This window comes from Lepisma saccharinum, chromosome 3 (genome assembly GCF_977018435.1).
Source record: "Lepisma saccharinum chromosome 3, izLepSacc3.1, whole genome shotgun sequence".
Lineage (NCBI taxonomy): Eukaryota > Metazoa > Arthropoda > Insecta > Zygentoma > Lepismatidae > Lepisma > Lepisma saccharinum.
In genome coordinates this window covers 66,187,868-66,259,956 of record NC_139231.1, presented here as the reverse complement: position 1 = coordinate 66,259,956, position 72,089 = coordinate 66,187,868, and the positions used below count along the sequence as shown (strand labels likewise).

Sequence of the window (72,089 nt, the reverse complement as noted above, 5' to 3'; positions counted from 1 at the left end):
TACACTACTATACTACACATAACATGATTGATTGATTTAGTTTATTTTGCTTCGATTGTCTGCCACCATTGGCTATTCGCGAAGATCAGGATGAATGGTCAGATGAAATGAGATGGATAAAAGGACAATCACAAACATATAGGGACGACACAACACTAGCCCACAGAGGATTATACTGGCTGTGAGTCGAGACGCCAGACCCTCGCTAGCCTGCAAATTGCAGTCCAGACTGTACGTAGAAGGGAGATTGACATTTGGGTGTCTTCAGAAAAGGTCTCCCCATAACACCTCACTAATAGGTGTACTACACACCAGAAATTTAAGATCAAAAGCTTTCATAACAACAGACAAATTAAAAATTGTGTTTTCTAGAATACTGATACAAACTGATTATAAGTCAAAATTGAAGAATATTTACTTAGTATTCACATTGTCAAGAGAACATAAAAAATGTTAAATTTGCAACCAAATTCAAACTATACTATATTCCGGGAATCTGTGGAGCAAGGCCGCGCATGGAGGTAGAAAGCGGGTGGACGGAGCGAAACAGTACACGCTCCTGCAAAGGCTGGGAACTGCAGTCGCTTTTCCTACCTTCACGCATTCACGTTTCCTCGCACTTGTTCATTGGTCGAGCCCTCTCGCCTCATTACTTGCGCAGAGACTTGCTTTCATTCGCTCCTCCAGAGATTCCCTGGACAGAGTATATAAATATCCTTGCATTTATAGTTTACATGGATTGCTATGATTAAAGTAATTTCAATATGCTAGTAGTACGTTTGTCGGATACCCCCTAAATGTATGTTCCAATAGTGTAAACCCGCATTGAATAATAGGAAATTAATGGTGATAAAAGATGTGAGTTATCTGAAGCAAACATGAGATAAGTCAGTTTTCTTTAATGAGTTTCATGCACAGTTCAAAAGATCTATCTATGCTAAATGTATAGTCCTGGAAAGAATATTTAGATCTATTGAAAACAATCAGCAATGATACAGTCAGTGGCGGCGATTGAGTTCCAAAACATGGGTTGGGGGGAGGCAAGGACAGTTTATTTTTCCTTGGTAGCTAAGGTTTAGGATAGTGCGGGGGCAAAAGTGGGGAGAACTGCCCCCCACCACGCCCCCCTAATCGCCAACACTGGATACAGTAATATTGAAGCATGATAAACAAGCTCTGAATCTGCTACTTCGGATGCACACGAGAAATAACCACCAACTTAAAAAAGAATGTCAACAATGAGGTTTTTCAAAATAATAACACTTTTTAAAAACTAGGCGTCCCCGATGGCGCAGTGGTAGCGTCGTCGCCTTGTAATCAAGGGGTCCCGGGTTCGATACCCGGTGGAGGCACATAGTGGTTCGGATCCCACTTTAAACTGTAGGTCCAGTCCCGATTAGCCTTACTGTGCATAAAGTGGACTAAAAACACCAAATCAACCAACTTTTTAAAAACTGAAGACAAATATTTCTGACACTAGGAAACAACTGGCGGCCTGCACACAAAAACGAACTGCAGCAAAGAATACAACGCGATACAAAGTTCACACAGCTTGCTGCACTGCGCTTCGTAGTTAAGTTTGCCTCTTGTGTTACACATGCAATCAACCTTAATCATAGGAAATATCTCACTAGAAAATAGAAACTTGACGTTCTTTCACACATATTTCCATACGAGCAAAACGTTAGGAGGGCCTTAAGTAGGAAATACTGGACCATTACACTTGCCGGCAGGGACGAAAGCTTTGTTTGCATATTCCGTTAGTTAATCCAAAGAACTCATGGCTTTTTAGCGAAAATGGTGCAATGTGAGCTACCTTAGGACCACTAATTAATGATGAAAAGGAATGTTGTGGAATATTATACGCCCTTTCTGTTATGCTTAGCCAATTCGTTGATAACTTTGAATTGGGGACGGTTGCGTAGTCTACTTAATATGCAATATAGTAGTTTAAATTAAAATATTTCAGTTAGAAGTAATTACTCGTGCTATGGATAAATTTAAGTTTTGAAATGTTTGTACAAAATAATTAAATATTGCATCGATATACTGTAGATTGTAAATTTTGGACTGTACGAAGTTTAGTTCAGTGAAAAATCTAGAATAATGAAAATAGGAAAGGCTCGGGAGTAAAACGTGAATATTCACACTTCGTTCAAAATTGAGTTAATATTGGATCCAGTTGCTGCACAGTCTAAGTTGATGTACAATTGTTTCCTCCTTCCCTTATTTCATTATTTTATTACCGGGGAATGAAGTTTCTTCAGTAGCCGGTGACGGTCAGAAACACACGGCAACATTTGGATAAAGTTGAAGTCCTGATTCGAACGCCAGTTCGGTATCTTTGAAGTAGCTAGAGAGGAAGCCGAGAGGAAGTGTATATGGTCTCTAACCAGCACCTGAGAAGCGCTGTGGTCAACTTTATCTGCAGTGTTTAGATATCAACACGAACTGCGACGACGTTGCACTCCCAACGTCTCCACATTGTTTTAAAAAAAAGCACAACACAATAACACAACCTAGCAAAGATAACCGCAACCTCACGTTATGAAGTCTCTGAAGAAACAGAATTGGCAACATCTCATTTACTCCACGTGGACTTGACAAGTAATGTCAGTTCCTAAAACAGACGCTATTGGCGGGAATTGTTTGAGGGGAGTATATATTGGGCTCCACGTGAATTTGACATATGGTTGTCAGAGAGAAACTGATCTTTCGGAATTTTCTTTGAAGTAATGTGGCTTTGGAATCAGGACTTCAACTATACCCCATAAATCATAACTTTTATTTGCGTTTTTCTCGGTTTCATACTTTTTTATCAGGTTTTACTGCCGAGCCGCTCAAAAGATAGACTGTAAGGGGGTGACGTTTTCAGAAAGCACTCAACTGTTTACATTCCCTGGACTTGCAGACTAACGAGGCTCTGGCGCCTTGACCTACAGCCAGGATAGTCTTATGTTGTAGGAATAATATGCTTGTGATAGTCAATTAATCAAATTCATCCTATAACCGTCGTGATTATGCAAAATGGCAGAAAAGCGACGTAAAATAACAAAATTAATCAACGAGAGAAAATAAAGAATAATACGAAATGCTGTTTTATAGCATACTTAATTGGTAATTTCCAAATGCAAAAGTTCGAATTATTCTCAATAATGAACTGTTTCAAAAAATTGAAGAAGTGGCCATTTTTAAGATCTGTTTGTAGGGATAATTTTAGAAATCAAAATATCTCTTCATAATTTTCCATGGTGAATATAAAAGGTCAAGATAATTTATAGTAGAATTGCACTGATTTGTCAAAAGAAGTGGTGTAAAAATTAATCTCTTTTATTAATAGGATACATACACGTATGAATTTTAGGTCGAAAAAATATTTGCAGTAATATTTTATCCTATACCAGATATTAAACTTCTTCACTAAAAATAATGTAATTATTATTGTACACGCAACTAATATCAATATCGTTTGTGTATAATATAAATATGTGTGTAGAAGAAAGACAATTAATGTAGATATTTTGATGACTAACTTAACAACTAGCCTTAACTTTCCTCTGTATATACGATAGATATGAATTTGAACTAAGAGTCTAATGCAACAATAGCTCAGAACTTTCAGCATGAACTTGAATACATGTTTCATCACGTTGAGCGACATCTTGCGTAAGGATTATACACAAATATCTCGAGTAACACGTATAAATGTACTGGAAAAATAATTTAAATTTTGTGAATTATGTCGAAAATTACGGACATAATTTATGTAGTCCAAAGATATTGAATAGGATTATAACTAAGCTTCCTTGTTTGTTATTATATATGTGCTATGACTAATTTATAGGACCGTTTACTCTACACACACACACACACACACACACACACACACACACACACACACACACACACACACATATATATATATATATATATATATATATATATATATATATATATATATATATAAAGAAATGTCAAGACTTATAGGCTATAACATATTATGTGGTAATATAAATAAATGTAGCGTGATGGACTCATTGAAGATTCCGTGTTCGAGTTCAGGGCTGGACATGAATGCTCCTTTGTGTATATTGAAACCTACAAAACATAGAATTTGAAATGGGACAGCAACCTGTGCACACATACAGAACCAAAACTGTATCAAATCAAGGTTGATGCAATTTTGGTGCAACAACTGACATAGTTAAACGTGTAATTTTCGGTTCCTTTGAAATGATCGTGTCTAATGTTCTCGACTGATGATTTTTTAGTAAAACACATGGAACAGGAGCTAATAAAGTACACTTTGATGCATTTCTGTGTGTATTTTGATGCACCAAAAGTGCAGTTTATGCACTTGAACATGTTTACTGGAGTTAACGTATTTCTGCCAATTGACACATTATGTATGTATTAACTAAAACAGAATTAAGGAAATCATTGATTCCTGCTTGTGAAAGAATAAGTACTTGTTTCGAAAGATGTCGACAATTTATGGGACTGCGACATCTTTCGAAAGAAGTACTTATTCTTTCACAAGCAGGAATCAATGATTTACTTAATTTTGTGGGACCGTGACTCCCGGATGGCGTGGCGGTAACGTCGTCGCCTTGTAATCAAGGGCTCGATACTCGGCGGAGGCACATTGCACATTGGTTCGGATCTCACTTTAAACTGTGGGTCTAGTCCCGATTAGCCTATCTGTGCATAAAGTGGACTTAAAACAACAAGTCAATTAAACAATCAATTTATAAGGCTAATATGAAAGGCAGCCAAGTCCATATTAAACTTATTTAAAACCAAAACCGTCGATTGGGCTCTTTTTCGATATAGTATAAATCTAACCTTGGTGAAGCCTCTGAGTGGAGCGTGACTGTGTTTCAGATGCATGATCTTAAGGGACTTCTATAAACCTTTGCCCCGGATCCTATTCCTTTGTTGTTCTCCGATTGTTCAAAAGTCACAAAACAGCTAATTTGCATTATTAAAAAATAAACATACCGTTGTAACAATGTTCGTACCCTTCTTCCCAGTGTTGTAATTGTCGACGAAACATGAAACATTTCCTACATGGAGCGTGGTGGGGGGGGAGATTTCTTACGGGCCGCCACATACAATATAGCCATAAATGCAATTTTAAAAATCCATATTTGTACTAAATGAACATTTTTGTGCCTTTGCTTGGAGGGAGGGAGGTGGCAATCGCCCCCCCCCCCCATGGCGCCATGTGTAGTATATCTCAACTTAAAGGCAAGCCTTTTTACGGTACTATTAATTATATGCTATTCCATCCAAATCCTACCGAAATTAGTCGTAAAGAACTGGTTGAAATATACCAGGTTTAATTTGTTCATTCTACACATTAACTAATGAGATGTTAGAAATTCCGTGAAATTTAAAAGTTTTTATGTGGTATTTCCCACCTCACAAAAGTACACGTTTTTCAGTAAATTTTAAAGCCATCGCCTTCTACTACACTTTGAGATTTTACGTGTGTATAATATCGTATGATCCATGTTGTGGAAGTGCACGCAAGCAGCGCCTCGCCGGCCGAAACTTGAACTACACAGATTTCATGATTTCAGTGGAAGTGTGTTGGCGTAAGACATGCAGAAGGCGATTGAGAAATGATATCATATTGATTGAATACGTATCTGTCTTGATTTTTCTTACATAGTGTCACTTTTCTTCCACTTTTGGGTTAATTGCGACGATGAAGATGAGTGATGAATTGATTCAATTGACGAAGGGGCACTCACAAAGGACACACATGCCCAGGCTGGGATTCGAACGAGGCTTGGGATCAGCTGAAGAAAAAAAAATATAGTTACAACCACCTTTCGGGGTTGAACTCCTACCACATCTCGTCCACCAACCAGCGCCCTCTAGTGACGTCGCTCACTGTTGCAAAATTTACTTCATAAATTTTTAAACCTCAACAAACTAAAAACATTATAGCCGTGATCGAAGGGTTACATAGTGCATTATATTTTGTTTTTTCTTGTCTTTACAGGTGAAAGTACGAGTTAACTGCTTGGACGGAATGAGAGATTTAATATTCAAGTCTGCAAAAAGCTGCGAATGCTATCACTGCAAGAAGGACTAGGCCTCCCGACCACTCTGCCTGACAAAAACACTGTCACTTCCCCTTTATTATGGAGTACGCGAACTATGGAGACGGACTTCTGTTGCTGGAATACTGTGTATTTCACAACTTCCAAGATATGGTACAAGTGCTGGTACCTTGTACTGATACAGTGTAGATACTATCACGGAGAAGCTACTTTCAGTACCACTACATTATGTGTTGAGAATTATTTAATTTGTGTTATCCTATGCTGTTATTTACGTTCGGCGTTCTTCGATCAACCCAAAGGTAGAAGTTAGACAGGCAAAATAATTTCTAGTCTATAATAGACACTATTTGAGTTATTTTTTCCTTTGTTTAGCAATTGCAATCCATTATGTTGTGTTGCAACATGGCTTGAGGTTACCTTCATGTGTATGTCAAAGCGATTGTTGTAATAAAATAGTATGCTAAGATCCGCAAACTTTGCTTTTTTGTCTCCTTTACTCACAAATGTATACATGTTAGAGTGCTGCAATGAGGGTATTTCGCTCGAGCGGCAAATAATTCGCACAGTGTAGTTGGCCCCTCAAATATGGATCGTGAAGTAAAAAGCGAAGTGAAATTAAAATGCAGTTTTGTATATCTTACCGAGATATGTGAAAATGAAATAGATGATTATGGGCTGAAACTACCAAGGCTGACATTTTATGTTTCTACGATTATTGCCACATTAAAATGATGTTCGATTGAATGTTATAACTGCATTTTATTGTTTGGTTGATTGATTCACTTGCTTTATTTTACTTCGCTTTTTGTGCCACTTTTGGCTAATTTGCGAAGATGGGGATGAGTGATGATATGATAAAATTGATGAACGGACACTCACAAACATCCATGCTCAGGCCGGGATTCGAACAAGTCACTACTCTCGGCATATTAGGTAAAGGAAGAATGACAGCAGTGATTGTCCATGCACAGATCAATTGCAGGCTTGCCTCACATCCTATCAAAACATGTCTCTGAATCTTCTGCTATGCATGACTCACATCCTTCAACGAATGTATTTTTTTGAGGAATATATATATATATTCTACCAGCTTTGACCCTCCAAAATAAATAGCCTACTTTCAGTTGAGTGCCCAAGGAGGGGTTGATGGGGGTCATAATCCAATACCTTTGGCCTAGTATTCTATAAACAATTACGTCAAAGGCAGGATGATGTGGCAAAAAGAGGGCTTTATTCTAAAAAAGTATATGTAACCCCCATCCCCTCCCTTTCGAAATTCCTGGGCATGAAAACTGCCTATCTTAAGCTGCATGCACTGCTAGGCTACATTTCAAAAATGTGGGGGGAAGATCAGTTTTGGAGCTGACAATACCAACTGGTCATTGGAACCTAATAAATCAAACCTTTTACAATGAGATTTAGCACATTTTCAATTGTCATACCTTGTAATTTCAATTTCTGGTAAGTCAAGTATTAAAACCTTATGTTACTATATTTTTGAGGCTTTACTTAACCCAATTAAAAAAGAGAAAGAAAAGGCTTCAGTATTCTAAGTATGGGATGTACGTAGTTTAACTTTACTTTGCAACGTCAGAAATTAGGTGACACGTTACCTCATATTGACCAAAACGAGTTGAATCTAAAAGTTGAGATTTTTACTGTGAGTTAGGTTCATGCAGGGCTTCCTTTATGCCAAATTTCAGAATTTTTCAAGAGTACCCATCTGAGATATTTAACCCCGAAAACTGTCAAAATTCAATGAACGGCCATGTTTGAGCCCATGCTGTAAAAAAGGGTTGCATTTCTAACCACTGATATTTTATTTACAGACACCCTGCAGGTAGGTCTACACATGGAAAGAAAAATCAAGCCTTAGACTAAAGCTCTTCATTGAAAAAAATCGGGCTTAAAAATTCAATTTTTTAACTATCGTTACCACAATTTCCACCTTAATTTTCGTACTTACGACGCAATTTTAAGCAAAACATACTTAAATATCTTAGAAAGTATACTTCATTAGCTACAAATTGAATTTTGTTTCAAGTCTCTAGCTCTAATGGTTTTTGAGATATTAAGGTTTCTGAAAAGTGCTAAATGAGCAAAAATAGCAATGCGCCATGTTGGAAATATGGCTGCCCCAGGAGAACTAAAGACAATGTTTTTTTTGAACATTTTCTTTGATATATAGAAACATGTACAGTCAACGGCAAAGATATTGGTAGGCAAATTGTCCACTGCTATTTTCATTACTTTTTTTTCTACATCCTGTGTTGTTTTAAGGAAGGAAACTATGTTGGTTCAAAGCAGGCATTGTTCTTTGCTTATTGAAGTCATTATTTCAATTCGTTCTTATCATATCGTGTTATTCAGACAGAATGAAAATGGTGGTGGACAATTCGCCTACTGTTTCTTTCGCCGTTGGGTGTACAAACGTGTGTACTAAAAATGATTTTTTTTTTCTAAAATGGTCATGCAACCACCATTGGATCGTTTGGCATGGAATGACCCAAACAAAACATTTGCCAAAGTTGGTGTTAAGTCCACTTTATTCTCAGACCGGGATCGAACCATGGACCTTTTGATTGCATGTACTATACGCAGCATACTATAACGTATATGTCCTCTGTAATATCCTACATTGCACTAGATGTAAAATTTACTTTAGCAGAATGTATCTGAATCTACATTTATTAACTGTGAAAAGTGATGATGACAATATGTCTGGGCCAATGTTCATTTGTAAACCATAACCAGAAAGAAAACTAGACACCTTAATATTTTACGTAAGATTTCCACAAATTGTATAGAGCAATGTAATTTTAAGCCATGCCATAGCACACACACACGCATAACACCAATGCACTAAGTATTAAAACTATGAAAACATTCAAGAACAAATTGCTTATGGTATATTCACTAGATATTTCCGATCGAATATGCAGAAAACTCTATCATCAACTCTTAAATTTCATAGTTAAATGCTCTGATGGTATTCCGGTAAAATCTTCTTCCTTTGAACTGGTGTCAAATCCACGATGTTCTTGTTAATATTGTCATGGTTGATATAATAATGTATTTTAAGCCAATATTTATTATGGAGAAAGTCAACTGGGTACATTTCCGTAAACGAAAGAAACCAGAAAGAGCAAAACTGCACTACTATAGCGATTAACCAAAATATACTACAATATATTACATTTTGTTTTATAACCAAAGAACGGATTTATATGTAGTAAAAATGTGCTAAACACGTGTGTAAATACATATTTAGTTATTTTCATCAAATTTTGGAGTTAAATATGGACTTTAAATTGTAAAATTTATTATAAGACACTACACGAGCTACATAAAATACAGTATGCTTACATTGACATTAATTGTAAAACAGCACAAAATGTGTTTTCATTTTCTGTTTCCAAAAACAATGAATGACAACGTTTTGTTGTAGCTAAGTGTTCGAACGCGAATTTCCATCTGTTGTATCTTAAGATGGATTTATGTTGACTAAAACTGTGTTCAATATCGCAAGAAGTAATGGGAGTGTATTTCATTTTTGTCAGTTATTCGCAAGAAATTCACCAAACTCTTTCGGTCACACGGGGACATATAGTTATTGAGGGTTGTAGTATTATGTTGAGAAATGTTCTGAAATATGGAAATAAAATGCAAGAATAACTAAAATGTGTCAAATATGAAAGAAAAGCTAATGGAAAATAAAAACTGAATTTTTCGAGTCTACATGTCAAGATGAGCAAAGATAATATAAAATATAACTAATTTCAGTTTCGTACATAAATATGTACATATAAATCCGTTCCCTGGACTATTGAAATTGTACCGTCCTTGGACTGCAGAGATTTGAACCTCAAAGTTCTGTATATATATGCACACAGTCACGGTAAAACATCGCATTGTGGAGTATTGCTACATGCGAACACTATTTCTTAAAATGGATGGCATATCGTTACTTAATACCAACCCACAAACATAATTATTTCCAGTACTTCATCCATCCCGGTAAACGACTGAAGAAGGTAGGATGATGAGGAATGACGAGAAATGAATAAGAGGTTTATGAAAAATGACGCCAACAATGAAAATAAATAACGAACAGAAGCTTTCAGATAATATTATTATGATAATTCTTTAAGCAGACAAGAAATTCCATCATGGAAACATCTTTCATAATGTGTACGCTCTACATGTTTAAGAGACCTCATGTAATATGCAAGAAATGCCACAGAATCGGCTTACCCTACTACCTCTTGGAAGAATTTTAAAGACACTTACATTTTCTCCCTTGTTTTTTACTAATAATGGTCACGACTGGATGTTATTAAGTATGTACGGATTCGGCAAATGTTTAACATGCGGGAGTGCAGTATTTATGTTTAATCCAGCTACTTAAATTTGACTTAATTTTAATGTTTTAATTTTCAATTTTCGTAGAATATTGAATGCCGTTTTGCTCACACTAAACAATGCATAAACTTTCCTTGTCATAAATAATAATGTAAGATGACTTGGGAATATTGTGCAAAATTATCAACGTAGGCGTGATGAAAACTGATCCAGGATTCTGTTCAAGTTGTAGGTATAGGTTTTGGAAGTAATTAATTACTAGTCTAGTAACATAGTTACAAGCAACAGTTACGTTCTTAAGGAACTCTAACTGCAATCAGGTAGTTTTAAACGTAAGTAACTGTAGCAGAATTACTTTTTTTTGCATTAGACGAAACGTCACTTTTAAAGTTACTTTACGACTTTTGGAAGAGCTAAATTTGTCAACTCTGTTTCGAACCATGTGTCTTCTCTGACTGCTAAGGTCAAAGGATTTTAGTGAAATTGCTATGCTTCGTTGTATCCTAAATTTAGAACATTCAGACTTTATTGCAATTCGTCATTTCTGATTGATTGCGAGGATTTCAATTGGGTGCATTGCTACATTTTGTTTGCTGCCTTCATGCATTTATTTTATTATAAATAACGATCATTGATTGTGTGCAATTTGTTTGCAAGAAAATTTTCAGCAGAAAGTAATGTAAAAGTAACTCACAGTAACGTTTGAAATACCAGTAACTATAGCTGAGAAACTTTATAAAATAAGTACCTGTAACTGTAACTCAAGTTACTTTTAAAAGTAAATTTCAGAATACTGATTCAGAGACAAATTATAAACAAATCTCAAGTGCTTTTTCTTTGTGTTATATTAAGTCTGCACTGGACTAATATGGTAAGCACCGTTGGTCAGTGTTATTTAAATCCTTAATTTCTTCATGCCGCTGAATTATGAAGGACAGAGCAGAGATTGATAACAAACTCGGGAAAGTTATTATACGAGGGGAAGTAAATAATTACTGATAATCTTTTACTTTCCCTAGTATTAACGAGAAGCACTAATGTTCACTGAAATTAGAGAACATCGCTAAAGCGCTAATAATTTTCCCCAACTTATTCTAAAAATTGTGAATGCAGCTTCATTGCTTCATTTCCTTCATTGTATCGTAACATACCCTTCGGTATGTGGGATCGAAACTATTGGGTGTAGCTCATTCATCATTCATAATGACTGTTAGCATACTCGCTGTTCATGACTAGCTTGATGGTAAGGTGCGAGAGGTGATAATTACACACATATGAATGACAAAACACAACACTTGAGTTTTAAACCCCCAAAGACTGGATCAGCGTGGCTAATAGAAAAGCTATACTTGTCTCTGAATAGCAGCTGAATTCTGCGAAGTATGGTCACGGTCGTGACTATACAAAAAGTCCGACTTGCGACTCGGACCAACACGTCCTTGCCAAAACTGTACTACCTCTCTCTCTGCAAAGCTCGTAACTGACTGACCCTATCAATCTTCGCTCTAAAACTGCCCCAATAACTGCACGAATGACCCCAGACTATCAGAAACCACACCCTTTATTCTTCAAAGATTGCTGCCCTGAATTGCGGGTCGATGCACCGGTTTACTTCCTTGAATTTGTTTATTACGCCGAGTAACCATCAGGATTGATGTAACTTCGTTACTCAGCAATCCTTAGATTCCTAGCGTCTGTTTCCTGTCTGGGATCCTGACAGCCAAGAATCGAGAGAAATTGTCTTTCTGTTTTAATAAAATATATGACTGTTATACGGTATGTTAAGGTTCAGAGTTTCCATCAAAATATCCGTTGTATAAATTGCGTTTACTTACAACAAATTAAGTAATATACAATAATAAGCTTACTTTTGAAGCTCAACGCATTCTCCACCAAGAGCACGACTAACATTATGAAAGTTCAAGAAGCTCAAAAATGTAAGATAAAGTTATATTTTCATCTTAATGTCGCAAACCACCCACAGACAAATACGTCGAGTCAAATTAGCGGTTCTTAAGTGCGAAACTACACAGCTGCCTCATCTAGTGGGAAAGAATGAAATTACATGAACTTACGAATGTGACTTGCATCATATGTTATTATTATTGCAATTCTCACGTTGGAAATATAGATGGGGAAATTGCCTGCAGGATGTTCGCCGAGTCCAGATGATGTCACTTTAAGGTTCTGAAGGATAATAGAATTTCGATTTTTACAGTTTTATAGTTGGTCAATACATCCCGTATGTGCAGAAAATTATTTATTTTGTGTACTGCCTTATGTGGGGGAACAAATTTGCATATCATCAGCATGATGATGATGATAATTATGAGTTGTGCAAGTATACCTAATGAATGAAGTCATTATTATAGGACTAAATATTATCATTTCACCTAAATATATATGTACTTATATACTCCCTCTGTCCCATAATTATTGTCCGGTACACTTTTGTTTGTGGTAACAAAATACTTGTCCGATATTCAAACTGTGACACTTGTGTATACAGAAGAAGAAAATGAAACACGGGAATTAGTCATACAACGTTATTACTCAAGGATCAGTACAAATTGGCCGATCAAGTATCCAAAAGAACATAAATAAAAAGTTACCATTTTGGCATACCGGACTATAATTATGGGACAGAGGGAGTATATTATTTCTGTTACTCACCACGGCGAGGTGCAGAAGTGGGTAACCTATGGTAGTTATATGGAAGTGTCTATGCACATACGACTTACAAAAGAGTTCAATGCTATCCCTTTCCCCGCGTCATTGTGCGTTACAATAGACAGACACCCACACACACGCACACACCCACAGAGAGAGAAAAATGAGAGAGAGAGATAGAGAGTGGCCACATCAATGGCCATAACAATTATTCACTTGTAGCTTAATATTAATAACATTTAAATATATCCTCCTCTTTATACTCCACGTTGGACATATTTCGGGAAGAATTAAAATAATCATAGATAATTTCTAATATTGGTCCCACCTTGTACTCTGGAAGAGGAAGGAAGATGATGAAGAGAAGTGTCTCTAGATTTTTCGTCACTCTAAACTTATCCTGATAGAAACTTCGGACATATCAACTTGTCCACCATCCTCTTGGATTAAAAGTTTCTTCCAGAAGTCATCATCCGAAGCGCCAGTAGAAACCCAGTAATCAGAAAACCGATCGGATGGATTTGGTGAGAAGGATGATTTTTTAACTTGTCTATAACTAGGCCAAGGAAAGAAAATTCTCCTCAAGTCTTTCTTAAGAGACGTGCACATATAATAGTGCATCAAAGTTGTGATGTTTCATGTTCCTTTGTTTCCTTCTTTTCTCACTTTATTCTTCTCCATCACCGTATCCGTCCTTCCATCAAACTTTCAAAGAGTTTCATTTTCTTTTAGAACAGGTCTGGGCAGGGGTGCCCATCCTCCCCAAGGCCAATGGCGCATCCCCCAATATAATATCATATCATGCGTTTCCCCAAATCATATCATTCGCGCCCTCAAACCATATCGTAATCCCAAACAAAGTATTTAATTACGACAGCGTCGAAAGTAACTTTTTCCTTAGTTTTAAAGAACACTTTACTTGATCTGCCCCTCCTCCCTAAACAGGGGTGCCCATCACTCAAGACCGCCCCTAAAATCGTTCATCATAAAATCCCCAAAATAGTTTGGATGAATACGTAATAATTGATATTTATTTGAATGACATACCATGTTAAACCATATTTTTTAATTGTTCGATTTTCGAAAACACTTAAAGCTAGCACATTGATTGGTTAAATGTAGAAAATTAAATTATGTAAATATGCATATAAATAGTGTTTGTGGGTTGATTTATAAAACTCACAATTTGAGTATTTAACACAAATGGTTACACAACTTGAGATAAAGATAGAAAATTCAACCTTGGAAAACCAAAAAACATGCCCCAGCCGTATGACCGATTCAAATATTGTTTCACGAGACATTACTGAACCCTAGCTAGAAATTCTGAAGCTCATGGCGATAATGTAATACAGGGCCTTCCCGATGGCGCGGTGGTAGCGTCGTAGCCTTGTAATCAAGGGGTCCCGGGTTCGATACCCGGTGAAGGCACATAGTTGTTCGGATTCCACTCTAAATTGTAGGTCCAGTCCCTATTGGCCTTACTGTGCGTAAAGCGGACTTAAAACACCAACCCAATGACAAAAAACGATAATATAATATGGTCTCTCTTTCAAAGAACTCACCCCCTCCCGTTTTCTTGGTGTAGATATAATTATTTTAGAAACCCGTGACAATAATTACGTGGATTTTATCATCAGTGCCAATTTAACTCGTTAAAGTTAAATTTTCCTGTGACAAGAAGTTATAAATGCGGATTCGATATATTTTTGTTCCAAATGATACAACTGCTTTAAATTGAACAGTATACCAACACTAAGCATTATATTTTAAGAAGTGATGCAATTAATAAATATCGAGAATATTCCTTATGTCTTGTAATGCAGCTACAGTATAAAACTTCACATTCAGCTCAGTAAAGCGCCAAACACGCATTCTCGCAAAATATGATTGCGAGCGAAGCGGGCAAGAATATTTTTACAACCATTTCTTTGCAGGCTTTCAAGAATATTAATGTAATGGGTTGTCGATACTTTCTTAGGATCCCGACATATTTAGTCTTTTCCAGCTTCTCTTTTGGCACGTTCGGGGTTGAAAACGTGTGGATACCATATAGCTAAATACAGTCTCCAAAATTTAATGTTCGAACTCTATCTTTACTACAGAAATCCCTTGACAATCTAAGATTTAACACTTGGATACCCCCTCAATTTAATGCTCAATCCCATTCTAACCAAAATACCTGCCATAATCTAAGACCTAGAGTTGGGTACTGTCCACTGATGTGCGTCTACGCGTAAACAACGATAGTCTTCATTCTACACCTAGACTATTTTATACACGTAGATTAGGTAATCTATGTAAACAACATGGCGAAAGGTGATAACAAAGGGCGCCGTAGAATTAAAAGAAAATTATACTGCGTATCAGTTGCTGATGTGTGAAGAGAACTTTTCATACTCTTTCTTCCAAATTCGAACAATTTCTCACCTAGGAAGAAACATAATATAGGAAAGATTCTAGTGTTTTATGAGAAAAAGACCACTCTTGCCTCACGACTGCCATCTGTTGTTGTTTTTTGCATACTATTTATCTTCTTCCATAGTTGATGATAGAAGAGAAGATAAATTTTGTTGTAAATAGGATTCTTTTCATTTCATTAGGAAAAAATATAGTTTAAAATGTCACTTTCCTTTCATGAAAGCCTTGAAAATTAATTTTCATGCACTTTAGATTGTCTACGTAGTCTTTGTAAACTACAACCCAATGTAATCTACGCGTAGATTACGTGTAGACAACGCATGTAGACGTAAACTTATAGTCTACGGCACATCACTGGTACCGTCCCCCCCCCCCCCCAACGTTTAATTCAGAATCCCACCCAGAAGCCACGTGTCAATTAAGACCTAATATGTAAGAGTTGGATATTTCTTCGATAACATCCTTAAACACTTTCCTTTCTTCATCTAATGGATTAAATATGATGCATTTAAGGTGTAAACTATTTTTTTTTGGAAAAATATATAAATGTTGAATTTTATATTATTTGAAGGAAAAAAAATTCCCCCCAAAATCTCTATGGCTCAGCCTGCACCATAATCCCCCCCTTGTGGGCATCCCTGGGTCTGGGCAACTCTCTTCATTGTAAAAGAGCGCTCTTTCTTGCTCGCTTGGAATTCAGAGAGAGCAAAGTTACTGCAGCGTTGTAAGAGTGCTGAAAGGAGGGAAATCTTGGGATGGAGTGTGCACGCGGGAAGTTCGCAGTATACACGGAGGATGTGCCCTAGATTTGTCAAATCTGCTTGAGAATTTCACTTTGATCAACTTTTACCAACTCAAATATTTATTCAAACGTATATACCTGACACACCGTGTCTCAAGTTCCTGTAATCCTTTCAAAAATAATTATTTTTCTGGTCTGCAGAAACCTGCTATGTTGCTGCTATCACCTCTATAACCTTGCAAACTTTCTGTTCATTTATCGTCTTTTAAGGTTAGGAAATAGGTAATAACAGGACGGATCAATATCTGGTCAGTAGGATGCATGGCCCATGCATAGAGTTCGCAAATCCTTCAAAACAGCCCATGTCTCCCCCAACAAGGTGTGAGTAACAATTATCTTACAAAAACAGAATACCTTTCAACATTATTCTCCTTCAATGACTTAAAATAAATAACAAATAGTGTTATGATTCTAAGTTGGCACATTACATTTAGAAATAACACTCTTTACAACGAGAATGACATACATATATTTTGAGAAGGGGACTGGGCCGAGAACATTTTCAGCCGGTTTGTATACTAATAATAATACCTTAATAATTTCTTGAGGTTCATAGTGGGGGTGCTATGCCTCCTAACTCTTGTCTACCTTGCACTGATAATGAAATTAAAATATATAAAACAGTTATAACCCAGAAGATTTGTATATATATTTATATTTCTCTCAAGGCTCACACATTGGAATATAGTAGTAGTTTAATAGTAGTAGCTTTATAAAATGCAGTCTCCTTTGAGGACATGTTGTAAGACAGCAGGTGTTTTTGGTTATTTTCACAATCCATTAACATCTGTATCATCCTTTGTGGATTTTTCCTCAAACATGCATTCTCCCCAATATTTCTTCCTCAGATCTGAAAAGAGAGATTGATTTCTGTTTATTTGAACAGCAATACTCCTATAATTTGACTGCTTAACCTTATCCACGTTTTTTTTTCTTTCTCTCTAATGCTGCATGCAGTGGCGGTTCGTGGTTTGGCTCTATGGGTGTGCACTTTAGTCTCGAGTCCAGAAGTGTTATACCACCCCTGTCAAATATTTGCACCTGTTTTTGCGTACATAATGATGCTTAATATATTGGAAACCCAAGTTTGGATCACATTTCACTGAAAAAGAGGCTATGACAGAGTTATATTTAAAAAAAAAATTAACACGGATATTTTTAAAATTTCAAATATTTCTGAAATTATCCAGCCAATAACGAGAAGAGCGATGCGATGTTATTGTGCAATATGTAATTCAACATTCGATAATCTGACAAAATCACTCAAAACATAGAAATACCGATCTACAATATCAATACTATTGTCGATTTGCAAAATATTTCATAAAAACTTCCTCCTCCGCTCTCCTGATATTAATGAACAAGGAGAATAACAACATCGGCGTACACCAAAGAAGCCGATCCAACTACCACATGGAGGAAATCAGTTGTAATCTATCTAGCTGTTGTTTATTTCTAATGACACACTGATCGAACCAAGCAAATGAAGCGAAATCAAGAGAATAATAAATGTTAAAGAAAATTACAGTACTCACTCAGTCCACACTGCCCTGCTTCGTACTTCAGAATTTTTCCTTCCCTTCCGCCGTATCTATATATTGCAGCAGTTGCTACAGGCTTTGTAGCTAATTTCCCTCCAAAAATTCAACAACGTTAAATATTAAGTCTCTGCTTTCGCCATGTACAGTTTCCCTAACCATCATGAAATCAAAAAGTTTGCACTGAAACAGCTTTTGACAGCGCTAAACAATTTTGCAACTCGGTAACAGAAACACACAATGCAAAACAGATGACTGATTGACGTACGCTCCCTCCGCGCGGGTTGATAATTCGGCTACCGCGCCACAGAGACCGTTTATTTTGGCCAAGATGACTAAGCAAAGGCAATACCAGGCATGTTTAACACACCCGTCTCTCTTTCAGTTGACTCCCTACCCTTCAACCCGTTTCTTCCCCTTCATGCTCGGGACAGAATCGGAGGGACAATATACCATCGGAATTTCCCTTTTCTAAAAAAAATCCCTCAATTCGCAATGATGTATGGGTTGCCTCGACTCTTGTCACAAAATCTCTAATGGAATGGGTTTGCAACACTACATTCCTAGCTCACCGATCGCTGTGTTCGCCACGTTCCTAAATGATACAACCTCCCCTCACACGGTGCTCAAGCCAAAAACCCAATCAGCGTCCTCTGCGCGACTGCTGCAACAGCGTCATAGGGAACGAAACTACCATTGTGTTCCAGCCAAGCCCCTAGCGCGGCTCGGTCTATGCGGGTTGATATAACTGATATCAGGCTTCTCCACCACCTCTCTTGGTGAAGCGGCGTGGGAACACTTGATGTTTCGAAGGAGACAGAGTTCAATGAATGAGTATAATAATAATGTTTTGCATTACAGATTTATTTGGGTGTGCACGTGCGAATGTGCGAATAGGCAGAAGCCGCTACTGGCTGCATGTGAAACATTCTCGAGGTATGCGAGCCCAAAATGGGAGCAAGGAAAACTGTGCCTTGAAAAGCTGATAGAAAAGTAAGAATGCAATATGATAATATTAAAAATACAAATTAAATATACACTGTGCTCCCGAATTCACGCTCGTGTTATTCCGCCTGTCTTCGTTTAGTACCAATTTCCATCGTGTAGTTTTGGCATAGAGGTACAGTAAGTACACACGATATGATCTAGATACCTGGTTTCGAAAGGGCATCATTGTCAGTGACCAAGTGACATGTGCTAGCAAGGATACTATGTGCTATATGATTTGTTATTTAGCGTCGTTTTTCTGCCACTTCTGGTTAATCGCGACGATGAGGATGAATGATGATGAAGACAAAGGACACTCACAAAGAACACCCATGCCTAAGCTGTAGTTTTAACAATGCAAATACAGTACGAACAATTTGATTTGGTGTCAAGTAGTGTATTTGGTGTTTGCACCGTTTGCACAATGTTTTGGAGCGGCGTATGGTCACGTGGTTCGTGCTACCTAATCAAATGAACAGCAGACAGGCATTTGTTGAATCTTCTGAACTTGAGCACCTCTTATCGTCTACTTGGTTGAACGTCATTTCCTTGCACCAGCCTGACACCGGCTAACACCTGCACTACACAATAAGTGCAGCGAACTAGACGGGGCTTATACTTCAAGAGTAATAATACTCATGGTCTTGGGGTCAAATTCCACCACGAAATCAACAGCTAACTTACCTGGTTTCTCCTTCCGAGCGCACCAGAAGGCCATATCGTTGGCGTAGGTTTGACCATTGCTGGCGCACACTGGAGACAGGAAGCGGCCATATCTTTCCAAGTTGTCACAAGGGCTGTCTTCCGGAGTGCACGGTCCGCCGTGAGCGTAGAATATAACTAGAAATAAGATAGTATTTCTTATGTATTGTGTGTGTACATGAATAGCCGGTACGTCTTAACTCACTTGATTAGATGTGTAATGCCTCCACTGCCCTTAAGTTAAACGATAGCATTGAAGGTCTTAATCAGATTTTGTATGTGCAGTATATAGTGCCTAGTTAATTTGTAAGTGCAAGATTACATACACATATTTAGAGATAGATTGAGGTCTTTGTGTATGTGTGTGTGTGTGTGGGGGGGGGTGTATACATGTACTACATAACAATTTTCAGATATTGAGATAGAACTGTGAAATAGTTTGGTATCAAATTTGTAAATGTAAAATAGCTATGAAGAAGAAATAGGTTTTAGTTGTTACAACAGATGCATAGATGTGTGGACAAATTGTAAAAAGTGCAAAACTTCTCGCGATTAAATTTCTGTGCAAAAAGGGCAGAATGTCACTAGAGGTATATTTTCAATTCTATTAAATTTATTTATTTCATATCTGATAAGGGACAGTCAACATTGTGCGGCTTAATTATAACTTCATCATGATTAAATACATTCAAATAGAATTGGGACTATACCTCTTAGATAACTAATGATATTTTCCCTCTTTCTGCACAAAACATAACTCATGATAATTTTTTCCAATTTGTCCAAAACTTGTAACAATTATATCCTATTTCTAGACCATAGCTATTTCATACTTACTCTTTTGATACAAAACCTTTTTTCACAGTTCATTCTCAATATCTGTAAATATTTGTATAACATGACATAATTTTTACATGTACTGAAAAAAGCAATATAAATTTGTATCCAAAAATAAACGTGTATCCTTTTTTAATTATGTATTTTGTGAGAACTTTTATTTCTATTTTGTATTTTCTTAGTTTCAACACTGCTAAGAGTTTCTGGCAAAGTGACCCTCCAGGCAGAATCACAACCTATCGAATAAACAAAATCTATAACTACTCCATGAGGCAGTAATAGCAATTATTATGTGCAAATAGAACATGAGCATGCCTTTGACATGAGCGACATTGATTTTGCTTCTGTAGTACGTTATCTGTTAACCTATGCATTAGACGATTACTGCATCCACATGAGGCTTCTGTATCAACTCCAATATAACTATGCATGTATCTAAAGCAAAACATTTTTCCAACAAGACAGACTTCTGTTTGTGTTGGGCCAGAAATACGAGAAAGTTAACTTAAGGCATAGAAATACTGGAATGATTACTTGGTTCATTTTCTCTCTTAGCGCACGCCAATTCCCTCCAGTTCTGGTAGGTTATTCCGTTGGATCCACATATTAGTCTGCTCCTGTTGCTGCCGGCGAAGCGGTCCTCGTGGCCTCTTCCGCACTCCATCTCCTTCTTGGCCTCCTCCTCGCATTTTCCCCCTTTCAACACGCTTAAATCTGTACAAAATAAAGGAACTTAGTATGATAAACTTAACAGAACTATAAAGGCATTTCCAGTGAGCTATAGAGTAAGTACAGTGAGTTCTTGAAATGTTTCTGGATTTTCAAGAAGTATCTTCATTCTCATCTTCAGAGATTGATGGCGAGGATGAAGATTGGAGTTGCGTTAGCTCTCGAAATATTTACAGAACCAGTGGCGGATCCAGAAATGCATTTGTGGGAGCGGGGGCAGTTTTAGCCTGGCATCTCCTCTTACCGACGATATAGCTCGCAGAATTGAGGGTACACTTATACCTTCCGTGAAAAGGCATTAAATACCGGCTTTATATTCGATGATACACATAAATGAATGTTTTGTTCGGTTGCTCCTTCGTAAAACATACGTTGCATTTCTTAATATTTTTAAATGTTACGGAAGTTATGATAGAAACAGAAATGTTGCAAATGTTGGTATTGTTCATATTAACTATAAGTACATTACAGTGGATACCATTTCCAATTAATATGTTAGTCGGAAATAGCATCGACTCTAATGGATAAATATGAAATAATTAACCAATGGTAACACTGTTAAGCCTTGCTTCCATGTTAATAAACATTAAAATGCTGACCACCGCAAACTTTTATAGTATAAAAATATACATAAAAACGTAACGTTTCCACCCTCTAACAGGGTCTTCTTCAGACGAAACTTCACAACAAAAGTTTCGTCTGAAGAAGACCCTGTTAGTGGGTGGAAACGTTACGTTTTTATGTATATTTTTATACTATAAATGTTTGCGGTGGTCAGCATTTTAATGTTTTAGAAATAATTATGGAGTTTCCGTAGTCATAATTATAAAGAGCATGTGGTTGTGATAGCTTCGTTGTGAGGTTGATACCGCACATAGACAAGGGTTTGTAGGGGTTTATCGCTTATAATTTCTATAAGAAATGCTCACTTCTGTCATCGATATAAACTATTTCTAATGAACTAACAAGCTAATACAGATCAATACAGAAAATAAGATATTCGTAAAGATATGAAGGCAACGGAAAATTTATGTCGTCCAATACCTTGTTTATGACTTAAAATTAGTGTGCACATATACGTACCAGATTTTGTCAACGAATTGCAATGAAGGCTGAAGACGTTTCTGTAAGTGATTCCGTCTGTCCCACAGACGGGAGAGTAGAGAAAGATGCGGTTGCTGATCTCGCAGGATGCCTTAGGATCTTCCGGAAGCTTCACGTCTGATGGCTTGCACTCTCCCCTGTAGAGGATCCCAAGACCTAAAGCAGAGATCATATATTTCACTTAAGTAAAGTTACGGATGTTTTTATCTCCCTCAAAGAAAATGGAACTGAAAGCATGTAGTATACATCTTAAGTATGTGATAAACACAAGTGAAAAATCATTCTTGTCCATTAATAGTCCAGTCATCATAGATGTTCCTGTCGAAAAATATGCAGCCGTGTGGATTAAAGAAGGGCAGCATTCTGCAACTGAACAATTCACAACTGAGACAACAGCAGGCTGTTTTCCACTTAAGTTTTTATGGCATAGTACATTTTACATGTACGAGGAACTTGTTGGTAGATTAGTTTGAACTTGACAATAAATATTTGGTCAAGTTTCTGGTGTTACTAGTGTGATAACTCCTTTTGTGTATGAGTTTGGGCTTTCTTAGAACATAAGTATAGAGGGTGTATCATAAGTAATAACACAAACTGACACACGATAATAGAAGCAAAAATGTCTCAATAAACATGGGTCTGCAAACGAGCCGTTTTCGAAATAATTGCGAACGTGTGGTTACAAGCCGCCACTGACTTCATTCTTTGTAAACGTCGTCCTAGTTGGTAAAATGCTAATAATGTGTGCGAATGTGTGGTTAGAAGCCGTCACTGATTGCATCTTGTAAACACCGAGTGCTTTACTCATTGCGCGTTCCGAGGTTTTCCGAGAGGTGGTGTTGTTATCAAACAGGATGGATGCAATCAGTACACAGTCTAATCGTACTGTGGGAGTCACGTCAGTTGTGATGGGTAGTGAAAATGGAACCTTACTGTATTATAACATTTTACCAACTAGGACGACGTTTACAAACAATGAAGTCAGTGGCGACTTGTAACTACACATTCTCAATTATCTCGAAAACGGCTCGTTTGCAGACCCATGTTTAATAAGACTTTTTGCTTCTATTGTCGTGTAATTTCAACTGTATCAGTTTGCGCTATTACTTATGATACACCCTGTATATATACTAAGTGTTTCTAAATTATATTATAATTTTATCATAAGATTAAATGGTAGGATCATTTATTGATCATAAATAAATAGGATCAATATTCTAAGGTACTGTAGTTTAGTGACTGGTAACATATACAAATTTGCATACCCCCCCAAAAAAAACCTACCTCCCGAAATGAAATCACAAATACGCCACTGAGTGGACATCACCCCGAAAGCAAAAAGCTTAATTCGAGAAACATATCATGTTAATGGGATCTTATGCTGACATGAAGCAAGGGACAAGATCGGAAAGTCTGATGATTACGGTGAAAAACCTGCCTTGCCTATTAAAGCAGAAAACGATGAATAATGAAAAATTACTTTGTAAATCGACTGAAAGTCGTGTGCGACTGAGGCATAACTTCACCCTGGATCAAATTCTGGTGTCCAGTAAAGCATATCGAACACTGAGATTCAGGGAAACACGGAGAAACGCGGCATCAGAACTTCTGTTGTCTGCTTCTATCGAAATCAAATGATGTAACGCGAACTACAGCGAAACGCGCGGAACCGAAGCGCAGAATTTCCGTGCCAGAAGTCTGCAGGTTTCTAGGGTGGAAAATTTCCGTTGGCCGCGTCTCCAAATGCTCCCTCGTCTCTTCGTTTAGCTTCGGCAAGCGTGATACTCGGCCCCGCTGTAGCCGAGAATGGAAAATGTTCCGTTCGGCACCGTGGTTCGGACGTGGCGACGCTGTATACATGGGCGGACAAGCGGTTAAGCTTGAGGCTGTGTTTACTCTGTCCCGAGAAAGCGAACGGAAACAAGTCTTCTGCGCAAGTATGACTCGAGAAGGCACTACCAATGAACGGGGGAGATGGGACGTGAGTCCATGGAGAGGATAACGTTCCTGCAGCCACCAGCTGCAGCGTGCACTGCTTTGTTCCACCCACTCCCTTTCTCCCCTTCTCTACCATTATCCGCGGCCTTGCTCCACAGATTCCCGTGACAGAGTGTAGAACCACAGCTCCGTATAACATCTATCCTATATTATTTCGTTTCGCTAATATATAAACTAACGCCTCCAATATGAAATTGGCTTCTATTACGTCCTTTATCAAATATGAGGGAATGGGGGCGTTCCGCTCCATGTGTGGGTGTTCGCACTTAAAGCTTGCGAACTCAGATCGAAATATACCCGGAGTTCTTTCCATGAAAAATGGGGAAGGGTAATATGAACACGCGGCTGAGAGGCCGAGGGGCTAATGTCACTGTGAGAATGAGAGTCAGCTGTAATAAATGCCGTCGGCACGCGGAACGGAAGACCTCGGATCGGATTTCTTATCATTACGTATCTGCTTTTTCATCAGGTAGAGAGGAGCACTTGCAATTTATAAGTGAGAAATACAGGGTGATTCAGAAATCACGCGGCCATACTTTCGATTCAAAACTGCAAGCTGTATTCACACAGTCCCGCTTGCCTTGTAAAACCTCGCTCACTTGTAAATTGTTAACTATTTAGCTTGTCTGGCGAATGTGACGTCTACAAATTTATCATTGACTCAATTGTACTCTGTTTTTCAACCAATTTATGGGGAGACGGCTAGGTCTGGGTATTTGTTTTTCTTATTTTAATTTTTTTCGTTACTCAGCGCCGCTTTTATGCCACTCTTGGCTAATTGCGACGATGATGAGAATGAGTGATGACATGATAAAATAGATGAAGCAACACTCGCAGAGAACACCCATTCTCAGGCTTGGATTCGAATACGGAATCCTGGCTTAATTTTCTATTTTTCTTCATATTATTTCACTTTGCTTTTCTGCTGCTTATGTTTCGTCGCGAGGAAATTGTGATTGCATTATATCCATGAACGATTACTTTAAAAGAATACCCTTTCCTCGGTCAGGTTTAGAATCTGAAACACATGATAGGAGTCGTAAATCAACATGATAGGAGTCGTAAATCAACTATACCCTGTCCCGGGAATCTCTGGAGCGAGAGAACGAAAGGAAGTCTCTGCGCAAGTAGTGACTATAGAGGGTTCGACCAATCAACACGTGTGAGGGAACAAGATACTTGCCCTCTCACTTTCTCCCCTTCTCAACCTTTATGTGCGGTCATGCTCCAGAGATTCCCGGGATAGAGTATAGCTAATGTTTGTTGCTCTTTAATAGGTGAAGGCCACACTCTCTTCCCTCTAACTCGTTTTACCTTCTCTCCAACCTCGTCACACAATCGCTCAGTGTTGCCTGCCTATTGATTTCCCACCAACTGTCTTGACAGAATTTTCATGTAACAAGGTAGTCTGTGCTGGGAAATTTTAATTCTCTTAGAAACGTAGATAAAGAACACTTGTCAGTGAGTATTGTTCAACAATACTTTGATAACAATTGATCTATAAGTTGCCTTTTTCATTGACTAAGGAATACAACAATCACAATGCGTTTGGTCAAATGATCTTGTCCCACAATATGTTTCATCAGCTTTCGTGGCTAAATTGTCGATATTATTTTAAGTCTGAGAGATAACTGAAACTTTTCTGGTCTTTTACAGTAGTTCTCACACGCAATCACTTCCGGCACTCCACTCCGACACCCTACAGACTTTACTACCGCCCTACTGACTGGAGTACCCCGGCTCTATAATGTTGAGATATGCTTAACCGTACTCTAGTGACAATCAGTTTTCTTCTACTAACGGCATTTTAAAGTGAATGGAAAAACAATACTTACTGCTTATTAACTGCAAATTAGTATAATTCTTACACCAAGTTAACATATTTATGCTTGCAAAAGAACGGAAAGAAATAACAGTTTGCGCATTTTTTGTATTTAGTATCGATTTATTTTCACTTTTGAAAAATTGTGACAAGGAGAATGAATGCAGAATAAATGAAATTGATGAAGAGCAACTCGCCCATGGCCAGGCCGTGATTCGAACAGAAAACCTTTGGTAGTAAGACAATTACTCAACACACACAGCCACTGAGTCCGATTTATGAAATAAGTCATCTTATTATACTACTTTGATGTACCATAGAATTTGTGTTATTAATTCCCAATAAAGTCCGATAAAGAGATCGAAACTGAATAACTTCAAACCTGAACTACTTATACTCTGTCCCAGCAATCTGTGGAGCATGGCAGCAAGGTAGAAAAGGGGAGAAAGCAAGTGAGCAGAGCAAAACAATATGCTCTCCTGTTAACGGCTGGTAGTTGCAGCCGCATTTTCTTTTTCATGCACTCATTTCCTCTCTCACGTGTTTATTGGCCGAGCACTCTCGAGTCACTACTTGCGCAGAAACATCTTTTCGTTCTCTTGCTCCACAGATTCCCGGAATAGATTATACCTACTAGCATAAGCACGCATGAGCAAGATTACAAATGGAAATAATGTTTCACACAAAACAGAGTATTGATTCTGTGATGTGGTGCATCAAAAGGGCGGTGCTTCACCCAGCGGTTGCTGAGAAGTTGTGCTTTGAATTAGTTTCGCACGTTCTTTTACAAGCAGTAAAAGTAATGGTAGTTTAATATTAAATACAGAGATGGCGTGGTCTGCATGTAAAATCCACTTCTCGTCGAAAACAGTTACACAAGAAATATCAATAAGAAGAGGATATTACTAATAGAATATAGTCCGTGGTTCTGCGAAGTTGAATTCTAATGTTTTACATAAAAATCTCAGCTAATATGTGTTGCTCTAGAATACTCAATTAAAACGGATTCCTTAGAATTCGTTTTTAACAGCGCTTAAGATACCTACTGAGCGCGACAAAGTCTTATCACAGGATCACTTACTATTTTGAGAATAACACGAGTTTTCCGAAGGCCCATTTTAATAGGAACTTGCAATACATCTAGTTAATTAACTGCGAGAGGATGAAGTACGAAAGACTTGTCTTCCATCCTAGTTCAGGTAATGGTAAAATACAGTTGCTAACCATAAAGGTAGAACTTTCGCGTTTGCACATTATACGCGTATGTGCGACATTCTATGAACTACCGCAAAATAACATTTTAAAGCCATGATTACGTTAATTTAAAGTTTACTCTTCCCCTATGTTGTTGTCTCCTTGTTCTACTTCGTTAAAGGATTCCCTCATTACGCAATTTTTCGACAGCACAGCTCTTGCCCTTTCTAACAGTACTGATAGTTGAATTATATCGGTTATCTATTAAAAAATTGTCAATTGTAAACACACTGCAGGAATTTTACTTTCAATTGCCTCTGCGGACACCACGTAACACAAACCTATTTTACACAGAAAAACCTAGACTGGAAATTCAAAGGAATTCCTTCTTCTCCAGACATCCCTCCCATCAAGTGTTGGTCTATTTTCCTCAGAGTATGCCTTTCGGTCTTCCATAAGAGCAAATGCTGGTATATAATTTCAAATAGTGTCATCTTTCACATTTTATTCTTAAAATTAATTTTTGTGTTATTTTGTTATCTTCATTTTTTTTATTTTCATTGACGATTTCAGCGTAAAATATGCATTGTGTCTGAAATTTTCTGAATATATAAGTAACTCTTATCAAAAAAATGTTTCATTTTGCATATAAAGTGCATATTTCTGAGAATTTGTGAAGATTGCTACTTCTCTTAGCAAAGTGAAAACGTTTTTGAAATTCGGAACTAGTTTGTATGACTATTAAAAGATGCGTCTCCTCACTTAAGCCCTAGCAATCAACCACCATATGGATGAAATCAAGATCACTTCAATACAGTGAGAGTCGGAAGGAGGATATGGCTTGTTGGATGACAGGACATTGCTGGAATCTTGCCCTTTAAGACTTTCTCTTTTAATTTCTCCTTCTCTCTCTTTAATTCGCTCTTTCGCTTTCTCTCTCAATTTCGCTGCAATGAAAGAAGGATTTCCAATTGTATAATTTTGGTAGAAGTAAAAACGAATAAAATGCACCAAACGACCGCGAAGAAGTAAAATGCACAAATACCAAACCACTCATGACATCCATAATCTTTGTGATTTATGCTGATGTTTGTTGCGTATTGTATTTACTTTAGACAAAAATTGTAACGTTTGACTATTACAGTGGTTTAAGAAGTGAGATTATTATTTACACAAGACTTTGTATAGTTATTAAACATTGAATTCAGTGTTAAGAATGCAAATATACAATCTTCCAGCTACAAAGTCCAATTTGAGGATGTGACATAGTATCTTAAAATTATATTTGGAACCATTGTTTGTAGTTCAGCAGAGTCAACTAATCGTAACAAAACCCATTAGTTAACTCTCTCGCATTTCTAAACTCAACGTTTGTTGTCACTAGCACATTGGGGGCCAAAACTGGGGGGGAGGGGGCAATTTACTTTCTTTTTGGTAGACAAAGCTTAACATTAAGAGACCACAGTGCGGTGGGAAAAAGTGGCAAAAATTGGGGGGGGGGGGACCAGACCCCCCATCCCCAATCGCTGCCACTGGTCGCAGGAGTACACTTCTTTCATCTGTCTGTATGTTGTGCAAGATCTATCCAAGATATGTTTCTCTTTTGGCATAATTTAAGTTCAAAGCCCGGATTGAACTAGCATTATTACTTTCGGACCTTCTTATTTAACTTGTAAATTTGGAACATTATTATTGAAAATTAAATAGGCTCCACTTTTAATGGTTTTTGAGGTATAATCTACACCATTAGCATCCGGAAAAGGGTATTGCCAACTAAAAGATCTGTAAAATCAAAATTAATGACAACGTGTGATTTGTTATTTTATCAGAAGGGGAATGGACTAAGTGGGTATTATCTTAATAATCTTATAGATGTTTGCCAATACCTCTCCAGATAACTGAGGACTAATAGTGTTAAACGTTGTAAGTGCCAAAAGCGAAAGTGTTGGTTGGGAAATCGCATCGTTTCGCACATCAGCCCGTAAGAACGTGCACACTAGTGACCTCTTTACACGCCCTTTGAACTACTTAGAGTGCTACCAGCAGCATTTCACGTGCATCACATTATAAAGCATGGCACATTTCACAGTTTAACGTGGAAAACTGTGTTTCAATTATTGTGGCACTTACAGCGTTTACCAATTTTAGTCTTCAACTATTAGTAATACGCTTCTATTAATTTGAACCTTGCATGCTGTATCCTTTCTACCGATACTTAGACGTTAATTGCTTAAAATCTACTTTCGATTAAAATGGAACACAGAGTTAAATTCTAAATTCAGACAATAAGGAAATAACATAAATCAGTTTAATGGAGGAAATGGATGAAACTGTTGCTGCAGTTTCGTTGGTTTGCCAGATGCTTAGACTTGATCCATTTTGTTGCAAGTTTTTCTTCAACAAGGCAATTGTACTGGATGTCCGTTTATTGGAAAATCAGAAATAAAATAAGAATTAATAGCAATATAAATATCAGTGTTGCCAACGATTAACGTTCTATATTTAAAAAATGCTTCACAATATATTGTACATTTTTATTGTCTAAAATTAACTGAACTTAACTGGAACTGAACAGGTATGATAGATTAAATAATATAGCTTAACAATGCAGTGGTCTCGCGGATAACAATCGTGATCCACTCGTATAATATCACGTGCTATTGCAGTTTGACAACACACTTGACTTTGGCTCCCAGTCTACCTTCCTGAAACAGTTCAGGGACTATGTTCGTGCCGCAGTTATTTGAAATTTATACATTGTTGACTTGTTATTAGAGATCATATTTTAGTTCATCACAATAGTGATCCACGGGAATGTAATAATTAGTATTTCAATATAGGATAAGTACTTGTTTCTAAAATCTGTTATAAATATATAAAGTGGGTGTGTCCAGACCCCTAAAAACCTATTTTTGATTTTTGGGGGGAAATAAAATTAAAGAAAGGAAGATTCTAATACATGTATTTTTGTTTGGTTTCATCACAACCAAATGTAATGCACCAGGTTTAGAATTTCCTCTCTACTGTAATGTGTTGAGTGAAATAACATGATTTTGTGTTAAGTGACCCAGAATACTTAAAAAAGGACATTCTCGCTATAAAACCGGATAACTTTTGAAAATAATAGGTAAAAAACAATAATATTCTATGGACCACAATAGTGATCCGCGCGACCAATAGCGGGAGTTTTTTTCCGCGCGACCACTGCAGTGTTAAATATTCAGTGGGTGCGAAATAATTACCCGTGTCATTCATAACCAGAGGGTGGGATGGTTCAAGGCTCCCCTGATTACTCGTTCAAATCGCACCCTGAGTGACAGAATATTACACAATGCCTTCATGAAACTTGTCCTAGGTAAACCGTAGTTCAATATACATATTCAAATAAAATATACTTATTGTAAACCTTGTAATGATGGTTGTGAAGGAAAGCTTTCTTACCTGCACCCCACTTATTAAGGCATTCGATCTCCCTGCGACTTTGGTAGGTGATACCGTTCGTTGCGCAGAGCTTTTCTTGACGGAAGCAGGACTGCCACTGTCGGCTTCTGGACTCTCTGGGTTCACATACTGAGTTGTTGTCCTTCTTACATGCACCTTCATGCGTCACCTTTAGATCTAAGAAAAAATCATTCTATTCAATTTTCTTTCCCTCCTACTTTTCGAAAACGTAAAACCTAATTCGGTTTTAGAATTTATTTGATTTATACTATTAGCTATATTGCTACTGCATTTAGAAATAGCAGAATGTGTTTAATCTTTCGAACATAATTAGCAACTAATTTTTAATGCTTATTGTTAACATAAATATAAATCATTCGTTGATATTGACTTGAGACGTATTTGTTTGTTTGATTTAGTTTAATTAACGTCTCATTTCTGCCACCTATGGCTAATTGCGACTATGGGGATGGATGGTGATAAGATGAAGGGACAAGCCCAAACGTGGGCTACATAACAAAGCTCCACAGAGGGTTGCACTGTTGTAAGCACAGGCGCCAGAGCTTTGTTGGCCTGCAGTATTGCAGTTACCTGGTTGTACTCGTACGTAGATGTAAGGTTGGCTTGGGTGGATTCTCAAAAGGTCACCCCTTACACCTCCCAAACAATTTTGTAACTCTGTACTTGTGATCTGATTTCATGTTATATGTTTGGGTATAGTTGCGTGTATGTTGTGGACAGAGAAGGAGATCTTGCGAAGAATAAGAATACTGTAGTGTCTTGTTTCGTCATGAAATTCCGAGGCGGGCCTCCCCGATGGCGTAGGGGTAACGCCGTCGTCTTGTAATCACCGGGTTCGATACCTGGTGGAGGTACATAGTGGTTCGGATCCCATTTTCAACTGTAGGTCTAGTCCAGACTACCCTATCTGTGAGTAAACTGGGCTTAGAAAACTCAAATCAAATTAAATAAAGTGAGTGAGAAAGGGTCACCTTCCTGTCCACGTTCGGTGCACTCAGGACTACCGTGATGAGGTTGTACTAAAAGAGATTTCGTCGATTAAAGGAAAGTGTCAATTTCTACCTAACATCCCCAGAGACACCAAATAGGTGTCATCAACAATATGTCTCTGTGTGTGTATATGTAGATACATATGTTTACACTACATTTCAATGTTGGCTTGCAATTGTATTAAAATAGGATATAAACGAAAACGAATAATTTGTGTTTTCTTGTTAATTTTCTAGTAAAATTGGCGCTGCCAATTGAGGTTATGAACTAATTATTAGGGCTGAGCCCTTTGAACCGATACCGATACTTGAAAATTGCAATGATTAAAATTTATTCAAGATATTGACCAATATTGGTGTGTAAATATTCCTCTTCAATCATATGCATCAAATTACCGAAAAATTTGCTTTATAAAATATTCAAGAATTACATCATAATATTAAAATTCTGGTCAACAGCCAAAATGCGACATGAGTGATATATACAATTTCTAGTCAATATTGGTCCCCTAAATACGAAACTGTCATTAAAAATGGCAATTGACTAATTATAATTGAGTTACAGGGCATTGTTGATTTGGAGAAGTTCCCTATATATATGGTATTGCATAGCTGTAAGAAGTAAATGTTGAGTTTTTCTTTTCTTTTCTTATCTTTATTTATTTGTTGTAAGGGAAGGGGGAACTGTTCAAGACCAGCCTCAAAACCTCTTTATTCATTATTTTGTGAGGTGTTCATTTGTGCAGACGTGATTGTGGCTTTATAAAACTAGGTTGAGTGTGTGCATTTATCGAAGATCGTGTTTGCGTATTACGTGGTCCGTTTATGGTAATGTTTGCATTTAATTAAATTGCGGAGTGATTGGCAAAAAATGGCACGTAAATACATTAACAATGCTAACAATTTCTGTTATGTTTGTGATCAAATTGTGTTTTCTGGACAGCGGAGTAATATTACCCCTGCTGTAAGAACAGCCTACAGTCTGTATTTCTGTAAATACTGCAAATTCGGAGATGAAGATAAGACTTGGGATCCACATTTCTGTTGTAAGACCTGCTACACGAATCTGCTGGACTGGTTGAATCACGGAAGACCATCGATGCCATTTGCTATTCCCATGATTTAGTTGGAGCTCACAAATACAACGTATGTCCAATACTAAAAAGAAGACAATTGTATTTCCAAATATTCGTTCTGCTACTCGTCCTGTGGAGCATAGTAATGAACAACCTGTTCCAACACCCCCTGAATCCTATTCTGTTGTCTCACAAGACATCTACAGATTCTGACTTTGCAGGTGAAGTTAAACTTACAGAACAGCACAAGGTTAGCCAGAGTGAAATAAATTATTTAGTGACAGATCTTGAACTTTCAAAAGTCAAGGAAGAACTATTAGCCTCCAGACATCAAAAATGGAATTTTCTGGCTAGTAATGTGAAGGTGTCATTTTATCGTCACCGTCAGAAAAAAAGTTTGAAGAATACTTTTCTACCGAAGGAGATCTGATATACTGCCGTGATATTAATGGTTTATTAGGGGCTATGGGCATAAAGCACATCTGTGAGGAGTGGCGGTTGTTCATAGATGTATCGGTATTAAGTCTAAAAGCTGTACTGCTTCATAACAGCAATCAATTGGCGTCAATCCCTATTGGTTATTCTGTGCAAAAGAAAGAATCGTATGATAACCTAAAATTACTCCTTCAATCAATTAAATACAACAACTACAAATGGAAAATATGTGCAGATTTGAAAGTCATTGCTATTTTAACTGGACTCCAACACGGATATACCAAATATTGATGTTTCCTCTGCGAATGAAATAGCAGAGACAGAGCTTCTCATTTCATTAAAAAGAATTGGCCATTACGTCAAAGTATGGAAACTGGAAATATGAATGTGCAAAATGAACCTCTTGTTGAATCTGAAAATATCATACTTCCTGCACTTCATATAAAGCTTAGACTGATCAAAAACTTTGTCAAAGAGTTGGATCGAAACTCTTTGGCATTCAAATATCTACTTAACAAATTTCCAAAAATCAGTGATCAGAAGAATGAAGATCAAGGAAGGAATTTTTGTGGGCCCTCAAATTCATGAACTTCAATAGGACGAGATCTTCGAACACCTGCTAAGTGATGTTGAGAAAGGTGCATGGAGTTCTTTCAGAGAAGTCTCAAATAATTTCTTCGGAAACAAACGTGCTGAAGACTATGAAAAACTTGTAAATCATTTGGTTTCATCGTATCAAAAAATCGGTTGCAATATGTTCCTTAAATTGAATTTTCTACACCCTCATCTCAATATCTTCCCGAAAAGTTGTGGGGAGGTAAGTGATGAACACGGTAAGTGTTTCCACCAACAAATATCTGTAATGGAGAAAGATACCAAGGGAAATGGAGTACAGGAATGCTTGCCGACTATTGCTGGACAGTAACCAGGGATAATCCTGAACTTCACTACAAGAGGGAAGCAAAGAGGAAGCGGATTGAATCCTACGTAAGTAGTAAAGAACAAACCATACAGTAGTATAGTAGAATATATGTATTTTGTGATTGATGTAAAAACTTTGATTCATGAATTTACTTGGAAAAGGCAAATGGAAATGTACCCACGTTTTGTACTGTTCGTATAATACAGTTAAAGCGTAAAAGTCATATGCACACCAAGCATACGTCATTCCACTACGTTACAACATTGGGAACCCCCACTTTTCGACAATACCTCGTATAATTCTTAAACCAGAAGTTGAGTGGCATTTTCATTGTCAATTTCGTGTTTAGCATCATGGATTGTTAATGAAATAACAATAATAACAATAATCCATGTCTCAAAAAAAAAAAAAAAAAAAATTGTTGACCAGTATAATAATAGTTTCTTGTGCAAGATTGGTACAAAATAAATAGAAAGTTTGAATTTTGCATAATTTCTAGGCTAATTAAACACCGCGAAAGTGTCGTGCCGCATTTTTGCGGGGCCAGCGAGAGACCAATATGCCGTAGAAGTATCGGCTGGTATCGGCAAATGAATTTCAGCCGATACTTTCCGATACCGATACATCGGCATCGGTATCGGCTCAGCTCTACTAATTATGTTCCCAAACAGGAAGCAAGCCTGGCATACAATGATAATTTGTGAATGTCTGAAAAATAATAAGAAAGAGAATGTAACGCATATAGCAGTGTTCGGAAAGTTATTTTTAAAATTAACTGAGTTATAGTTTATAATTATAAAAAGTAACTAGGCTTCAGTTACTGGTATTGAAAAGTATCTGTAAGTTACATTTAGTTACTTCATACTGGAAAGTTTATTTCAATGTATTGCAATTAAAGTGATCATTAATTGTAACAAAATAAATAGTTATATAGAAACTTACATGTGTTTTATTTATGTTTCTAGTATTTAATATGTCTTCATATTTTTATATTACTACGACAAATAAAATAAATGATGGAACAAGTTCTTATTGAATTATTTTAGTTCTAAAAATCGTTTGTGTTCCAGAATAAATTCCACTTGCCCCTGTTTCTTTCTCTTCTATTCCAAGCTCAACAAGATCCAATTCTTCGACAATGCATTTCACCTAGTTCGACTACCATATTCGAAATAAATGCTGCAATTCATCCAATATACTGAAATCTTCGCGCACAATTAGACATGACGAATATCAATAAAGCGTGGATGTTCAAAATTGTACATGCGACGAAGCGTAGCTTCTTTGCCTTAGGCGACTGCACGAAAATCCTTTTACCTTACACGTAGGCCGTGTTTGAAACGTACAAGACCGTACTTGAAGCGAATATCCTCCGAGAATGGTCTCGCAGTTCGGTCTTGAAGTCTTGGACTGGAAGTGAAAGTCTTTCGAATTGCACTTCGACAGCAGCGCCAAATACGATCAGTAGATAAAACTGAGGACGTGTTTTTTTTTTTTTTTTTAATCCACTTCTTTTTCACCATAGATATCACATAGCATTTCAAAACGTTCTCATACATTCATTTCCACACATTAGAAGAACTTCAACCAAGAACTTGCTGACTTTCTACCTCCGTGATTTCAAACAAATGTACGACGAGTTCAGGAGTCAAGTACTCAAGCCTGCAACGATGCGTGATCTGTGCTGTGGTCTCGATTCCTCGTTTAATTGGCGCTTTCGAACTGTACTAGGTGACGTCACTTCCGACAAGACCATACTTCAAGCCTGTTCTTTGTACCTTTCCGACACAGCCATAGTTGAAAGCAGTTGCCAAATTAAGGTCTTCAAGTTATCATCTAAAGTGCACAGTAAGGCTAATCGAGACTGAGCCTACAGTTTAAAGTGGGATCAGAACCACTATGAGCCTCCACCGGGAATCGAACCCAGGACCCCTTGATTACAAGGCGACAAGGCCGCAAACTTACTGTTGATAAGTTACTTTTCTTGTAAAAAAAGCTCTGTTACAGCTACTTACATTTGAAAGTAACTAGATCCAGTTAGAATTACTTAAAAAGTAACTAGATCCAGTTAGAATTACCTAAAAGTAATTATTACTTCTATGGTACGTGTAAGTAACTAGTTACTCCCAATCACTGCATATTCTAAATCAGATAGGCAAGATTCATCAAGGTGTTTCTATCTCCTTATTTTACTAGGCTTTTAAACTTCTGTACGTACGTTAATTGGGAGTGGAGTAATAGTATAAAAATACGGTACTTACCGTCACGCTTCCATGGTGAATATGTTTGGGAATCGCATTTCAGTATATCCACATTCGCATATGTTTCATTATCAGAAGCACAAACAGGTTTATAGAGAAGAGACCGTTTGCAGGGGCACTTTCCGGTGTGTTTCAATTCGATACCTTTGTGGAGAAAACATTGTAAATTAATCTTTACATATTATAGCGCTGAGATTTTCCCCAATGACGGTATCCTATCAGAAACGTAAACGTGGTACCAATAGGTAACGGAGAAATTCATTAACGAACAGCAATCTGATTGGTTACTCGACTATCATAGGTAAAGAAATACAGCTAAACCTTACACAATACAGAAAAACCTAACCATGTATATTTTCCAGTATTATTTTACATAGACGTAGCATCCAAAATGTTTTTTTTGAAATTTCAAGGTAATACGGCAAATTTGACTTCAATCATTCCCAACTGTGATTTCAAAATACATTAAGATTTTTATTAATTTTGTGAAAAGAACTTCAGTAAATACCAGAAAACTAAGCAACCTCATTTGAATGCATATCTAGAATATCTATTTATGTATTAGGAACACAGTCAGCTGTCCAATTACAGTGTTCTAAAGAATCCATCCTAATATGCAAAGTTATTACAAAAATAAAGTGAAAGGAGAAAGTGTTATGCCAATTTCCAAGTTACCTTTTATGATTTGCAAGATCAGAGATTGTCGCGAAAATGAATTGAAAAGATTCTTATAATAATAAATAAACAATCTTTACATGGGATAAACTTGACGATAGACTAAACACAGGTATAGGCTCTATCTACTAAGTTACAAGTTGTAAATACTTAGACTGGATGAGGATAACCGATCTAAATACAGATACAAGTGTAGAAGAGTAACATGTGGAATACAAATTTATAATTCTCGCAGGAAGAAAAAATCTTGAGTCATTTTTATAATGAAGTAGATACGAGAAGAGATTAACATGATATTAGAGAAAAATTTGCTACAGGTTGGTGATAGACAAAGACATAAACTTACTCTTTTTATCCTTCTGGGCGTGGCACTTCATTTGCCATATGTTCCTGTAGGTCATTCCATTCGTTCCACAAACAGGGTAATTTAAGAAGTAGTATTGGTTTCTGCAGGGGTTGAAGGGTTGACGGTCGCAAGTGTCGTTTCTGTCTGGTGTTACAGTGTCTGGAAGAAAGATTGGCAAGAAGATATTTGATTCCGGTTGAAGTAAAATCTTAAATGTATTTATTTATTAGGAACACAGGCAACTGTCCAATTACAGCGTTCTAAAGAAAGCCTGTAAACCTATATAAGTTAAGTTATAAAACAATAACACAGACTGGTGAGTTAATAACGTATTTTCCTTCTAGCTCTTATAAATTAAACTGCTTTCATAAAACTATAAGGGTATGTAGAATAGATTCTGTCGGGCTATCGACCACGTGAGTTATGGAAGGGTTTTCAGACTTTCGAGGGATAACGTCACTCTCATCTTTAATATAGAAGTGATGGGAGTGGCGTTAGCTCTTCAAACTTGGAAACCCTTTAGGAACTCACCTGGTCGATAGTCCAGGGGAATCTGCTCATCATTCGTCGCCAGGAAAGCTTCAAGACTTAATATAAATGTATGTGTCGGGCGAGATTAATACGATGGAATGGTATGATTTAATCTGGATATATTTGCTTTCAGCTCTGAATGAAAGCTTAAGGAGAGCCGACGTATTCCGATTTATTACTCCTGTAACAAGAGTTAAACCCCATTTAACACTTAGTGTGGTAATAAATAATTTAGATGTTAATTCTGAGGTTAGGCCAGCCTCAAATGAATGGACATTTGGCTGTGTTAAGTAGCTGTAGAATGTGCTGATCATAAAACCTCCAATATTGCACCTTGAAAGCCCAATAGCAACCTTACTTCTATACCCTGTCCACACTATCTCTGGAGCAAGGCCCGCATAGCGGCAGAGGAAGGGGGAGGGGTCGAGTGGGCAGAGCAAAGGAGTACACTCTACTGCGAAGGCTGGTAACTGCAGTCGCTTCCCCCCTCCAGGAAATCGAGTTCCCTCTCACATGTTCATTGGCGGAGTCGTCTCGCGTCACTACTTGCGCAGAGACTTGTTTTCGTTCGCCTGCTTCAGAGATAGTTGGGACAGGGTATTGTCTTAGTTTTAGTTGCAAAATCATGAAATTCCTTCACAATAGGTATAGGAGTTCAAGTGTATCTGTGATGGAAGAGGTTATAAGTATACATATTTCTTCATTACATAGAGATATGTACGTACAGCCAACGGCAAAGATGGTAGGCAAATTGTCCACCGCTATTTTCATTACTTCCTTATTCTACATCCTGTTTGTTTTAAGGATTGAAACTATGTTAGTTCGAAACAGGCATTTCCCTCTGCTTATTGACGTTTTTATTTAAGTTCATTCGTTATCATCACACTGTGTAATACCGAAGGAAAATGGTGATGGACAATTCGCGTAATGTTTCTTTTGCCGTTTAAAATTGAAATTTTCCTTAAACAAGCAGTAAAATCAAAGATGGTACTGTAAAGTAACAATTCAACACTGTTGTTATTATAAAATATTTTTGCAGTGACGTAGAATATGCAAGTACACTCACAATTAAATCTGTTTCCAAAACACTGGAACATCCATTTGTTGGGGAATGTCCATCCAAAAGCGCAAACTGGTTCCACCGTCGTGTTTGTTCCTGCCACTTCGCAGATGCAGGGGTAGCGCATACGGACAGTTATATCTGAAAATAAAGGAAAGTAGAAAGTGAAATGTGTACAGTACATCTTGATACAGTAAATTTTGCTATCGACGAGTGACGAGGTTTTCTCGGTTAGAAAGAGATGATTTCTGGAAAGCATTCTGAGCTCTCGAAACGTAAGGCCGCTCTCATCTTCTCGGATTGAAGTGAAGGTGTTCTTTCGCGTTAAGGAGCACACGACTTCTGGGTAGGGTCTAGGGATGGTAAAAAAATCCGGAATCTGGATTCCGGAAAATTGGAAATCCGGATTCGAGAAATATACTATTCGGATTTCGAATAAAATCCGGATCTCGGAGCGAGAAGAATTACGGATGCAAGACAGGTTCTTGAGGGATAACGGATTACAGGGGAAGCGAATGTTCTTTGATGCATATTCTCAATAATTGTCTCATGAATTTAACAATATACTCTAATCTACCAACCCAATGTCAGACTGTATTCCACGTAGTACACCCTGGACTTCATTTAGCAGACTAACGAGACTATGGCGTCTGGACTCTCAGCCAGTACAATTTATTTATTTATTTATTTATTCCTTGTTTTGGATGGCGAAGTTAAGGCACAAGCCATTTCTTCCACTTAACCATCTCTACTTTACATTTTATAAATTGCTAACTGTATGTTAAATATATAAAAACTAAAAACATTAAGATTCCAAAAAAAAAGAAAAAAAAGAAAAAAAGAGAAAGACGCAAAAACATAAAAAAATAAAGACAAAAATACATACACACTAAGTAAAAAAATACACGTAAAACATAAACACACACGCAACAAACATAGTCAAATTACAGAAAAAGTCAGTGGGTGTTGTGTCCTACGTGGACCTTTTTTGTGGTTTTGTGATCTGCCCATGTGTGTTTCTGATTGTCCCTTCGTCTGCTTCATCTTATCACAATTCATCATCATCTTCGCGATTAGCCAAAAGTGGAAGAAAAGCGAAGTTAAATATAAATGAGAGAAGTAGGGACGTCATATCAAGATTCACACAGGAAAGATAGATTGATTGAGTTGGTGGTTTGTCCACTTTATGCACAGTAAGGCTAATCGGGACTGGACCTACAGTTTAAAGTGTGATTCGCAAGACAGGAATGATAGCCAAGAGGCTTTACAACAGGTGACGACATCGGTTACTTTCGCTACTTTTTCTAGACGTGAGGGGATAGAGAGAATTTTATTCAAAAGATTTGGTGAACGGATTACCCGTGCACGCAGATGTGTCTTTTAAAACACAGAGAGAGAGGGGGGGCGGGGGTAATTCAAGCATAGAAAAATGGTGGAAGGGAAAAATAAGACCTACAATAGCAATGAGAAAAGGTGAAAGAAATACAAAGGAATTCGGGAGTGGGCGAGGGGATATCTGTGTGGGGAACTCAAACTTTATATCTGACAACACTATATCAGAATTTGGCTCCTGCCCAGCCGGTGAAAATTTTCTGGCGCCGCGCATGAAAGAAGCAGACTGCGCTTAGTAATATAGTAGATTTCCCTTCTTTTATGAAATGGTTGCACTACTTCATGCTTTCATTTTTGACCATAAAATAATTGGTACAGGTTAACAAAAAGTTGGTACATGAGATCAGTTCCGCAACAATATGATGTAATCTGAATATTTTTTTGTACGTACACTGTAAAATGAAATGGTGTTAAAACAACACAGACAGTGGCCCCAGGAAGTCCACACCCCATTTTGGTCAACGTTTAACCTCAGTGGTGTTGAAATAACACAGATAAATGGTAACAATCAACCCTTTTTTAGCACCACTGAGGTGAAACGTTGACCAAAATGGGGTGTAGACTTCCTGGGACCACTGTCTGTGTTGTTTTAACAAAAATATTTTTTTTAATGTATGATACGAGAGCAGCGGCGGCGCCAGTATTAATCTTGTAGGTGAGCTGATGGGGCGTGGAATGAAATTTTCGGGGTGTGATGTTGAAAATAAAGAAAACATGCATCCTTTAACCATTACTTCAAATACCAATCAACATTTAAGAAGCTTTTATGAAAATATGCCAATGAAACTGAAGACTACTAGTGACTTGTTTCAGTTTTGTTTGTTTTGGCCACCACAAGCGCATGATTTGTAACTTGAAACGAACAAAGCTTGTTTATGAAGGCCAATGACTATATACTATGTCTTAAAAAAGAAAATATTTTTTTAACAAAAAAAAATAGTAATGGTGGAAGAAAGACAACAGCCACTAATAATTGTGGAGATGTCCCCCCCCCTAATAGAGGAAAGCAAATGCAGGTTCACTTTCAGATTACAATCAATGTCTGTTATCTACAGTGACAGCGGTGTTACTCCAATGTGACGACAAAATTTTAGTAAGTCATACATAACGTAACATGGCAGATGCGGAGGAAAATTAAGGGGTGCTGAAAAACCCCTTCGCACCTTCTTCCCCGCGCCACTCATGCATGAGAGCAAGAAAAGTTTGGCCGAAAGCAGAAAGAAATATATATGAAATTTTGTGATGTATACGATTTCATTGATTGAGCTCCGAAGCATGTAATCTCAGGAAGAAGATGCAAATGATTATATTCTTTCGGCGTGAGAAAGTGCTTGCGCATTAAACTGAAGCGCAAACTTGTCCAATCTATCAAAATATCGCTCTTGTGTAACTGCTACAACAGATAAGGAGCCATCGAGCAATGTGGGCTTGTTTGGCCGAAACAATGAACCGTTGTACGTACAATACTATGCAACAACTGCAACAACACTGATTGGAAATGTGGTCCGAAATCCGGATTCCCTCTGATATCCGGGTTCCCACCGAAATCCGGATTCCGCCGAAATCCGGATTTCCTCTGATATCCGGATTTTCCTCCGAAACCTGGATTCTCCGTTTTTACTATCCGGATTCCGGATTTTAAAATCCGGATTTGACTATCCCTAGTAGGGTCCCGTTTTGACCAGAACAGTCCTGTTTCCGAAACGTGTCCCGGTCGTCCCGTCGAAATTATTGAAAACCCACCATTCGTCCCGTTTTATAAAAGTCTAGGAGTTAGCGTGAATATCAAATAAATTTGATAGACATTTGATTCTAAAAAAAGATGGAACACAGTGGCAAAACAGCTGGACTGCGTTTCAAGCGCTTCATAACAATCAAAATGTTCCAATGTCGTTGAGAATGTTCGAGCAAATAGCACTTTACTGTTTTAAGTTAGCTCGCTTCCCGAGTTGTATTGCTTTGTGTGAATATTTTCAAAACAAACCTTCAACTACAATTTAAATTCCTGCATCTTGACGAAAACTTAAAAGAAACATCTAGGGTTGTGTGTCCGATTTGTGGGGAGTTTTATGAATGGTTGTTGAAAAATAATGTTGTTCTCAAGAAGATTGATTCTTCTGATAAATAAATACTTCTGGAACTCCTCAACTCCATCGTAGGACTGACATCAAAGGTTGATCAGAAGGGACGAGAAACACCATGTAAGTTGTACAGAGATTATATTAATTAATACGTTTTGACAACGGGAGATATTTCATTTATTGTTTGTAATGTATCATTTATGTGACCCATATTTTAATAATACATAATAATACGTTATTAATAACAATAATTTTATAATTAGGCCTAACCGATTTTTCAGAAATGGAGGGAGTAAACTGTCCTCCTTGGGATGTCCCGTTTTTAGGGGAAAATATTATGGTCACCTACGGGGTAGCCCATCACTAGGAGCTGTCTGTCCATTAATATGGAGCTTCACTTCGATCTTGACACACTTCAGGCACAATATTTCCACACGTTCTAACTTAATAATGTGATAGCCAAAAGCCATGAAAAAATAAGGAAGTTATAGAGTGTCTGAATTTAGAATTACTAAGTTTACGTTGAGATGGACCTAAGGGAAATCGGTAAGGATGGAAAAGATTGGATTGATCTTGCCCAGGATAGGAACAGATGGAAGGATTGTGTTGCTGCAGCCATAAACCTTCGGGTTTAAGATGACTAGAGACTTAGTTAGTTAGTCTGTATTTAGAATTATCTTTCAAATGGATACAAATGCGAAAACACCCCAGCATGTCACTTCCTGACAGTTGCGCTAATATAGTGTAGTGCAAATCTCTATTCCGTCACTACTGAATGCAGAGAACTCTGGCATGAAAAAGGCACATTGCACTGTAAATGATGCTTAGGGGTTTAGGAATATTGATTTTATGTGAAATGACATTTTAGTAGCTTATATTCTTGGCTAGCAACACTAGCAGTCTATATTTTTGGCATATACAGGCAACATGTACCCATGTACTGACAATACAGCTACATGAAAATACCATTAATTAAAAAACTTTTTTCTACAAAAATAATAGCTGAATCTGTCAATTTTACACAGATCATGGCTGGAATAAATTTAGAAATTGAATTCAAATATGCACTCACTGTTCCTCAAAGCAGTTGTCTGAATTTTGCCATTTCTAGTACAAATAGACATGCACCATTTCTTCTAGTACGGATTTTGTTTTTCAAAAAAGGTTGTTGCAAAACGTACCTTTATATCATACCTCAACATACCTTAACAATAAGAACAATTCAAATATACTCAACTCTTTTGAGGATGAGCCTCGTTCTCGCACCGGAGATGCTGCCAATTATGGTAGGTGACGTTGTCGGAACCGCATACGGGCCTTCTGAACCTGCCGTAGCTGCAGTTACCAATAGTATTAGGCTCTTCTACCACATGTAAGCTCCTTCTCTGCCTGAGAGACGAATACTCCTCTTCTTCATAAGGTTCTTTATAATGCTCTTCTCCAAGGAACTCGTCGCTTTCAGGAAATTCACCATAGGCTGCAACTGGAGAAGATGAAACACTGTTAGGGACTAAAGGAGCAGGGTTGGAGTCTGGCAAATTTTAACAATCAGGACGTACAAAGTATGAACAAAAATAGCGTATTTTCTACTCTACAAGGCTGAGAACTAGTGCTGGGCGATATCAACTTCAGTGTTTGATTGCTATAAAGAATATATTGGTTACTCGTATAAAGGGAGAACGTTATGCAGTCAACTGTAGCGGAGCAGCTCTATTTCCGGGGAATTCTTTTTGACAATGCAAGAAAAATAAACCTTGAATATTTCCTGGCGAAGAAAACTAAAGGGATAAAAGTGCTTTCGGAAAAAAAATACTTCTGCAAGTACTGTTTAACAGTGCATGAATTTGGCGAAAGGATTAATCCCAGGTTCTCTGCTGGCATGATCCAGTTTCGGTATGGAGTACTAACGTTCTGTTATCCGATAGAAAACATAAGATCTGTGACAACAATGAATCTGTACTTCTGTAGTGCATGGCTGCATACAAACATTGTAAGATATTTGTCGAGTGCTTGCAGCGCCGAAATAAGGCGTCAATTTAACAAGAAAGTAATGATGAAATGTTTGCCTTGATCTCCATACGATGCCAAATTGTATGGGTGGTTAACGGCGAAAACCAACACATACATACATACATACATACATACATAAATACATATATATATATATATACACACACACATAGATACTCACATTATATAATAATTACACAAGAGTAATAACCAAAGTATTTATTGTAGAATATTTACGACAAATGGAAGTTGTGTATACCTTTACTTTTCCCGCCAACATACAAGCCTCACGTTTCCTAATGGCATCCCTGAATACAATTACAACTTACTTACTTACTTAGTCGCGTCCTCTTCTACCTGCCGGTGTCGAGGGGTTACAGAGAGCTCTCCAGACGTTTCTGTCCAACGCCTTTGCCTGTGCCTCTTTCCATCTTATGCTTCGTTTCTCCAAAATCTCTTTAACACTCATATTCCATGTCTTTCTGGGTCTTCCTTTTGGTCTTGTTCCTTGTGGACGTGCTTCCCATATCTGCTTTGGCAGTCTCGTCTCACTCATTCTGCTCAAATGGCCGAACCATCTGAGTTGATTACGTTCAACTGTTTCTTGTAGTGGCTGAGCATTTAAAGATTGCCGAATGGTTTGATTCCTTATCCGATCTTTCCTGGTTTTCCCACTTATTCTTCGAAGGTACCTCATTTCCATTGTTTGTACACTTTGCAGGTGTTTTCCAGTCATTGTCCAATTTTCACTACTGTATGTAAGTGTTGGTATATAAATTGTTTTATATACAGTGAATTTTGTTTGGGTAGATATTTCTTTTTTGCCTATAAATCCTCGGTTTATCATTTGATATAGCTTTCCTGTCTTCATGATTCTATCTCTTATTTCTTCCTCTTCTTTTCCTTGACTGTTTATAATTACTCCAAGATACTTGAAATTTGTCACTTGTTCTAAAGTTTTGTTATTCAGTTTTATCTTATGGTTTGTCTTTTCTCTGCTAATTATCATTGTTTTAGTTTTCTCTATATTTATTTCCATATTCTTTTTCTTTAATTCTTCATTAAGAATATTTAGGTTATATTGTAAACTAGCCTGTGTATTAGCTATTAGTATAATATCATCAGCGTATATGAGCTCTGTTAGTTTAATTGATTTCATATTCCAGTATCCTACATGGAACTGTTTCATTTTTATATGGCATTCCTTTATTACTTCATCTAATAAGATTATAAATAGATATGGTGATAGTATATCTCCCTGTTTAACTCCTGTTGTTATTTCAAATTCCTCTGACTGGTGGAAACGAGAGCTAAAATCATCTGTACTCAACTCCTGAAACTATCAAGAACATTTCATAACATAGACGTACGCAGACCCTCTCATTAGTGGGGAGGGGGGCAAAAGCCTCGAAAGTTCAGTCGGGAAAGAAAAACCTATTTTTATCTCACTGTTTTAGTTTCATTGCATTGATGTGTGTGTGTGTGTGTATATATATATATGTAGCAACATAGAGGCACCATAACGAAAAAATAAATTTTCTCTGAGATGTGCGACGCTTCCTTTCCTCCAAACAATTGTGTTCACGCATTCAAGACAAAACTGTCTAGCAGCAAGAGTAAAGTACTAGTAGTTATATCTTCTCTCTCTGACAATTTACAATGCATTACAGAAAACAATAAAATTGGGATCGAAGCGAGCAAGAAAATTTTTAGATTCAATGTTTGCAAACTCAAAACAATATTGATTTAATATGAACCAAAAAATTTCAACGCCATGGCGTTCTCTTTTACAATTTTCTTCCTCCAGATCGTTCGGCGCCCAGGGCCAACTCCCGCTGCCCTATAGCTACAGCTGTGAACTTTACAAGACTATAAGAAAAGCAGAGACTGCGAGCGGAGCGATCATGAACATTTTACGAAATGTATTTTTATTTGTATAAAATTTGATATCGAGGTGGCAATTTCTCTTTGTGCCTCTCTGCAGGTGCTCTTAGCCATCTGGAAAAAATAATGCAGGAAAGACGTGAAAACAAATTCCATCTTGAGTATCCTTTTGCCGTGCTACTCTTAGATTCTATTATAGTCTTGCTTTCTTTTATCTCAATGTTTGCCCCCTAGAATTGGTTTCCGTCCAAGGTTGGGGAGGGGAAATGGTCATTGCCTCCCCCCCTGTGGTTGCGGTATTGTACCCCCTTCCCCCGTAGTTGCTTTGAACTTTAATCGGCTTGAAAATATTTTATTTTCTTTAAGAGTATAATATCGTTTAATAACAGCGATAAGATTCCCCTACATTAAATTTCTAGGTGAAAGTATAATAATGTAGGAACATGGACGTCTAGAAGGGGGAGCAAGGATGGCCACATCTCCCCCATAGAAATCGAATGTCAAGCTAAAAGTATATATTTCACACGTATAATTTGATTTCAGTCATAGCAATTTACATTAATGCGATAATTACAAATTCAAGTGTTGTTTTTGAGGGGGCAACACTATTATTGGTGTAATATACCCCATGGAAAAATACCTTGCTTGTTACTCCGTTGAAAAAATCTGCGGACGTCCATGATTAGGAGGGGCAGTTGCCCCCTCCCCCCCCGGTGCGCACGCCTATGTTTCAGAACACTTGCCTAGTCGCCATCACAAGCAAATATCTTCGTCCATGTAATAATTTGTTTCCATTCCCGAGAACAATGCTAATTTCTATATGCCTTTGTAAAAAGTGCACATGGATCTACAAATACTTCATACCTGAGGCTAGACACAATACCAGTACAACCCACATGTCTACTTCGAGGTTCTCACTGAGATTGGATGCGACACGACGTGCATCAACTATTTAAGAAACCGGAAGGGGAGTTGCAATGTTTTTCTGCACCTGGTAATGTCCCTGCGTACAAAAAAATCAGCTTCATCATGAAAATGTTTCCTGCGTAGAAGGCCATCAGAACAGCCACGTACATTGCGAGGAAAATCAGGTGATTTAATCATTCATGTCATCCCTTTGCAGTGCATACGTAATATTATATATGTATTTTTTGTATTATCATATTAACGAATGGTAATATTATTTTGCAACTGTCAACACTTCTTTGGGAAGAGTTAGAGCACATGATCGGATAACCTTGTTATTATTCTGTTACATTTTTTCTCAGGTTTCAAGTATCAGACTGAAAATAGTTTCATTTGCTCGCCATAGCGAAGGGTACCAACAAGTGCCGAAAAAATATAAATCACATATGCAAACCAGATGACCTTGCATTGAAAGAGACCTACAAATTTCCTTAACTCGATTCGCTCTCAATACTATCATTTCTAGAACAGTCACTTCTAGTTTATCTTTATACTTTTCCCTTGGATACAAACGTTAGATGCGAATTGTTCATCATGTGATACACATCGTGCAGAGTCATTTTGAAAATAGGGAAATACTTTCGTCTTTGTGATGATGTAGATTGGTAGATTGGTAGATTTGGTGTTTTAAGTCCACTTTATGCGCAGTAAGGCTAATCGGGACTGGCCTACAGTTTAAAGTGGGATCCGAACCACTTGTACCTCCACCGGGTATCGAACCCAGGACCCCTTGATTACAAGGCGACGACGTTACCACTGGGCCATCGGGGAGGCCATTTGCGATGATGTAACTATGACTGTATACTACAGCCACATTAGGAGACAAAAGTATTCTTGGCTTTGATTAATGCCAGTTATGAAATGATACATCGTCGTGCAATGGCGGCGATTGGATTTCAATCCTGAGGGATGGGGGGACGGCATGGGCAGTATACTTTCTCTTGGTAGATAAGGTTTAGCATGATGCTGGGACAAAAGTGGCAAGAAATGAGAGGCAACTTCTCCCATGCCCCCCCTAATCGCCGCCACTGTGTTCGTAGTGTTGTATTATATTTCAAGCAGATGCATCACTTTCACACTTGGATATAATATTGCATTGACGATTTATAATGAGACAGTAGCTTTGAAAAATATTTCAGGTTTGTTTTTCCACATGCTACGTAGAATAATAAATTTCTGTAATCCTAAAGTTTCAGCCGGAGGAAGTTGATCTTGAAAACTGACACGTTGTCATTTCTGAATTTTCATTCGAGGTTCGAATTCTGGCCTGGGCATGGATGTTTGTGAGTGTTCATTAATCAATTTCATCATATCATCACTCATCCTCATCTTCGCAAAATAGCCAAAAGTGGCACAAGAAGCGAAGTAAAATAAAGGAATTCAATCAATCAATCAAATCATTTGGTTCTAATAAAAAAAACAGCAACTATTAAACACACATGTGACGTATGGCTGTGACGAATAAAAAATATATATTGGTGAATGATAACTTCAATCTGGGTGGAAGACAGATAAAAATACAACACCCGAAATAAAGTTAGTTTAATTCGGCACTGAATTTGCAAAGGAGAGACTTTCTTGTGATTAAAAACAAAATTAGCATTTCTCCAAGTCAATGTTGCTGGTTTTCATACAGTGTCCAGGCTGTATACCAATCAATATTTTGAAAAGTTATAATAATAGTAATAATATTAATATTAATAATAATAATGATGATGATGACGCCGCAATACACTTAATCCAATCCTGGTCCCATTCGCAACTAAATCTTGACGTTGACAATCACCTAGCAGTAATATCTCTTCCGTAGGTACATCAATTACACCAAGTTTGATTTGATTTTTCCCCATTTTCGTTTAGTTACCACGAAAATTTCAGCTGGAAGCTCTGCATTTACAGCGGTTACAGTGATCCCAAAAATTCTGACTTGTCACCCCTTTGCTCCTCTCTCCCTTCTTTCATTACCCTCAATATTTAAAAGATGTATTTTGCCAAACTGTAGAGTAGGCCTAACTCATGACATAGTTGTTATGGGTGTTCCTTAAGCTCCTGAAATGTAGTCTAGAATGGATCATAAGTATACCCCACTAAATTGCACATACACAGAGTAAACATATTGCAACACTGGCAAGCATTTCTCAACTTTCGGGCTGCTGATCAGACTGGAAGAAAATTATGTTATGTAGTGGTGATGCCAGTGACGTAGTCAGGAATTTGGTAAGAGTTCTCGAGTATTTTAAGTTCACTTTATGCACATATAGGCTAATCGGAACTGGACCTAAAGTTAAAACTGGGATCCGAACTACTGTACAAAGCCCCTCCACCGAGTGATTACAAGATGAGGAATTTGGTAAGAAGATTTATAATATAAAATTTGATATTTTGTTTTTTTGTTTTAGTATTCGGTTGTTTATTGCTTATGTTATTATTTTTCATGTGTCTGATGCTTTTAGAAATGTAGTGAAGTTATAATTTTACAGGAGTTACGTAGGGCTAACAACAATAATAACAATACTATGAAGGCTGATAGGTTATATAAACATTTTTTGTACCAACAGAATAATTGAGTCAATACTTTAAGCGGTACATAAGAATAATGATAAAATGGAAAAGCAAAGCAATAAAAAGTTATTGAATGGTTCTTTGACCTAAACATTATCATAGTATCAAAATGAAGACAGAGTAGAAAAGTAGTAAGAGATGAAATAATAAAAATTTACTAATTGATTAAACAAAAAGAAACAATAGTTGAAAAATACCAATAGTTCCTTTGACTAATTTTATTCCTTTGCTGCCCAATATCTATTCTTGAGATTTATGTGAAGTTCCTATAAGAGTTGATCGCCATCAGTAGTTTGGCAACTGATTAAATTTTAAATACGCCAGTGCTGAGAAGGGTGTGTTGAAGAATGCTGCTCCATGAAGTAGATTCTCTTGTATTTCTGACCTTCACATGTAGTGATTTCTCAGCTTCTGTGCTTTTGTACGCAACCACCTGATTCTTGATTGTTTCCACATAGAAAGTGTACGAGAATGCATCAATGGGATGCGTTACTTCCTGTCCAATTTCAGTTGATATCCTGTGAACTTCAGCAAGAGCATTTTTTTAAAAAAGAGTTTTTCATTTCACATTCAAATGACTATCTCCTATTCAAGCGCGGGACTTAAGTTCCGGAATTATGACATCCTGAGTTTTTTTTCCAATTAACGTTAAGAGCTTGCTGAAAAAAAACAACGAAAAAAACTAGAATCCAAAAAGAACTTACCAGTTTTGCAATCATTTCCTTTGTGAGTGCCATCAATTTTTTAGGAAGGGTTTCAGTAGATTCGTTGTTCTTTGTATTTCACCATTATGCTTACTTCCTAATTTTTCATGTTCTGCAAAATGTGAAGCGTATCACACGAGGCAGAAATTTTCAATTTCTTGTTCGGGAGAAACCCAGTACAATGGATTTATACTTATCTGCATATGTAAACCTCTGCAGAATACAAATGTGTAACCCAAGTCGATGTTTGATTTGATTTTATTTTTGTTCTTTAGCGTCGCTTTGCTGCCAATTTTCGCTAAACGCGACGATGAGGTTGACTGATGATGTGATGGAATTGATGAATGAATCGAACCCGGGACTCCTGACGTCGGAGGTTGGTCCCAAGTGGATGTGAATGGCAGCAAAATGTTGGATGCGTATCACACAGGCAGTGGTGGCGATACTTGCTTTGGGCCCCCGTGGAGAACAGAGTAAGGGGGCCTTACATAAACAGAGTTTCATAACTTCCTCTGTAATTTTCAGTACGTAAAGTTTTTAAACGAAATAAATCTAAGAAGATTTCAACTATCAGCAACACACCATTAATATGCAATGAATAATAATAATAATAATAATAATAATTGGTTTCATCAAATGTTTATGTGATAAATTTCCCGTGATGGACATCCCAGTAACTTGTCTTGAAGCATAAGGATATTTTATAAATTTTTCGTATATTTCTATCCTTTAATGAACCAACAATATCAATCATATCTGGGACCAGGTGGTATGTACCATGTGCATAACAAAAAATGTGCAAAGTAGCACCAAGTGGGATCTTACAAATACTAAGATTTGGTGTAACAAAGCCTTCCTTTTGGTGTTAATGTGAATTGGCGTTGTTTAACACCATAGTTGTCATCTTGTTGTACCATTTTATGTCAAACAAGTATACCAGCCGTGAACAGTGAATAAGGTATTGTGTTACACCGCCTTGTCGCGTCGCGTTGTAATCAAGAGGCTCCGGAATCGACGCCAGATGGGAGCACATTACACAGGGGCAGGGGTGCACATCCCCCCCAATGCCCATCACGCACTCCCCCCCAAAAGGTAGAACATCCCCCCGTTTATGCCGAATTAATTACTCAAATGATTTTGGTCAGACAAAATTAGCGGGAACAATATAATACCAGAGGTGCAATCACGAATTTTTGTCTGGCGGGACAAGTACCAGGATAAACGTACCAATAATAATAATAATAATAATAATAATAATAATAATAATAATAATAATAATAATAATAACAACAACAACAACATTTATAATGGCTTTATTATTACTACTACTACTACTAGTAGTAGTAGTAGTAGCATCAAAGACGTTATTATCCTCATAAATTACGCAAAAAGAGGATAGAAGTCTGTGCTAAAGCATTTGTTTGGAACAAACGATTTGAAATATTTCTCCAACACCGTCAATTTCTAATTAGCTAATAATGGAAAACAAGCACACTAACTGTATTTTTGAATGGCAGAAAATGAATGATAAATGCATTCCAAAGATACATGTGTAACTTCCATGTACAACATACGTTTTGTGACATGTAGGTTTATTTATTTTTCTATTAATATCGGTATTACAGAAAAAAATACATTTCTTTCTATGGCCATTTATAAAATAATTTTAAGAAACAAAAGGAGAACTATATATATTTGAACTTCTTTGTGCGAGCCGTTGGCTGTACGCACTACATGTTGATTCACATTGGTCGTTCTTTTGATACATGTTTGAAAATATGAAACAAAAACAAACAAACATATATATATATATATATATATATATATATATATATATATATATATTGCACAATGCTGGTTCCACAGTCCACGTATTATAAGCTAAGGTTACTTTGTGCGGTTTCTTCGCTCTTATCGGTATCCGCTATCGCCTTTCCTCGTCGTTCTCTCACTTCCCACAACTATCTCCCCACTCGTTGCACTATCTCACTTATGATTCCTCTTCTATCTTCTACCACTTCCATTATTTCCCTCCCTGTTACGTTCTTAACCCACTTGTCTCGCAAATGACGCGTAGAGGGGGAGGCAGATAGCAGATGCTCGTCCGTCTCTCCCTCCCCGCACAAAGAACATATCGTTTCCCCTGCTTCATTCTTGATTTTTACTTGTTTCCAACCCCCCAGTCTGAACCATGATAACCCTCCCCTTTATTCTTTGCCTACTAAATTTATGTTTCTTGCTTTGCCCCATTCCCTTGATTTCAGTTGGTTCCTTAGTGAAGTCTTCGTCTGGCAGTCGGCTAGTATTTCTTGTCTGTCTATGTCCAGCAGTCTCTCTGATTTGGTTTTCTACTGATGTATCTACCCTACCTCCCGTTTCCCACACCCACCCCATCCCAATAGAATACAATATGTTTTTTATATCCCTCGCCCAGTTCCGTGTATTTTCTTCTCTTACTTGCATTATCAGACAATGACCCTTCAGTGTCGTGTTACCCTCTCTTGCTAGCTGAAGCCAATACTTTAAAGCTCTCATCCGAGCTTGTACTGTCTCTCTGTTTAGACCTAATTCTTTAAGTACTCCCCAATTGGCAGTGCTTCTACGTACACACATCACTTTTTTTATAGAATTCTGTTTGGATGCTTGTGACTATGCTCCCCCCTCTAGCCCCCCACAATTCAACCCCATAGTTCATGGTTCCTGTTACTATTGACTTGTACAAACTCTGAATCACCGAGAAAGGCATTTGAGGTACTTTACTTATGGTACTTGGTCTATTGCGAGCTTTGCTTTGCTTTTTCTTGTCTGTATATGTTGCATTCAACTTCCAGTCATAGAGAATGTTACTCCCAGGTATCTGAAACGCTTGATAGGTTCAATTACTTCCCCCCGTAATTCCATTTTTCTTGTTTGCTGAAAGTAAACCCATTTTTGAAAGCCATGATTTTCGTTTTTTTAATGTTAACTGTCATTTTGTATTTTTGGCACCCCTTGTATATGCTATTTAGTCCCATTTGTAGCCCCTCTATTGTCTCCGACATGATTACTATATCGTCCGCATACAAGAGTACAGGTATCTCTAGCTCCCCTATAGATAGGGTTGTGGCCTGCTCCCTTGGTATTTCGTTCGCCACCCAATCTATGAATAGAGAAAATAAAATTGGCGACAGGATACATCCTTGTTTTAACCCAGTGTGGGAGGGTTGTAATGATGATACTCTGTGGCCATCGCATCTCACACAGAATTGTACGTTTTCATATATGGCTTGTAGTGCCCTTATCATGCGCGCCGACATTCCATTTTCTTGCAGTTTTCCCCCCAAAATACCCCTGTGAACTTTGTCAAACGCCTTCTCGTAATCGATGAAGCACGCGTACAACTTTTTTCGTTTCTCTTTTATTCGCCCAAGTACTAATGTGTGCATTATGAATATATTATCTAGGGTAATCCTAAATCCTGCTTGCAACGGGAAAATTTCATCAAATATTTCTGTCCACTTTTGTATTCTACGATTTAAAATGTGCGTATATATTAGCTCCATATTGGAAGCAAAGAGATACCCCTAAAATTGCCCGCGTCACTCCTATCCCCTTTGCCTTTGTATATAGGACAGATTATTGATGTAGCCCAATCCCTCGGAAAATATCCCTCTTTGAAAATCTTGACTAGTAGTCTACGGTTATTTTCTAACATATTCCTGACTTCCCCCCTTGCTCTAAAGAAGTCCGTTCCGATACAATCCAGCCCAGCCGCTTTTTTCAGTTTCATAATTGCCATTCTTAGCTCATCTACTTGTATATCTTCATCAAGTATCGGTATGTAGTCCCCTAGGAAGTAACGTTCCCGTGCGATTTATGTCTGAAATGTCCCCCCCTCCCCGCCAAGTAAAGAACGACAGTGAGATTCCCAAATATGTGGCTCAATATGTACCCAGTTGTTTTTCTGACTCCTCAGTTTGCGTAGAACTCCCCATAAAGCCGAAATATTCCTCTCCGAGATTGCCCTTTTAATTTCTTCGCATTGTTCAACTTGCCATTTTTCTTTTTCTTCCTCTAAAATGCTATTATACGCTCTTCTGACTATAAGGTAGTCGTTTCTGTCCTCTTCGCTATTTGTGTTTCTGTAAAATTTCAAAGTATGATCCAACCTTTCCTTCATTATTTTGCATCTCTCGTTGTACCACCCTCCCTTTACAGGTTTGCCCCCTTCCCCCCACCCTTTACCATATACCTTCCGACCCTTTCAAAAATATGATATCCTAATCCCACTGTTTCCTGTATATTATTTTCCTGGATGGCTCTTTTACAGCGCTCTTGCAAAATTTTTGTCATGCAATCAGTCATAATTATCTTGTATTGTTCCTCCCCCTCTTTAGTCCATACGTATTTGCGTAATATTTTCTCTGACTCTATCGCGAGTTTTGGCTTATCTACGTTACTATGAATACTATGAATATCCCACTGAATGTCGATTTCAAGTGGCATATGATGCGATTGCGTTTGCGCCTGGACGTGAAAACCCTTAATTCTTTGTAATAATTCAAGAGAGCCAATAGCATAGTCAATAATACTACTTCCCCCCGCCTCCACGTATGTGAAATGCCCCGGATGGTCCGAAAAAAATATTTCGCATTTAATATTTGGAGCTTATGCAACCCTCATAGTTCTAGCAGCTGCCTCCCTTCTGCGTTTACTATTTTATCCCTGCTTTGTCTAGGATTTCCTAAGTGCATGCCGTCTTGAGTCGTTTGGTCACCGTCTTGCCCCCCATAGTCGTCCCAGGATACCTCCTCCGACCTTATTCGGGCGTTTAAGTCGCCAGTCACCAATATATTGGCCTCAGGGTGTTCTTCCGTCAGTTGTTGAATAGTTGTCCTTAGCTTTTCGAAATATTGCTTTGAATAGAACTTGGAGCCTGGAAGTTGTCTGTAAACTGCCAGCACGATTATGTTCAAGGAACCCGCTGCAAAATGTATCCCCAGAATTCCCTCATTATCGATACATATCTCTTTTATAAACTTTTTCCATTTTTGTTTGAAGATTATTGCCAACCCCCCGGGAATCACCCTCTTCTGGCCCTTCTACGCGTGATTTTTGAGAACTCCTCCCCCCATATCTCTGGTTTGTTATTAGAACTTCCCCACGTTTCTACGTAACATTGTATATAAAATTTATCCACATACTCCCTAAAATTTTCGTCACAGAACCTTTTTCTTAGCCCTTCGACGTTCCACACTACCAGCCGTAGCCTGGGCTCTTTGTCCGGCTAATTTTCCTTGAGACCCTCCCCGTTCCAGAATACACTGTTCGTGCACAACCTTTCACCCCCTCCAATGTCATTGACCCTCTTACCTTCTCTGTCCCTTTGGTCCCCCTCTCCTGCCACCTGAAAGTGCGATTCTCGACCTGGACGCTGAAATCTCTGTAGCTGCAGCTCTGTTGTACTTTGGGCCTCCCCCTCCTTGTCTCCGTGTGGCTCCATGCGTCAATCCGTGTCCCTTCTGGAACGCATCCTCGGGTTTCTTCTTTCGCGGTCGACTGATTCCTGCCCCCGGGGGGAAGTTCCACACCCACATTGTCCACCAGCTTAGATACACTCGCCTTCAGCATGGCGCCGTCCCGGGTGACGTGAAATCCCCGTTGTTCTTTCTTGGTTCAGTGGTGGAATGTGCTGCCGTGTTGCCAAATCTTCCATCTTCCTTCTCAGATCTGCGGGTCTCGTATCCGTCCCGACGTTGTCCCATGCAGACGATGTCCGAGCAGTCGTCGTTAGTCATGTATACCTTGTTGTCCACGATTAACTTGTTGTAGGCCAGGAAAGCCCGATGCCCCTCCTTCCTGGCATCCCTCATGTGGTCGGTCAGGAACTACCTCTGCCGTGCGATATAGGGGGAGTATTGGAGTAATCTTCCCTCACGTATAACGCCGTTTCCTTGAGCTTTCCTCTGTTGGCTAGTATCTTTTCCTTAATTGGTGAAATTTCACTATGATGGACCTGCATCCGGCTAGTTGGTAGTTCAGTCTGTGGGCTCTCTCCACCGCCATGTCATTTAGCTCCACCCCCATTTTCTCCTTCACCAGTGCCCGGATTTTCTCCTCGCTTTACACATATGCTATGCAACATAGAGCGACATAAAATAAGAAAATAACAAATATACAACACATATTATTTAAAAACATTACATTACAGAAAACAAGTATACTGCGAACGAAGCGAGCAAGAAAATTTTTAAATCCAATATTTGCAATTGAAAACAATATTGATTTAATAGGGCGCAAATAATTTCACTGGACGCCATGGCATTATCTCTTTTACAACTTTTTTTTTATTTAGATCATCCGGCGCCTATGGTCGACTCCCCCCGCCCCAGCTATAGCTCTGAACTTGACGAAAATGAGAAAAGCAGACATTACGAGCGAAGCGAGCAAGAAAATTTTACAAATGTATTTTTATTTGCATAACATTTGAAATCGAAGGGGTACTTGCTCCTCTGTGGCCCCCCTTGCAGGTTCCCTCGGCCGTTAATGTTCCCCCCCCCCTAGAATTGACTTCCGTCGAAGGTTGGGGGGCAATGCCCCCCTGCCTCCTATAGTTTCGCCACAGTATAATAGGCATATTTAAGCAATATATGTTTACTTTAGATACTTTATACTCACTACCATTGTTAGTGTACTGAACCTTATTCTTCACGGTCTGTCTGCTCGACTAACCTTGTATTAATGCGAACAGCACGTCCTCCTTCCATCCAAACCGATTCTAAAGGCATAAGAGGTGGTGTTTCATTTCAACCCTATCGCCGCGATCACCCACAGGTAAGTAGAAAAACTATGCATAATAAACAAAACTAAAAATCAATAACAAGCCAATCAAACGAAACGATCCCCCCTATATTTGTGTGAAGATATATAGAACTGGTATAAAATTTGGTCCCCCCAAAAATTCCCATGGCGCAGGCGCGTCATGAAAGCCCCCTGTGGGCACCCCTGCACAGGGGTTCAGATCTTGTTTTCAATAGGCCAATTTCAGATTAACCTATCTGTCCGTAAAGTGGACTTAAATATAATAAATCCTAATTGTGATAAGAGTGTAACATATCTGGCACCAGGTGATACCATTTGTGATTTTCAATAAAACATTATGAGGACGGCGACTATCGAAACACAAGTTTATGCTGTAATTTATGTAAGTTCAGTCTTCATGACCATGTGAACATAATCAATTCCAAACTTCTTTGTTTAGTAAATGCTAGACTTTTAGGCGATTGACCCTCAATTGCGTGAAGCGTGGTATTCACACACACCTACATACAGGTGTATGTAATTTTCTTTTCCAGCATATTTAAAATGTTCTTCTGCTGTCATGTTGCGTTCTATTTTATGCGAGCAGTCTAATATTTCCTTGTAAATCCTTCCACCATCTTTGAGGAATAAATCGTCGACCCCGTCACAAAATGTCGTATCTAAAAAAAGAAGAAGCGAAATTTGAGATATTTCACCTACGTGTAGCAGCTATATGCTGGTTCCCACAATCTGGCAACTCGACGTCCCTAAACTATTATATGTTTTGGAGATATTTAGTTTTTTAGGATTTGTTAAAGTGTCGTATCTCAACATTTAGCGAAAAAGTTATTGTCACAAACTGTCATATCTTGAGTTACGTCTCTTTGTGACGAAAATTTTCCAGCACAAACTGAGATACGCCCGCCTGGTCCCATGTTTGTAATGACCATTTTTCTAGATGGGATGTTAATATCTCTTGACGTTGACCGAAATGTTGGACTTATTGTTGCAAGTTAAAGGTCTTTACTTTTTCGGAAACAGAAAAAGAAACGCCAAAAGGATTTACAGTCATCAACAATGGTACTTATGTACATTGTTTACAGTCTATTTACGACACATATTTCTATACTTGCTTAGCTCTAGTAATTTGTCACTACGTAGAAAAAGAAGCAAGATGGATATTTGAGTTTAGAGGCAAGACGGTATCAAGAATGTGTTCACTAAACACTTGTCTTTTTCTAGTGAAAATACTTTAATACAATTTATCAAGTTCAAATCATTGGAAGCCAGAACAAAAGTAGTATACAGGAATCGTGATTATTGCTATTGACAGGAAACAACGGAAAATTCCTCATCTGACAGTGAAGTTCCTTTGTCGCAGATACGTACATCATAAAACGAAGAAACTCGCCTTTGAGAATTTCGACCTAAATTCATATCGCGATTTCTGTGCTTGTGATACTAACAATTCTACTTGCATGCAGATGTCATGTGAGGTCCTTCATGTAAGAAGAATGTCTTTAGTGCGTGTACCAAGTAGCAATACTGCCGATTCTCTCATTGTCTGCGATAAGAAGAGCTCGGCGGTTCAGGTAAGACTGGCATGGATGTTTCTGAGCGCCGTACTCGCGCGGATTAATATAAAAAACCTGCTGCAAACGTAACCTGAGGTCATTTCAAAACAACATACGATTCGAAAATAATCATAAATCAATTACGACGTTTAAGAAAACAACCACTCCCTTTGGGGATCAGCCAACGAATCCTGAATATTTTTAAGTTAAAAGTCAGAACAAGATCGGTCTTCAAAATTAACAAATACACATATAAAGCCAAGGTTGGAATCTTAGAACAAAGAAGTTTGTTCCTCAGCATCGTCTGAGACAACGATATAATGAACTTGAGTGTAAAAAAATGGAAAAATGTGTCGCCTAAGATCTGGTGCAGAAGTGCAAATATTTTATGTTATGAAAACTCTGACCTGAGTTCAAAAGAGAATTTATTGCTAGGTTTGTTTCTTTTCAAGACACAAAATTGAACACAATCAAAGAAGTGGCCCGTTGTTAGAAAACTATCAATATTTTCTCCCTTCCTCTACTAATGAGAAACGGGTAGTATGGAATACTACTTTCCTAAATACTTTCAAAATATCAGGAAGAATTGTTAAAACTAGACTTTAAAAAATGAAGGAATCCAACGTCTTGGAAATAGAGAAGAGAGAGAGAGAGGTGTCCCTTACAAGAGCTTTCAAAACAGAGATGTTGTTTATTTAAAGAGATTTCTACAAGTGGAATCTCATTACTGCAGTAGCCAGTCTTTGAATAACATTGGAATGCAGAAGGTTTGACTGTGATTAAAATGTATGACAGTTATCTCCAATAGACCCTCAGGTCACAAGGCACAAATTTCACAACACGAGTTTTGTTTTAAGTCCACTTTGTGCAATGAGAGGCTATTTGGGACTGAACCCACAGTTTAAAGTAAGATACGAACCACTGTGCAATATTCCTTCACCGGTGTAGTTTCACAAAACACGACAAATATTTTAACAGTGTGAATTTGACTTTATATCACCCCAAAAATTACTGTGAACTCTCTGCTGAATCTTTCATGATTGAAAATGAAAACCACAATTGACCTACATGGAAAATTGAGAGATCGTCAGAGCACAATTGATAAAAGAGGATATGAGAATTCTTTCCTTGTCAAGTACCAATGTGAGATGCGTTGAATGTTATTTACAACAAGTTATTTACGTCCCTAAATGCCAGGATACTGCATTTACTATGTTACAAAAGACGATTTGCTAACTACAGTTTCACGGTATATAAGTACTAAATGCTGTAATTGCTGCTAATGGTATGAAGGCATCATCACCTCGTCAAAGTTTGACAGAAATGCTTATGAATCAATCACTGTGTTTCGCTGTCACTTGGATCCATATTTCCCCTTTCTTACCTAAATCGGATAAAAGTAGATAATTGAATATGTTGTAGCACAGTATCAAAGTTCTATTCTTAAAGTTGATTACTTTGTTTCAATCGAAAAATTACAATCATTACATTGATTTTGCAACAAAATTTTTCATACTTTCATGGAAAAGCAAGGAAGAATAAAGTGATAAACTACCACAATGATACAGCATTACAAGAATAGTAACAACAAGTCAAATAACTAAAGCATAATGCGAGAAGTTGCTCAATCAAGTAATGACGCACTTTAAAAAAGGTGTCGTATCTCATGCGTTCGGACATACCACACTCGACACAAATGGTCGTATGTTGTTTATGTCCCTTTTTATACCACTGGAAATAACACAATTTTTGAGAATATTGCTTGAAGAGAAACTTTAATTTTCAGTAAACACGCATCCGAAATATTAGTTGAAGAACTAGTAATAGTTTTAAAATGTGTGAAAACCTTTAAATCGCTCTCCTGAAAAATTGCAATAATTGAGGTACGACACTTTGTGATGAGGTTGATGAAATATGCAGTTGGACTTTGAAGGATGTGTGGTTCTATAAGGACATAGGGACATTCAAATGTCAATGCACTCAAGATTTCACGCCAGAGTTTCTGTTTGTTACAATACGAACTGCCACAAGTCTGACCATTAAATAGAGATTTGGGACCAAAAAACACACTTGTTCCACGCTGAAATGTAAAATACCGATCTGACATCAGGCAGAAAGAAAATCCCAACTCTAATATGAAATCCTCCACAGAGTTCAAAAAGACGACTTTTCAGGGAAAGTCTGAAATAGTGTTACTTTTCTCCTTTCTACGTGGATTCCAGGATAAGAAGTGCACTTTAAATATTGGAGCAACTTATCAGCACATGGAGAACTCTGATATCAAAATTACAGTATATTAAGAACTTACAATTAATAAACTTTTATGCTTTCATGAAACACCGTAGCCGTACGTGTTCGCATAAAGAGTAATTTCTGAAAACTTCCCTTGCACTCTTTAACTACATCATTTCAAAAAAATCATATTTTTATTTCAAATATTCGAAATTACCAATGGTTAGAACGAAGCTTGAGATACGAAACCAACCGTTTGAGAGGCCTGTTTTAATTCACAGTCCTCTGTTCCGTTAGCGGGGTCCATATCGCCACCAGTGTTCAAATGTGTATTTTACGTACATCATTTGTGTTTTCTACTGGGCTCCTGCTGGTTATCTAAGCTAATGTAAGCTAGCCACAAGAAAGGTGTGATTGGGTGAGTATATGCGTCTGTGAGAGAATTATTGAAAAGAAAGAAAGTTGGAAGCAACCGCAAAAAGATAGGTATTTACAAGTAAACAAAATTTACTCACATTACCTGAATTACTGTTCAAGGAACATCTTCCACCGCCACCGTCTACCTGATATATGCAAAACCTCTAATACCAACAAAACATTCTTGCTAACGGACAAATTACATTTATTAGACGAATTCTGTATTCAATTCACAGATTAGTATATTGTTACGAAATTGTCTGCCTAGTGTAGTGGTTAAAGCAAAGAGCCAAGAATTCTATGGTCAGTTCTACAAGATAAATTGATTGATTTTTCTGCCATTTTTTGCTAATCGCGAAAATGAGGATGAGTGATGATATGGTGAATTAGATAAGAGGACACTTAAGAACACCCATACCTAGGCCGGGATTCGAACCCAGGATCCATGGCGTCGTCGCATGCTGTGCTATACCTGATATAATATAGACATATAAATCATTAAGGCGCTCCAAACTGCGTCGCTGCTCCAAGAAAACTTCCGCAGTGCGCCTCGCCGAAGTGGCGTGTGGAATTTCCATGCGAGAAATTCAGATGTTTCCAGAGAAGATTTTTTCCGTCCGAATCAGCTCTTGTGTCGTTCCGGATATCTTCGCATAGTTCCAGCATTCCTTGTAGAGGTAGTGAAAGGACAAATGCAGTAAATTGTTCTGTTAAAGGTCCCGTAGTGAGGAACAAGCGTAATTTTTTTCTTTCACTGATTCACTGTTCTTCCTCATTTACAGGGATAACTTAGAGAGGTATAAAATCATACACAGAAATCAAATATAAACTTTCAAAAATGGACTGCCGATTGTGTTTATCAGGAAAGTAATTCGTAATCTATTCATCTCCCCCCTCCAAAAAAAGAACATAGTCGGCAACGAATTTTTCACTACTCCAGTAATTTAAAATTAAAAATATCAAACGTCGTAATTCAAAATAAGAAAATGTATTGTTTCACAAGTACTATAAAGTTGTAAATATGTAAGAAATACTCGGGAACACATAGTTTATGGAATAAATTTTTACGTTTTGAGTCTCTTTGTGTTGATTGTGTACTTAAATTTAAAAGTTGCTTTGATGAATACGAATCGCATAATTCTAAACTTGCATTTATTCAATACTTCGAGGATCCATAGCGTAGAAATTATCTCTATACTCTGTCCCGGGAATATCTGGAGCGAGAGAACGAAAGCAAGTCTCTGCGCAAGCAGTGACTCGAGAGGACTCGACTCATAAACACTTGCGAGGGAACGGGGTTGCGTGGAGGGGGAAAGAAACAGGAGTTAACAGCTTTTCCAGCTGCGTGCACTGCCTCGTTCACTCTCTTTCTCCCCTTTATGCTTTTAAGTGAGACCTTGCTCCACAGATTCCTGGGATAGAGTACAAATGAGCAAAACGTTACTAACAAAAGTGGCTTTTACGCACTGTAAAAGATACGTTTATTGTGATAAAAATGTGTGTCAGTTGTACGGGGACACCGTGATACCAATTGATACAAAGGCAGTGGTTTATAAGTTCGTGCTGTGAACAACTTTGTGAAAGTGATAAGTTGCTCTCTCAAATTTCACCCCAGTTCCTCCACCTGTGGAACCCCTTGACATCAACCCCCCGTTTACCATCTGCAAAGGATGGACAAGTCTCTCCCCCTCGTAGCTCACCTGTTGCTTCTCGTATCGATTTTTCTACCACACTACGCTTCGAGTCACCCATGGGAGCTGATTGACGGCATTGTTAGGCGGCAACACTGGATCTGTAGTCCCCAGCTGTCACGAATTGCTCTCGATTGTGAGTCCTTGTTATGAAAGGTGGGGAGTGCTCAAATTGTAGGACATCCTATCTTCAGGGTGTTTAAATATCACTGCAAGATTATCCGTTTGGTGAAATATGTGTGCTGTTTATAACTTGATTCAATTTGTAACATTGCCTTATCACGATCAAGCCTTACTGTGCATAAAGTGGACTTAAAACACCAAATCAATCAATTATAACGATCACTTTCAATTTTCACATAACGAGTGAAGAACATCAACGCGAACAATTTTTAAATAACGCTTTGCTCGTTTCGCTACGAGCTCTCGATAAACTGCACTTAATTTTGATGTACTGCTTGAATCTGTTATTAAATTATGATTATAGTGAATTTTAAGTTGATTTTCAAATTATATTTTTGTGCGGTTAATAACTTATATCAATTTACATATTAATTTTATTTCTCATTGATGTTAGCCAGGATTTAATCTACCGGAGAAAGCATGTAATTATTTAATTATAGAGAATTGTTAAATTAATAATTAACCAGGGTGTCTAGCAGTCAAGAATGTCATGAAAGCCAAGAAAAAGTAAAGAAATCAACACGTTTAAAAAATATACTTCTGGTCAAGAATATTTGTTATCACAATGACTGTTTGATTGATTTCGTTTATTTTACTTCATTTTTCTTTTCCTCATCTCACGAAGATGAGGATGAATGATGGTAAGGTGGAGTGGATGAAGGGACAATCACAAGTCTCACATAAGATAGATTATACTGGCTGTAAGTTTCGACGCCAGAGCCTTACTAGTCTGCCAAATCCAGTCCAGGATGCATTAATAGATAGAAAATCTAATTCTCTTTTTAAATACAGCTTAAGTTTTCATCTTAACTAGCCTTTTGGTAAGTGTCCATACTGATGCGAGAGTATCTTTTTATAGCAAATACCTGCACGTATACTCCAAGACTCATGTTTTAACGAAGCACAACATTTTCAACCTTACGATTTTTAGAATGATGATCATAGTGTAGGTAAAGCACATTATTATTATTATTATTTAATTTATTCGATTTTCTTGCACATCAGTGTGTTGTTGAATCCTCGTTAGATTTCTTTACGTTTAAAAATCTAGTGTACTAGAAACTGCTGGTAAAAATTATTGAGACTCGATTTATTTAATTAGTTCTGCAGGGTTCACAAAACTGATATCGTCTTCACTGCTTCTGCTGGTGTGTGTTATTCCTATTATCGACCTCCTGGAATCAATTGTCTTGGCTTCGATTTTTAGTGGATGGACAATTCGATTTCAACTAGATGAGGTACAGATTACCTTATTTGTGATAAACTTTTTTTTTGCAGTGTTATCTCTTTTCGAAATACTTAATCATCTCATTGGAGGTGAGGGGCAATTGACCCTAGTCCCCCCACGCTTAATCAGCCGATGACATTACCCCTACAAGGCACGAAATGGTGGTTGCGTGGGACACTATTCACATCCCTCTACACAGATAGAAGTAAATGCAACAGTTGAAACAAATAATGCATGTAGTCTGTATCTCAGACTTTGAATGCATCACCGAGAATGATGCAGGAATGTGCAAAAAAAACAATCAATTGATGCATTAAAGTAAAGTACAACATAGAAAGATCACTTGCATCATATGATGCACATTGGCGTTGCCTTCACAAGCGATATACGAAAATGAATCAAACTGTACACCTGATTCTTGACAAACGCCAAAAACACATTTTAGTGGATTCTCCAACGTGTTTCTGGTGCATCAAATATATATGATGCATTTAATTTTTCTTATGTATATACCTTAAAGGCATGGTGTAATTAGCAATGGGTGTATTATGTACAGTCAGAGAAAGTAGTTTGTGGGCCGCGTGAACTGCGATATCGTAACATGTTAAAGCCTGTTGTCTATGCAACCCAAATAACAAAATTGTCGCTTAGGTTTGCCTGGTGAACCTGGCTTCTCGGGAACGATTGAGTATTGACAGCAGCATGAGTCATACCACCAGGCCCAGACATAACAAACAACAGCTGGGTACCGTAAGACCTCCAGAAAACGTTTCAGCAATTGGTTTCTTAACAACAACTACTCGTAAGAAAATATTTTATGTACTGATATGAGAGTCATTGTCAATAATGTGGTGGTTTCCATTAAATCATCGTCGCGCAACACATGCTGTCATTCCAGAATTCCTTGAAAAAGATTAGAGTTAAAAACAACTACTTGACAAATCATAACACGAATCGATATTCATTAGTCTCAACTTATAATTTTTTGTAAGGAATGGATCATCATGTCCTATCATCCATTACATAACTTCATTAATCATCCTCATCGCCTTAGTTGACGCAAGTGCTAGAAAAGCAATATAAAATAAGCAAAATTAAGAAATTAATAAATGACATTTTCAGCGATTTCACGCAGCAACTCAGTTGCATGCAGAAATAGCTTATTTAATCGAGAACCAAGCCCCCCCCCCCTCGTTCTGCTTCATTGTCATTTCCCTCCACTTTCTCTGCCGAGATTAACCTGATGTTGATTAATTAAAACAACCAACCAACGAAACAATCCACAAAGTGTACCAAATCAGCGCACATTATGAATAAGTAAACTATGTGACATTATGCTAATTTTGAATTTAATAATAAAATGGGAATTTGGGGGATCCAGTTAAGTGGCTGCATGATTCATGCACATCTCTTATGTAATCGCGATATCATCAAATTGTACGAAGCGTGCCTACACCTGCGTAAAGTGCCAGTCACCGTGATGGAACATGTAGCGCAAAGCCAGCGCTTTAAGATCAAATTTGCTTTGTTATTGTTTTTATTAGTAATTACCTCAGTTTTCTTCCTATATAGTTTATTTATGATTACAATTTATGATTATATTAAACACATGAATGAACATACGCAATGAACCCATTTTGGTGTGGACTAGAACTCGGAACATTGTTCGGCAAGAAATGCAAATTCTCCATGTGGCATGTTTTTTGACGGTTAGAGTGTGAACTGGCACCTGTTTATTTAGATTGTTCTCTGTGTCTCGTGTGCGGTTAAAGATAGGAAGAAATCTTGTGGAATGATTAGGGCTATAAGAATTCCGACCGTGACGGACTGGTTAGCACAGTGCACTACGATGTCTGATATCCTGGGTTCGAATCCCACCGTGGGTACGGGTGTTCTTAGTGAGTACCCCTACATCAATTTCATCATATAACTCATCCTCGTCGTCGCGATTAGAAAAAGGTGACAGAAAATCGACGCCACATAATAAAATAAAGAGGGGGTTATAAGAAGTATTCTTATTTCCGAACGTATCCTACATTTTAGAGTTGTGTCTGGCCTCCGGAAGGAATTTGAAAGAAATCACAAATGTCTTATATTTTAGGCATCACGTAACTTGGAAAAAAAAAATCCAATCCCAGCTCAGAAATTACTTTTCGATTTTCTAGATCCGGAAAAGTCCGGATTTACAAATGTATGTATAAAAAATCTTACTTTGTGAAGTTTTATCGATACCATAAGTATCGGTAATTTGTTCGAAGTAACAAGTTTCATTCCAGAAATTACATAAACAGTCCTTGAAGAATTAAAGCACACAATTCTGGTTTTTCCCAGTGTATAGAAGTATTTTACATTTCAGTAAGCAAGAACTTCTCGACTTCGTTTACGAAATTGTGAACTTTTTCCTTCCCGAATTCATGGATTGTTTTCCCTTCCTGGCCCCGTCTCGACGAAAAACGTTCCGTCTTGCATACACAAGTTGAAATCCCATACGGACGTCCTATTAATTAGCAGTTGGGGAATTTTGAAATCAATAGTTCACTTGAACATTAATTTTTGAGCTGAAGATGTGTCATATTCTCGTTATATGCTAATATGTCCTAGTAACCTATTATATTTACTGCAAATGCTTTCATGTCCAACTTTTTGAGACACTATGTCGCTGAAGAGTGATCTGATAGCCCTATGTATGATGAAAACTGTTTTTACTCAATTTTAAATATCATTTTTTCCAGAATATCCTTCAACTTCTATTTCCTTGTTATTACCTCCAATGCTTACACAACTTTTCCTTTGTGCTCGACCTTTGGGTTCAGAAATGTTTACAACACTCCCATCTCCCGCGTGTAAATAGCAGGCAACAACACTCTGGAAGACCATAATGTATACAACTTGCTTACTACATATTTTACGAAAATATTAGAATGTTAGCTTGATATAACTGTGGATTGGAACGAACTAAATAAAATACATGTTTTACTGTATATGCACACTGAAACGAGCGCAGACCTGATGTGAGTCACTCTGCAAGTGAAGCTCACTGATCGAAGGAATTGGTGCTTGCTACATTGGTGCACGCACCTTCTCTGCTCAAGAAAGCACGGAAATCTTTGTTACTTTTTGCTTTTCGCCAGACTAATGGTGAACATTTACTGGAACGTAAGGAGTAGTATCGTATTTTATTGGAATTAGATTTCTTGACGTTTAGAATATATCATAACAATGTGTATATATGTGGCCTACACTGAACTTATGTGAAAGTTTCATTGCCATGTGAAAGCGGAAATATATAGATCCTTCTTCCTTACGATTTCTAAACAACCGAAGAGTGTGGTGAACGTGAATCAAAAAACCTATTACATCACAGGAAGTTATTTTTAAGACAATTCTACTACGTATCCAACGTAACCAATATTCAGATTGATTCCAAGCTTCTGTTTGGGTTATTTTGCGTTGCATTTTTACCTCTTGCAAAAATCGCGACGACGAAGATGATGGATAATGATATGAATGCAATACTACATCTAAGACTCAACAGGTTTCGAACCTACATCCTCTGGCTTTGTAGAGAGTTACGGTGATTTTTATTTTTATTTTCATTTGGTATTTTAAGTCCACTTTATGCACAGTAAGGCTAATCGGGACTGGGCCTACAGTTTAATGTGGGATCCGAACCACTATGTGCCTCCACCGGGTATCGAAACCGGGAATCCTTGATTACAAAACGACGACGTTACCACTGCGCGATCGGGAAGGCTAAGAGAGAGAGAGTTACGGTGAATACGCTAATGAAGAATTGAAAGTAGCAGAACGACTAAGCTATTCTTTAGTCAACGTTGGGATCGTTAATGAATATTATGAATGTCAGTTCAAATTGGGAAAAAACCTACAAAATTTTCATAGTGCATTACAAAGCATTAATTTTTCTCAACAAAGTACTTTGCTGCTAGATATTTGCAAGCTATGATGTAGAAAGTGCTACATTTTTAGTATGTGGAATTGAAATTTATTTCTGATACGAAGAATCTGAGAATTGAGTAGTGGGAAAACGATCACGTCATATGTTTGAATTATACCCCCCCCCCCCACATGATATCGGCCGTGATTCTTATAACGAAATATAACACGTATGAATTGTGCCAAGATATATTGGAGTCTATTCACATCCCTACGGAACTAGGAAGAAAGTCCACGTAGAGATTGGAAAGTTCTGTTCCGACAAAATCGGGATGTATAGTAAATGAAAATACAAAGTGCTACCTTGTGCTTTGCACCAAGAGTTAAGGCAACACGCTTTCTTGTTCAGGCCGAAAGTGGGGGGAGGGGGATGATGTGATTAGCACCACGCCCCTGAGTTTCCTCCAGGTACCCACTTTATACGACGCTGGGTGGGCACCAGAGCCGCTTGAACAGGTGGACAAAATCCAGACTCTCCCCCGTCGGTGATCGAATCCAGATCTCTTGCATGGTAATAAAACGCCCTAACGACTGAGCTACTGCGGCACATACGAATAGTATAGTAGCCTATCTAATTAAGGCAAGAATTATATTAGCGTTTCGTTCAACGTTTTTATGCTAATCATTTTCGGGCATATAACGTGTAGCTCTTGTCAGTTTTGCGACCTGGCTTGAGAAAAGGCGATTTTCTGACGAACAACATTCCACCTGACAAGTCACGTTACTTTCCTACATTTCCTGTGTCTGTTGGCTATTGCGTGATAGACGAGTTGCTCTTGAGACAGACAGAATCATCCGATCACCTAAACGTGCAATGTGTGTTGCCTATCCTTCCGGCATTATTTACTGCCATTGAAGTCTTATGGGGAAAAACTTCTTTCCACCACTGTACAGTCACCTCCAATAAAAATGGTACACCTAGATCCTGAAACGCCCGTTTTCCTGTAAGGCGTTAAGTGTGTTGCCTAACTCAACGGTGATAAGTGAATTTTAATAGCCAGTTTTCGATGGCAACTTCTATCACTGCCATAGAGTTGTAATATGTACACACACACACACACACACACACACACACACACACACACACACACACACACACACACTACAGCAAAGAGCCGTAAGTGAAAAGTTCATTGAAATTACGGAAGGGAAAACAATGTCCATATAATATAAATTAATACGAGTCTCATTATATAACAAGAAAGGAGTCCAAACTGTTCATCTCCTTGCTATTTTCTCACTCTCTTTGCCTTGAATATGACTCATCACTTTTTACTTTTTGGAGCAGTACCTTGACGCCAAGTGCAAATTCCTCACATGATCGGAGAATGATACTGAAGATGTTAGTACGTAGGTTGTGTAGCACGCATAGGAAATATTATAGAAGACTTGTTGGGAAACCTGATGGTAAGAGGCCTGTGGGAAGATTACGTGTGTCGAGGGCACGTGTATTTGGAGCACGGTATTTGGAGCGCACACAGAAGAGAAGCCGTTTATCGAGTGCACGTGAAGGTCACATGACTGAGTCACCCTAGCGTATCCAAGGTGTTTGGAAGTGACAGTGGGAGAAAGTGACAGACTAATACAAGCCATTCTACAAAAATATGCTGAAACTGACGTCCTGCTTCGCTACCTGAGAGCTCTATCGTTGAGACGAGGCTATTGCCGATTTAAAATATATTATTGCGAGAAGTTTTTACGAAGCTGACTGCTGAATTAAAAAGTATTAATTCTAAAGAATCTGATGAAGTCGTTGCTAATAGACAACAACCTTGAAACCACCATTGTGTATTCGATTGCACATGGTCCAGTCCCAAGTCTGGGAAAAAAATGTGAGGGAAGGTTGACATTTAATCATAAAGGTAGAAAAATATGTGTGCGCCCGATATACGGTCGTTTAAAGATCATTCAGGAAATGTGCGCTTGATGTACGAAATTTCCTTTTTGCGTTCGATGTACGTGCACTCATCGCACGACACCTGTGTGAAGGCGAAGACGACGATGGAAAGACCACGTAAAGATGGACCTGAGGAAAATTGGTAAGAATGGTCAAGAGTGCATTGATTTTGCCCAGGTTAGGGGCAAATGGAAGATATACAGGGTGTGACAATGAATCCGGCGACTTTGCAACACTGGATATGACTAGTCATTGCGTCAGAAGTAACACGCGACTACCACCACATTGCAGCCCATGCTTTACCATTCGTTTATGGCCGGCACCTGTGGCGCAGTGGTTACCACATCGCGCTACGACACCAGGGGTCCTGGGTTGGAATAGGGCATGGATGTTCGTAAGTGTCCACTCATCAATTTCATCATATCATCACTCATCCCCATCTTCGCAAATTAGGCATAAAGTGGCTCAAAAGGCGAAGTAGAATAAAGCAAATCAAATCAAATCAAATCAAAACCATTCGTTTATGATGGGAACGGGGCACAGCTCGCATTCGCTGTAAAACCATATTATACGTGTCCGCGCGGAGCTGTCCTGTTAACGGATAGTTCATGGAGCGAACAGGGCATGGAGCGGACACAACTTGAATGACATATTATCTAGTGAACTAATCAGTTAGAAAATCTAAACCTCCCGCCCCCACGCGCTGCTGGCAGGCAGCAACCACCAGTTCATGGAGCGGACACATGATCATCGACCTCCCCCCCCCCCCACCGCTGGAATTTGTGTTAGTAAAGGGTGGATGGATTTGTATTTAAGTCCACTTTGTGCCAAATAAAACTTTTACATAACCTTACAATGAAGTGCGAAAAGGTCTATACTTAGTGCCGGCCGGGACTTCGTGCCTTCTTCACATTCTGGCACCTCATTATTCTGAACTTGAGCCCAGTGGCGTCGCTAGGCCATCTGCAACCAGATACATGACTTACTACTATTGTAAATATTTTTAATGTTTGAAAATAGGAAAGTGATAAATAAGACAATAATATATAACAAGCATAAGGAATTAAAACTAACATAGACTTAATGCATTAATTTTTATGAAAACAGATGGATATTCTTTTCCTGTTTTTCTAATGCTGTTGAACTATGTCTTTATGTATCAGCTGTACTCTGCGGTTCGAATTTCTTGCAAAATTATCAATCCACACACAATTCATGACACTCTTCCTTTTCTATTGCAAGTGAGGAATGTCTGTCTTGGCCCATACTATTACGCAAAAATATATTCATGCTCTTCAAACAGCTAAAACTCCTCTCACACGATGCTGATGTCACAGGAATTGTCACTGCAATTTGCAACATTCTGCATAAGTTCGGAAACATGTCTTTTGGAATGGCGTTCATTAAATGTACTATGGATGTGATGGTGTATGTCAAGTTCTTTAGGTAATTTTTTGCAACCATGATTTCAGCGATCGGCACTGTAATTGAAAATAGTCACAAAAACCACTAAAGAATTGAGGGTTCAAAAACA

The 72,089-nt window shown here is 37.9% G+C and overlaps 2 protein-coding genes across 2 annotated transcripts in view; one reads left to right on the top strand and one right to left on the bottom strand.

The window, feature by feature from the left end:
* The window catches only part of Gpa2 (Glycoprotein hormone alpha 2), a 188,220-nt gene extending 181,677 nt beyond the window's left edge, over positions 1 to 6,543 (top strand). The window contains exon 4 of the mRNA XM_083119920.1: positions 6,014 to 6,543. Coding sequence (XP_082976046.1) covers positions 6,014 to 6,106 — 93 coding nt within the window. The 3' untranslated portion in view covers positions 6,107 to 6,543. The remainder of the gene's footprint in view (positions 1 to 6,013) is intronic.
* Positions 6,544 to 16,957: 10,414 nt separating this feature from the next.
* On the bottom strand, positions 16,958 to 47,316 carry LOC145985827 (serine protease inhibitor dipetalogastin-like). Its single transcript, XM_083119919.1, has 10 exons — positions 47,232 to 47,316; positions 43,711 to 43,956; positions 39,007 to 39,141; positions 37,410 to 37,568; positions 36,389 to 36,532; positions 30,685 to 30,861; positions 22,209 to 22,385; positions 20,931 to 21,110; positions 19,542 to 19,697; positions 16,958 to 17,182 (listed from the first exon to the last, which is right to left on the bottom strand). Exons 1-10 carry the CDS (start codon positions 47,263 to 47,265, stop codon positions 17,103 to 17,105), a joined length of 1,488 nt encoding a protein of 495 aa, XP_082976045.1. The 5' UTR covers positions 47,266 to 47,316; the 3' UTR covers positions 16,958 to 17,102.
* Positions 47,317 to 72,089: the final 24,773 nt, after the last annotated feature.

Coding starts and splice junctions, on each gene's coding strand:
- LOC145985827 (XM_083119919.1), bottom strand. CDS start 47,265: ATGTGGGTTGTACTGGTATTGTGTCTAGCCTCAG. Junction 22,386..30,684: donor CCTTAATAAGTGGGGTGCAG/GTAAGAAAGCTT, acceptor TCTCTGCTTTAG/GTCTTGGGATCCTCTACAGG. Junction 21,111..22,208: donor CAATTCGTTGACAAAATCTG/GTACGTATATGT, acceptor TATTTTGTACAG/ATTTAAGCGTGTTGAAAGGG.